This window comes from Rhinoderma darwinii, chromosome 4, assembly GCF_050947455.1.
Source record: "Rhinoderma darwinii isolate aRhiDar2 chromosome 4, aRhiDar2.hap1, whole genome shotgun sequence".
In the NCBI taxonomy this organism is placed as follows: Eukaryota; Metazoa; Chordata; class Amphibia; order Anura; family Rhinodermatidae; genus Rhinoderma; species Rhinoderma darwinii.
This window is the reverse complement of record NC_134690.1, coordinates 53,920,015-53,992,103: the sequence shown is the minus strand read 5'-3', so window position 1 is coordinate 53,992,103 and position 72,089 is coordinate 53,920,015.

The following is a 72,089-nucleotide window of genomic DNA, read 5'->3' as shown; positions in this document are numbered from 1 at the left end:
TTTTTGCATTATAACGATAATGCACAGGGCCTGCCCCAGCACAACCCCACATTTGGCTGTCTATTTAAAATCAGGCCAGTCATTGAACATTTCAGCAGAAAATTTTCACAAGTGTAGACCCCCGATAAATATATTTCCATAGATGAGTCCCTTGTTCATTTTAAAGGGAGGCTTAACTGGTTAACTCGTTGCCGACACAGGACGAGTATGCTCGTCCTGAGCGGCGAGCACTTCGCGCATTAGGACGAGCAAACTCGTCCTGTGTGACAGCCGTCTCTGCCGTCTCTGTGTGTGCGATCGAGAGCGGGGCAACGGCTGTAATACACAGCCACGGCCCCGCTCTGACAGCGGAGAGAAGAGAAACATCTTCTCTCCGCTGTTAACCCTTTGAACGCCGCGATGACAGCTGATCGCGGCGTTCAAAGAGAGGGGACTGCACATTGATCGCGTCACAGAAAATAACTGTGACGCGATCAAAGCCCACAACTCGTATGGCCAGACAGCCCAGGGTCCAGTGAAGGACCCCAGGGCTGTCTGAACATATTTCCTGTTGTTAGGGCATACTGAGGTATGCCCTAACCACTGCCTGTGTACAATCAGTACACAGGCTAATGTACTGCCATATAGATCTATGCCAGTACATTACAGTTACAAAATCAAAATCAAAATGATAAATCCCTTTATGGGATTAAAAAAAAAAGTTAAATGGTGTTGCTGAAACATGGCTGGACTCTTCACATGACTGGGCTGTAAATCTACAGGGTTTTACACTTTTTCGGAAAGACAGGACAAATAGGAAAGGTGGTGGTGTATGTCTGTATGTGAGAAATGATATGAAGGCGAGTGTGAAAGAGACAATAGTGGGTGAATACTGTGAGGAGGTTGAAACCTTGTGGGTGGAACTAGAAAGGGAGGTAAACACTGAAAAAATTACTTTTGGTGTAATCTATAGACCCCCCAATATAACTGAGGAGATGGAAGTTCAGCTATATAAACAGATGGAGCGGGCTGCACAGGCGGGTACTGTAGTGATAATGGGAGATTTTAATTTCCGGGATATTAATTGGTGTCATGGTTCAGCTTCAACTGCAAAGGGGAGACATTTCCTCAACCTGTTGCAGGAAAATTTTATGGGCCAGTTTGTGGAAAACCCTACTAGAGGTGAAGCTCTGTTGGATCTGGTCATTTCTAATAATGCAGATCTTGTTGGGAATGTCAATGTTTGTGAAAACCTCGGTAACAGTGATCACAATATAGTTACATTTTACCTATACTGTAAAAAACAAACGCAGGCTGGGAGGGCAAAAACATTTAATTTTAAGAAAGCCAATTTTCCCAGGATGAGGGCTGAAATTCAGGATATGGACTGGGAAGAACTAATGTCAAATAATGGTACAAATGATAAATGGGAGATTTTCAAATCTACTTTGAGTTATTATAGTGCAAAATTTATTCCTATAGGTAACAAGTATAAACGACTCAAATTAAACCCCACATGGCTTACACCTTCTGTGAAAGGGGCAATACATGACAAAAAAAAGGGCATTTAAAAAATACAAATCTGAGGGTACAGCTGTAGCCTTTGTAAAATATAAAGATCTTAATAAAATCTGTAAAAAGGTAATAAAATTAGCAAAAATACAAAATGAAAGGCAGGTGGCCAACGATAGTAAAACAAATCCCCAAAAATTCTTCAAGTATATAAATGCTAAAAAGCCAAGGTCTGAACATGTAGGACCCCTAGATAATGGTAATGGGGAGTTGATCACAGGGGATCAAGAGAAGGCCGAGTTAGTAAATGGGTTCTTTAGCTCTGTATATACAACAGAAGAAAGAGCAGCTGATGTAGCCGGTGCCAGTGCTGTTAATATCAGTTGATATACTGAATTGGATGAATGTAGATATGGTCCAAGCTAAATAAAATAAAATAAATGTGCACAAGGCCCCGGGACCAGATGGGTTACACCCTAGAATTCTTAAAGAGCTTAGTTCAGTTATTTCTGTCCCCCTTTTCATAATATTCAGAGAATCTCTAGTGACTGGTATAGTGCCAAGGGACTGGCGCAGTGCAAATGTGGTGCCGATTTTCAAAAAGGGCTCTAGGTCTTCCCCGGGTAATTATAGACCAGTGAGCTTAACATCCATCGTGGGGAAAATGTTTGAGGGCTATTGAGGGACTATATACAGGATTATGTGACAAAAAATAGTATTATAAGTGACAGCCAGCACGGTTTTACTAAGGACAGAAGCTGTCAAACTAACCTAATCTGTTTTTATGAAGAGGTAAGCAGAAGCCTAGACAGAGGGGCCGCTGTGGATTTAGTGTTTTTGGACTTTGCAAAGGCATTTGACACTGTCCCCCATAGACGCCTAATGGGTAAATTAAGGACTATAGGTTTAGAAAATATAGTTTGTAATTGGATTGAGAATTGGCTCAAGGACCGTATCCAGAGAGTTGTGGTCAATGATTCCTACTCTGAATGGTCACCGGTTATAAGTGGTGTACCCCAGGGTTCCGTGCTGGGACCACTATTATTCAACTTATTTATTAATGATATAGAGGATGGGATTAATAGCACTATTTCTATTTTTGCAGATGACACCAAGCTATGTAATATAGTTCAGTCTATGGAAGATGTTCATGAATTGCAGGCAGATTTAAACAAACTAAGTGTTTGGGCGTCCACTTGGCAGATGAAGTTTAATGTAGATAAATGTAAAGTTATGCATCTGGGTACCAACAACCTGCATGCATCATATGTCCTAGGGGGAGCTACACTGGCGGATTCACTTGTTGAGAAGGATCTGGGTGTACTTGTAAATCATAAACTCAATAACAGCATGCAGTGTCAATCAGCTGCATCAAAGGCCAGCAGGATATTGTCGTGTATTAAAAGAGGCATGGACTCACGGGACAGGGATGTAATATTGCCACTTTACAAAGCATTAGTGAGGCCTCATCTAGAATATGCAGTTCAGTTCTGGGCTCCAGTTCATAGAAAGGATGTCCTGGAGTTGTAAAAAATACAAAGAAGAGCAACGAAGCTAATAAGGGGCATGGAGAATCTAAGTTATGAGGAAAGATTAAAAGAATTAAACCTATTTAGCCTTGAAAAAAGACGACTAAGGGGGGACATGATTAACTTATATAAATATATTAATGGCACATACAAAAAATATGGTGAAATCCTGTTCCTTGTAAAACCCCCTCAAAAAACAAGGGGGCACTCCCTCCGTCTGGAGAAAAAAAGGTTCAACCTGCAGAGGCGACAAGGCTTCTTTACTGTGAGAACTGTGAATCTATGGAATAGCCTACCGCAGGAGCTGGTCACAGCAGGGACAGTAGATGGCTTTAAAAAAGGGTTAGATCATTTCCTAGAACAAAAAAATATTAGCTCCTATGTGTAGAAATTTTTCCTTCCCTTTTCCCGTCCCTTGGTTGAACTTGATGGACATGTGTCTTTTTTCAGCCGTACTAACTATGTAACTATGTAACTATGTAATGTAAAAAAAAAATAATGGTAAATAAATAAATAAAAAGTAAATAAAATACACAGAAACACACATTTTTTATAATAAATAAAGTTTTTAAAATATAAGTCCCAAAACATGAAATAATATAGACATATTTGGTATCGCCACGACCGTAACAACCTGTACAACAAATGTATAACATTATTTATGATGATCGGTGTATGGTGTAAAAGTCTCATACAACTACGTCGTACAAAAAATAAAAGAGTTATGAGCGTCGGGATGCAAAGAGGGAAATGTAAAAAAATTTGCTCTGTCCTCAAGGCCAAAATTGGCCGTGTCCTTAAGGGGTTAAGGACTAGGCTGTTTTACAGCTAAATGACCAGAGCAAATTTCACAATGTTGCTATGCGCTTCTTTAGATGACTATAACTCTGCAGGTCAATAAAGTTCATCTTTGAATTTTAGACTCTTTTTAAAGGACAGATAGGGCTTTGTTTTAGTGGTATTTGTCAGTATATATCATTTTTATTTTTTTCTCTAAAGTGGGCAAAATTGGAAAAAAATGCAAGAATTTAGCAATTGCGTCAGTTTATGCTAGCATTTTTCACACACAGTATGGACCACGGACAAAATTAATCTCCTTTCACATTCTTCCACTTCTCCCGTGCATGGGGATACCAAATATGTGTGCCTTATTCACTGTGCGGGCATGTGCCAGGGCTTGGCATAAAAGGAGGCTTTTTGGTCCAGGAATTCTGCATTTGACTTTATAGCAGCATACTGTTTTCTGGGGGGCGTAATGCTGCTGAAACATTAGAAACACCCCATAAATGACTTCATTCACACAAGTAGACCCCACAAGGTTTCCTTCAAGGGGTTTATCATATTTTTAGACAGTCCAGTTTTCTTCTGAAAGTTTCTTGAATAAGATGGAACAAAATAAAATCAGCGCTTTTTTAGTAAATGCGTCAGTTTATGATAGCATTTTTCACACACGGTATAGACCACGGACAAAATTCATCTCCTTTCACATTCTTCCACTTCTCCAGTGAATGGGGATACCAAATATGTGTGCCTTATTCACTGTGCGGGCATGTGCCAGGGCTTGGCATAAAAGGAGGCTTTTTGGCCTTTTCGGTCCAGGAATTTTGCATTTGATTTTATAGCCGCATACTGTTTTCTGGGGGGCCTAATGATGCTGAAACATTAGAATCACCCCATAAATGACTTCATTCACACAAGTAGACCCCACAAGGTTTCCTTCAAGGGGTTTATCATATTTTTAGACAGTCCAGTTTTCTTCTGAAAGTTTCTTGAATAAGATGGAACAAAATAAAATTAGCTTTTTTTTAGCAAATGCGTCAGTTTATGCTAGTATTTTTCACACACGGTATAGACCACAGACAAAATTCATCCCATTTTACATTCTTCCACTTCTCCCGTGCATGGGGATACCAAATATGTGTGCTTTATTCACGGGCATGTGCCAGGGCTTGGCATGAAAGGAGGCTTTTTGGCCTTTTTGGTTCAAGAATTCTGCACTTGATTTTATAGCAGCATACGGTTTTCTGGGGGGCCTAATGCTGCTGAAACATTAGAAACACCCCATAAATTACTTCATTCACGCAAGTATACCCCGCAAGGTTTTCTTCAAGGGGTTTATCATATTTTTAGACAGTCCAGTTTTCTTCTGAAAGTTTCTTGAATAAGATGGATCAAAATAAAATTAGCAATTTTTTAGCAAATGCGTCAGTTTATACCAGCATTTTTCACACACGGTATAGACCAGGGACAAAATGAATCTCCTTTCACATTCTTCCACTTCTCCTGTGCATGGGGATACCAAATATGTGTGCCTTATTCACTGTGCGGGCATGTGCCAGGGCTTGGCATAAAAGGAGGCTTTTCGGTCCAGGAATTCTGCATTTGATTTTATAGCAGCGTACTGTTTTCTGGGGGGTGTAATGCTGCTGAAACATTAGAAACACCCCATAAATGACTTAATTCACACAAGTAGACCCCACAAGGTTTTCTTCAAGGGGTTTATCATATTTTTAGACAGTCCAGTTTTCTTCTGAAAGTTTCTTGAATAAGATGGATCAAAATAAAATTAGCTATTTTTTAGCAAATGCGTCAGTTTATACCAGCATTTTTCACACACGGCAGAGACCACGGACAAAATGAATCTCCTTTCACATTCTGCCACTTCTCCTGTGCATGGGGATACCAAATATGTGGGCCTTATTATCACATAGAGATGTAGGAGGGCGGACGATAGAAGTAGCTTATTTCACAAATCGCTTTTTTTCAAAGCTGGTTTTACAAAACTCAACAGAGTTTCTATAACACTTCCAAAATATCTGCTCTTGAAGCAGAAATCCCAAAATATTCATCTAGGGGTATAATGGGAATTTATTTTTTGGGGTTTTCTAAAATAAGAAATTGCAGGTTTATGCAAATGGAGCTATCCAGCAGATGAACTTTAGCAAACATGCAAACATGACATCCACCCCCCCCCCACCCATTCCCTCCCTCACCCTTGGAGTAAAATCAGGGGAAAAATAAAAAAGTAATGTAGGGCAAATATATTTTCAACGAATTAACTAAAATCTAATAATTCAGAACTGTATGGTATTTTTTAAAACATGGCTCAATGCACAGGCCTGGTTGTGAGGGACATGAGGGACAGAAATATCGGGAATCTTTGCGGTGCCCGTCTTTTCTGCAGACGCGGCACTTTTTCTGCGGGTTGCTTCTGGTTGGTGTTGGGGGAATCCGACTGATGAAGTGTCTTTCAGTCAGTCGCGTGACATCCTCAGACTGGGGGCATTCTCTGGTGTCCTGAACGTCAAAAATGAGGCCTTCAATAATTTTCTCCTGGAAATCCAGGTATGTGTCTCTGCCTCTGTTTTTTTTTGTAGAGCACAAATGAGTTGTGGATTGCCACCTGTAACAAATAAATGGCCACTTTTTTGTACCAGGTTTTTGTTTTTCGCTTCACTAAATAGGGCTGTAAAACCTGGTCGCTTAAATCCACCCCCCCCATGTACTTGTTATATTCGGACACGCTCACTGGTTTGTGCTTGTCCGATGATGCCCCCCTTTCCCTCACTGCCACTGTTCCTGCGGTATGAATCGTGCTTAGCACATACACATCTTTGCGATCCCTGAACTTGACCGCCAGCAATTCCTCAGATGCATAAGCACAGGAGTCCCCCTTTACCATGCGCTTCCCCACTAATTGCTGTGGAAAACCAATTCGGTTTTTGCGCATGGTACCACATGCCCCAGTCCTTGCAGCATGCAAATGCCTAAACAGGGGCACACTCGAATAAAAATTGTCGCAGTACAGGTGGTACCCCTTGTGAAGCAGAGGCTGCATTATCTCCCACACGATCTTACTGCTGGTGGAAAGATCAGGGGGGCATCCAGGAACATTTATTGAGCGGTCCCGCCCTTCATAAATCCTGAGGGCGGTGGTATATCCTGACCCGCTTTCGCACAGTTTATAAAGCTTAACGCCATATCTTGCCCTTTTGGAAGGTAGATATTGGCGAAAGCGAAGTCTGCCATGAAAGTTGAGGAGGGATTCGTCCACACTTACATTCTGCTCAGGGGTGTAGAGTTGCAGAAATAAATTATTCAGGGAATTTATCAGTGGTCTAATTTTGAACAACCGATCCCGGTTTGCATCGGTACTTGGGGGGGCCTGTGCGTTGTAGTTGAAGTGGAGGAACCTCATTATTGTCTCATAACGAGACCTGGGCATTACCGCAGAATATACTGGGGTGGCTTGGGCGGGTCTTGTTGACCAGTAAGACCTAATGGAGGGCTTTTTGACAATACCCATATTTTAGGGTGAGCCCCAAATTTTTTTTTCATTCCTGCAAATTGGTGGGCGTCCAATCTCTGGCATGGGTGGATGAAGGTTTCTGCCTTATATATTGAGTGGCATATAAATTCGTTTAGTGGACAATCAGATTTAGGATGTCGTCCGTTATAAATAAATGGACGTAATCCATTTGGACAAAATTTGTATTGTCCACGGTTATGCCAGGAGTGGCAGTAAATCTGTGAATTCTAGGCGCAAAAGATGGGGCAGGTGCCCATACAAGAGCCTGGACTGAAGGGACCAGGCTGTCCCGTGCAACAGCGCTACTTGGCCCTGCGCTTTCATGTTCTGCAGTTTCAACTGCATCAGGGACAACGTCCCCTGAAGATGAACCTGAAGTGACGCTATCATCGTCACTGCCCAAAACAGGTTCCATCTCGGACGCCATCTCTGATGCGGTCTCCGACTCAGACAACAGCATGGCGTATGCCTCCTCGGCGCTAAACAACTTCCTCGCCATAACGTCACTAACACTAACACTAACTAAACAATTTTTATTTTTTTTAAACACACAAACTAACTGGTATATATATAGCTACACTACCGCTAACAAAAAAAGAAACCGCTATTGCTATATATATTATATATATGTGGATATATATATATATAATTATATACTCCCTACCTGTCTATTCTAATAGAATAAAAGAAAGAAAGGTAGATAGAAAAAAAGATAGATGGATAGATAGATTGTATAGATAGATAGAAATCTATCTATACAGAGAATGTTTTAGAGTGTAACTGTATTTTTTCACTATAATCTTCTGGCAGCAATTCTCTCGAGTCTCTTCTTCTCTCACACTGAAACAATGTTTGAGGAGAAGAAAAGAGGCAGGAGATTTGCTGCCAGAAAAGTACAGGCTGGACCCGGCAGAATGCCATAGGGGGAGGCCACCATGATCAGGGATGTTAGGAAGGGAAGGAGTTAAGGAGTTAGGGGTGTGGTTAGGAGGGGGCGTATGTGAGGGGGGCGAGGTCAGTTTACTTAAGGGTAGGAGAGAGGAAGGCGTCGCCATCTTTAGTAACAGCACAGGGAAGCTTGTAGCAGCACGGGAAGCTTGTCCAGGACTTTACAATGGATGCACTACTTACCCAGCTCCGGGCGGCAGTAGCAGAAAGAGGCATGGCCTGGCTAGCGGAGGGGCTGGGGCTTTCCGGCCCGCTGTCTGGGGTTCCGAGCTCGGCGGTGAGCGGACGAGGAGAGGAAGATGGGGAGCCCACTGGCTGTGTTTGGATCTGGGGCGCGGGCGGTGCCGTCCTCTCCTCCCCGGCGGCGGTCACGTCGCACGAGGCAGGAGATTTGCTGCCAGAAAAGTCAAAATAAAACAAATGTGGTCGCTGTGATAGGTTTTCACAGCGACCACATGTTCAGGGACCATCAGATTGGTCCCTGATACTCTGCCCAGTGCCCAGAGCTGTTGGTAACAGCGTGGGCACAGGGCTGTGTGCACGCGATCGCGTGCACACTGTTTTATACGTACAAATGCATGTGATCGCTGTGATTGGTTGTCACAGCGATCACATGTTCAGGGGCCAAAAGATTGGCCCCTGACATTCTGCCCAGTGCCCATGGCTGTTAGCAACAGCCAGGGCATAGAGCTGTGTGCATGCGATCGCGCATGCACAGTCTCTGAAGTGCCACCGTAATTAGTCTATACGGCGGACTTCAGAGACCCTGACCGCTGGCCGTATAAATACAGCCAGCGGTCGGGAACCTGTTAAATTCTGCCAATACCCGCCCAATAAGAGGGCAAGGTATGGAGTTAAATTGTTCAAATTGTGTGAGAGTACCTCCGGGTATACACACAGGTTTCGAGTTTACGAAGGGAAGGACTCTATTATTGAACCCCTAGAATTCCCCCCGTCCTGGGAAAATAGTGTGGGATTTAATACACCCATTGCTGGACAAGTGATAACACCTTTATGTGGATAACTTCTACACCAACATTCCACTTTTTAGGTGCCTCTCTGCCAGAATTACTGCAGCATGCAAGGCCTCCCTAAAACACTTCTTAGCCAAAAACATGTTGTTCGCCAAATATAAGGACAAGAGGGATGACCTTATACTGACCACAATTCACGGTAGCGGCAGGACCCCTGTCCCTGAAGTAGGTACCACCACAGTGACCCGCAAGCAAAATTGCATCCTGAGCTACAATATGTACATGGGAGAATCGTGGTACAAAAAGCTAGTCGTGCTCATTGTACAGATGGCAATGTATGGCGCTTACGTGCTATCCCAATGTGCAGGCTGCACAGGGACATGCCTTAATTTTCAAGAGGTGATTATTAAGGCACTTCTATTTGGGAACCAGGCAGGGGAGGGCCCAAGCACATCTGCTGGTAGCGGTTGTCCACGTATAGTATTAGGGAAACATTTCCTCAAAGAAGTACCCCAAACTGCAAATAAGGGAAGGACACAAAAAAACATGCAGAGTGTGTTCCAAAAAGGGAATTAGAAAGTACACTATTTACCACTATGAAACCTGTCACTGAAATAACAGGCCTGTGTATCACGGATTGCTTCAAAGCATACCATACATCCATAATTTAGTAATTTTACCCTTCATTTACCCCTTTATTATACGAAAAGCGACATTCCGTCCAGACACAAATCCAGCTACATCCTTGCTCCAAAAGCCTAATGGCGCTTCTGAGCCCTGCCATGTGTCCAAACAGTAGTTTATGACCACTTGTAGGGTATTCCTGTACTTTGGAGAAATTGCTTTAAATTATGTGGCTTTTTCTACTTTAGTCCTTGGGGTATTGCTTGTGGTAATGAAAAAATTTTAAGCGCAAACTACGTTTTATTAAAAAAAATATAGATTTTCATTTTTATGGCCCACTTCCAATTATTTCTGAAAAAAAACTGTGGTGTCAAAATGCTCACTATACCCTTAGATAATTTCCTTAAGGGGTATAGTTTCCCAAATGGGGTCACTTGTAGGGGGTTTCCACTATTTTGTCCCCATCAGGTGCTTTGCAAATGTGACATGGACTCCGCAAACCATTCCTGTTAAATTTGAGCTCCAAATGCCATGCCGTGTGTGCAAACAGCCGTTTATGACCACATGTGGGGTATTGTTGTACTCGGGAGAAATTGGTTTACAAATATTGGGGTGCTTTTTCTCCTTTAGTTCTTCTGCGTTTTATTGGGAAAAATTTAATTTTTAATTTTCACGGCCCAATTCTAATAAAATCTATCAAATACCTGTGGGGTCAAAACACTCATTTTAGCCCTAGATAAATTCCTTGAGTGGTGTCACTTCCCAAATGGGGTCACTTTTGGGGTGTTTCCACTGTTTTGGCCCGCAAGACCTCTTCAAACCTGACATGGTGCCTAAAATATAGTCTAATAAAAAGGAGGCCCCAAAATTCACTAGGAGCTCATTTGCTTCTGAGGCAATTCCAACATGATTACCATATAAAGGGACATGTCAGATTTTAAAAATGAGGCTCTGTCAGGAAGGTCAAAAGTGGCCACAGCGGGAAGGGGTTAAAATCTACAGATATGAACTTCATTTCAGGAGCTTCTGGACGACTTTTTAAATTGCCAAGAAAAGTTATCTGATTTTTCGTGTCCATAGCAAACAACAGAAATGAGCATTAACCCCTTCCCAACTTTTGACGTATCCATACGTCAAAGTCGGGTAGGGGAAGTATGGAACAGGCTCACGGAGTGAACTCGCTCCATACGACGCCGGTGTCGGCTGCATGTCACAGCCAACACTTCAGAGTAACGAGCGGGATCGCGCTCGAGCGCGATCCCACTCATTTAACTCGTTAAATACCGCGGTCAAGAGAGACCGCAGCATTTAAATCGTTAGAAGGAGGAGGGTAACCTCCTCTAAATGCTCATCGTGCCCCCCGCAACGCAATCGCGCGGGGGGGGGGGGGGGAGATGGTTGCTATGGCTGCCTGGGTGCCTAATGAAGGCCCCCAATTCCGCCATCTTTGTGCTCCTATTAGCCCTGCATCAGAATCACGATATACTGCAATACATTAGTATTGCAGTATATCGTGCAAGCGATCTAACGATCGCTGGTTGAAGTCCCCTAGGGGGACTAATACAAAAAAGTAAAAATTAGTAAAATAAAGTTGTTTTTTTATGTAAAAACAAAATTTTAATTAAAAGTTAAAAAAAAAACCTTTTCCCATTTTCCCCCTAGAGCATAGTAAAAAAATAAATAAATAAACATAACTGGGATCGCCACGTCCGTAAAAGTCTGAACTATTACAATATATCATTATTTAACCCGCACGGTGAACGCTGTAAAAAAAATTAATAAATTGTAAGAGCCAGAATCTCTATTTTTTGGTAGCCTAATCTCCCACAAAAAATAAAATAAAAAGTAATCAAAACATCACATGGTATCATTAAAACTTACAGCTTATCCCACAAAAAATAAGCCCCCATACCACTTAATCGTCGGAAAAATAAAAAAGTTACGTCTCTCAGAATTTGGCGACACAAAATAAATTTTCTTTTTTACACTTAGGTTTTTACTTGTAAAAGTAGTAAAATATAGAAAAAAATATATATATTTGGTATCGCCGTAATCGTATTGACCCAGAGAATAAAGTTAACATGTTGTTTTAATTTCACAGTGAATTCCGTAAAAACGACGTGCAAAAAACAATGGAGGAGTCGCTGTTTTTTTCCATTTTCTACCCCACAAATATTTTTTTTACCGTTTCATAGTATATTATATGGCACAATAAATGGTGCTACGAAAAACTACAACTCGTCCCGCAAAAATTAAGCCCTCATAGGACTATAGTGACGGAAAAATAAAAAAGTTATGGCTTTTGGAATGTGGGGAGGAAAAAACGAAAATGAAAATCTGAAAAAGGACTGAGGCGGGAAGGGGTTAAAGAAAAGCAATCAAAAACTCTAGCCCTGATCTGCCCAGGAAAACGGACCAAGAAAAAAAACCAATTTAGATCCAAATCTTCCTTGAGTATATACTGATATTATAAACTATGTTAGTCGCTTCACAAGATTTATGTTAACAGCTTTGGTCAGAATGAGCAATAACCTCAGAGATGTGTTGAAGATTTGTCACTGTCACCATGAGCATGTGCGGTCAGCATAGTTCTCACAATTTCACTGTAGACTTTTGCTTGGTAGTCAAAGGGTATGTTCACACAACCTATTTTCAGCCGTTTTTTGGGACGTAAACCCCCGAAAAAAACGGCTAAAAATGCGAGGGCTTAATACCTCCAAACATCTACCCATTGATTTCAATGGAAAAAACGGCGTTCCGTTCCCACGGGGTGTTTTTTTACGCAGTCGCTTCTTGAGCCCTTTTTGGAGCCGTTTTTCATTGACGCAATAGAAAAACCAGCTCCAAAAACGCTGCAAAAAAACGCAAATTGCTTAAGAAACGGCTGAAAATCAGGGTCTGTTTTCACTTGAAAACAGCTCCGTATTTTACGGACGTTTTTGGTTTGCCGTGTGAACATACCCTAAGGGAATGTCCTGCTCGGACAATTCCATCTTAAATTTCTGGTACCACCCAAGAAATAGTGGTTGCTGAAACAGATCAACCCCGTTGTCTGTTTTCAGGCAATAAATATTATTTTTTGAATAGTGAAAAGTTATAAAAAAAAGTTTTATATACTTTCTGTAATAATTCTTCACGGTTTCAAAATCCCTACTTGTTGTTATTCAGTAGGAACATTCATTGTTTACTTCCAGCGGATACAAATTTGTCCATGGTCATGTGATGGACAAACAGGTGCTGGGATCGTTACAAGACACAACTCTGATACACATACTGTAACTGTAACGAGCCCAGCAGCTGTGTGTCCATCACATGACCATGGACAGATTTTTATCCCCTGGAAGTAAGCAACCAAGGTTATTAAATCACAGCAAGCAGAGATTTTGAAGAAATTGATACCATTTTTTTTAACATTTCAAAAACTTATCGTTATAAAGAAATGACAATTAATTGCTGAAACTAAAAAAAAAAACTTCAATAACCTGTATAATAAACATATTAAATGTATTCTGTCATTATAAATACGCCATATAAATAAAATGCTAACTTTTAAGTAATCCAAAATAATACTTTAACCCGTCCCACAAAAGAAAAGAAGCTATAAGGCCCCATGCACACGAACGTGTTTTTGCGGCCGCAATTCCCCCGAAAATCCACGGGAGAATTGCGGCCCCATTCTTTTCTATGGGGCCATGCACACGACCGTAGTTTTTACGGTCCGTGCATGGCCCGGGAACCAGGACCGCAGAAAGAACGGGCATGTCCTATTACGGACATCTTCTGCGGTCCGGGCTCATTGAAAACAATGACGGCGGCCATGTGCATGTCCTACGATTTGCGGGCGGCCCGTGGCTGACAGTCCGCAGCCGGCCGACCCGAAAATCATGGCCGTGCACACGGCTACGGTCGTGTGCATGAGGCCTAAGAGCAAGTTATAGTTGATGAAATGTGAATTGGTAAAATGCCTCCAGTTCTTAAGGCAAAAATTGGCTTAATCTTTACCTTTTATGATGATGTCGTTTCTAGGTCCAACCGTCTGTGCGGATTCATTTCTTAATACATTTTTTATAACAGTCGATGTTTTCTTTTTCTGATACAAAGCTTCAAATCCGCAACATAGATATGGATTAAAATGATTAAATTCTGTCTGTATGTAGTCACCAATAGGGGGAGTTTAGGAGGCCAGCGCATACTACTTATACATATCATATAAGTATGCACTAAGCTACAGATGTAGCCAAATTTATCTTGACTCTGATAACTTGCTGCAGCGTGATATCACACAACAAAAGCTATTGAAAAGTGTAATGACTCTGGGGTTATGTGGACCCTCTAGGCCGCTCTGCCGTAGTAGCAGCTGGCCAAATCACAGTCAATGTAAGTCTTTAGAACTAGAGTACCTGTATAGAAGTTCTCCTCGGCACAGATGACACTTGTCGTGGCAGATTGGCACAGGGGGCAAACTCGACTTGAATACTAGACATCGCTCAGGAACATACCACAATTACTGGATACGAGATACAGGAAACAGGATACGGGAACACTGGGAACAGGATACAACTAATGGACCATTTGCTAACGAACATGGGTAGACACAACAATGCTCAGGCAAGGAGAGAAAGGGAAGACCACTTTTTAGAGTCCAAGGTGTAAAGGGACTGGCTGGGAAACTAAACATAGGCGCGCATATCCTACAGGACACCGAGAAGTATTGCAGCCACGTGTTCTGGCATCTCTGGGGAGGGAGACACCGGCATGAAGAAAGTGTCCTGCGGTTGCGGCTGCCAGTAAGTAGGACGTGTCGGCGGTCAGCGACCGCGGGCACAACAAAAACTCATTGAAAAAGTCAAATTGAAGTTTCTTGACACTGTCTATTTAATTTAATTTAAAAGTCAAGATAAAGATGGCAACATCTGTACTTAGCTCCCTCTAGTGGTGGCTTTAACTCTAAAACTTTGCAGGGAAATTTGAGACTTGTATCGGAAAAACAAGAAAAAGTTTAGACTTGTAACTAAGGAATTAATTAGCACATAATTGTTAACCTATTTAGACAATTCTTACTGCATTTTTGGAATACGTTATGTAATACCCATATGTCCGATATTGGGAAATACTAATTCCAGGTATTGACAAAAAGGGTAGTTCAAACCTTTCGGGGGAAGGATTGGTTTAGGCAGTACTTATAGCCAAGGAAGCATTAATAAAAACTCTAATTGAAGTCTGCCATTCATTGGAAAGCATTGTAGACTTTGTGCCAAGTTTAGTTCCCCTGCTGAGTTGGCGTTCGGGCACTGTTTCCCGCGAGACCACTATTCAAGCAGACCACAACTGTTCTGGCTCTGGTTTCTTCTAATCTGATCTTAAAGTTGACAAATGCCGTGTGTTTCCGTCTAATCTCATCTGCCACATATATGCAAACATTCCTGTTTACACCACAAATAATATGAGGGGAGATGCATAATGAATTCATGTATGTATCAGTCAGTGCTGCCGGTATTATGAATGCTGATCTGAAGCCTCTTTGATGTTTCAGCTAATATGAATTTGCATTTTATGGACGGATATCCTGAGCCAAATCTTAGGTATTTCTGATAAAATAAACACGAGCAGCTTGAAGAGTGCAGGATTCTGGCTTTTGCCTGTGACCAGGGGAAATGCATTTGTTTGCGGAGTCTGGAGAATAACAATGAGCAGTTATTTCCGTTTACATTGGCAGAAGACAAAGTCATTTTTTCGTGTACTCCTGGGCAAGAGGCGCACTTTTACTGATCGATGTGATATGAAGACTGCTTTAGAGGTGTTACTCATATTAATCTCTCATATTTCTAAGCTCGTGCCAGCAAATCATGATGAAAAGTTTAATATGAACTTAAAAGATGCCAACCTAATATTATTCTTCGGAGCATACTACTATTTCAAATTGCCAGGTGGCTCATGCCAGTGCTGCTAGGTGGAGATGAGCGAAACACAAATGCGTGATTTTCGCGCAGCCGCCATCATTATGACACTGTGTTTGTATGTTTGTAGCACGTGGTGCTTTTCTGTTTTCATTCATAGTTTATACGGCTGCGGAAGTGCTGGGCGTGATTTTCACGCACCCATTGACTTCAATGGGTGCGTGATGCGCGAACAATGCACAAATATCAGACATGTCGTGAGTTTTACGCAGCGGACACGCGCTGCGTGAAAATCACTGACAGTCCGCACGGCCCCATAGAGTAATATAGGTCCGTGCGAGGCGCGTGAAAATCACGCGCGTTGCACGGATGTATTACACGTTCGTCTGAATAAGCCCTAACAATAAGGCCCAGTTCACAGAGTTTTTGGGCCTTGATATTGACTCGGACACTGCGTCAGAATCAGCACCAAACAACTTCCAAAACCGCCTCCCATTGATTTAATCTGAAATCAATGGGAGCCAGTCGCGGAAAAAAGAAAAAGCAGCACGTCCTTTCTTGCCGCTGTTCCGCCTCTGACCTCCCATCGAAATCAATGGGAGGCAGAAAATGCATTTTTTGCTGCCTTTTTTGTCTGCTGTCCTCAATCGCCGCGGGCAAAAAACGCGGCAAGATAGTGTGGGCAGGTCAAAATCTGCCTCAAAATTCGGTGCGCAGTTCCAGGCGGTCGCCGGTGCGCATGCGCGGGAGTTTTCGGTCGCACGGGCGGCGGTGTTTGACGGCCCCCATGACGACCCCCATGCTACCCAGGGCCGCCATCAGGGGGGTATTAGGGGTACTGATGTGAGAGGCCCGGCCAAACCTAATTGAAAGGGGGGCCCGCAGCTCATGACATTCTTTTGGTGAAAAAAACAGGCCCCATTGCAGGGGCCTGTTTTTTTTCTACCAAAGGCAAGTCGCGGCAGTTTGCCGGGCCCCCCTTTCAATTAGCTTTGGCCGGGCCTCTCACATCAGTACCCCTAATACCCCCCCTGATGGCGGCCCTGGGTACCATGATATAGTGCTGGACGGAGTACCATTAACAGGCGGTGCCATGGTAGGGGGGCCCAGAAAATTTAGCTGTAGGGGGCCCTGAAATTCCTGATGGCGGCCCTGCCTTCACTCCTAGAGAGAATAAGATAAAATCGAGTTTACCAATCCACATTTGTTCTGAGGCTGGGGTCTGCCGACGAAGCTGAAGTATATGGTCAGCTTGAGGAGCCGCAGGGCTATGTTCCTTCTTCATGCTAAGTAAAAGGTAACTATTTCTCCACTCTCCCCTCAGTATAATAAAATGATCTTCTCCTGCAATATATACTTTCAACACGATTTACTAAGCTCCGGAATTAATAGAGCTGGAATATTTGCTTTCCTCTAGGCACAGCACATTTCATTGGAGGCAGTGTCATATTTTTTTAGGAGGATCTCACTGCTATTTAAACCCACTGCCTTTGGCGCTACATTAATATATTCTGTGGTAAAGTCTACATGTCGCATCCATATTGTGTATGCAATGTTATACAATGAATAAAATAAATGAGAAGACAATGACTTTGTAGCAAATAAATTCTTGATGACTGTTTCAAAGCAGATTTCGATGTAACGTTTACAAGGTATTCAAAGAGAATTACAGCTCTTGAGACCAGCATTATGGGAGGATACAGTATATATTAAGTATATATTGATAGCAGCTCAGGTTTCTTAAAGCATACGGCAAGGACTTCACAGAGAAATATGCCTACATTTTGCTACTCATCCACGTGTATATATAATAGACCTCACATTATACATGTATGAAAGCCTGTAAATCACAGATGTATAGAACTAGAGTCAAGGGTTAGTCCATGTGTAAGAAGGTTTCAGAAAAGGTGCAAGGTGATCACACTCATTGTTAACAAGGCAGGCAATAAACAGTATACAATCTATTGTGCGTACTGTCTACATTATAGATATTTCTGTTTATATTTAAGCATTTAGGACAGTGGTTCCCAACTTTTTTACCACATGGTAACAAATAAAAAAAAATTCACAAATGACACCAGGGTTGGACTGCTCCAGTGGTCCGAGGCTCTGATACAATGATGGGCCCCAAATGTCCAGCAGAAGACTTTGAAGAAAATTACTTTCCACTAATGTCTATTTCTTATCGGTGGATTCACAATGAACCTGTTTTACCTTATTAATTTTTATTTTTTTTTCAAAAATATTTTAAAGTACGTTTGCATTGGGGCCCAGCTTAACATGCCCCTGCTTAAAACATCAAATACGTCACCTATCTGCGTTACATGTGTATTGTATGGAATAGCTTTGATAGTGGCTGATAAAACGTAATGTTAAAAAGATCTGGTCATGGGGCCCACACAGGGCCCGCGTTAGGCAGGGGGCAAACTGGGCAATTTGGCCTGATGAAGACGCCTGTCCGGCGTTGAAACGCGTAGCTTGTCGACTTATATATTATTTTTTTTATTAAAATTATGAACACTGTTCATTTTAAATTTCTCTCTTATTAGCAGCACCGTTTGTGGTCCTTGTTTTTTCTCTTTTCCAACTTGTGTATTGGCAAAAACTTTTTGTTGTTGCATTTTATGGACCAGGCAGCAGCTTTATCCCTGTGTTTTATCTGCATCTCCCAGTGTTGTACCTGCCAGTACGAATGTACAAACAGTATGGGGGTATTATTCAGTAACAGTATGGGGGTATTATTCAGTCACTATGTGGCTATGGTGTGGAGGGATTATTCAGTAACAGTATAGGGGTATTATTCAGTCACTATGTGGTTATGATGTGGAAGTATTATTCAGTAACAGTATGGGGGTATTATTCAATCACTATGTGGTTATGATGTGGGGGTATTATTCAGTAACAGTACGGTGGTATTATTCAGTCACTATGTGGTTATGATGTGGAAGTATTAATCAGTAACAGTATGGGGGTATTATTCAGTCACTATGTGGTTATGGAGTTGCGGTATTATTCAGTAACAGTATGGTGGTATTATTCAGTAACAGCATGGTGGTATTATTCAGTAACAGTATGGTGGTATTATTCAGTCACTATGTGGTTATGATGTGGAAGTATTATTCAGTAACAGTATGGGGGTATTATTCAGTCACTATGTGGTTATGATGTGGAAGTATTATTCAGTAACAGTATGGTGGTATTATTCAGTCACTATGTGGTTATGATGTGGAAGTATTAATCAGTAACAGTATGGTGGTATTATTCAGTCACTATGTGGTTATGATGTGGAAGTATTATTCAGTAACAGTATGGTGGTATTATTCAGTCACTATGTGGTTATGATGTGGAAGTATTAATCAGTAACAGTATGGTGGTATTATTCAGTCACTATGTGGTTATGGTGTGGCAGTATTATTCAGAACAGTATGGTGGTATTATTCAGTCACTATGTGGTTATGATGTGGAAGTATTAATCAGTAACTGTATGGGGGTATTATTCAGTCACTATGTGGTTATGGAGTTGCGGTATTATTCAGTAACAGTATGGTGGTATTATTCAGTAATAGTATGGTGGTATTATTCAGTAACAGTATGGTGGTATTATTCAGTAACAGTATGGTTGTATTATTCAGTAACTGTATGGGGCTATTATTCAGTCACTATGTGGTTATGGTGTGGAGGTATTATTCAGTAACAGTATAGGGGTACTATTCAGTCACTATGTGGTTATGGTGTGGTGGTATTATTCAGTAACATTATGGGGATATTATACAGTCACTATGTGGTTATGGTGTGGCAGTATTATTCAGTAACAGTATGGTGGTATTATTCAGTCACTATGTGGTTATGATGTGGAAGTATTATTCAGTAACAGCATGGGGGTATTATTCAATCACTATGTGGTTATGATGTGGGGGTATTATTCAGTAACAGTATGGTGGTATTATTCAGTCACTATGTGGTTATGATGTGGAAGTATTAATCAGTAACAGTATGGTGGTATTATTCAGTCACTATGTAGTTATGGTGTGGCAGTATTATTCAGTAACAGTATGGTGGTATAATTCAGTCACTATGTGGTTATGATGTGGAAGTATTAATCAGTAACAGTGTGGGGGTATTATTCAGTCACTATGTGGTTATGGAGTTGCGGTATTATTCAGTAACAGTATGGTGGTATTATTCAGTAACAGTATGGTGGTATTATTCAGTAACAGTATGGTGGTATTATTCAGTAACAGTATGGTGGTATTATTCAGTAACTGTATGGGGGTATTATTCAGTCACTATGTGGTTATGTTGTGGAGGTATTATTCAGTAACAGTATAGGGGTACTATTTAGTTACTATGTGGTTATGGTGTGGTGGTATTATTCAGTAACATTATGGGGGTATTATACAGTCACTATGTGGTTATGGTGTGGCAGTATTATTCAGTAACAGTATGGTGGTATTATTCAGTCACTATGTGGTTATGATGTGGAAATATTATTCAGTAACAGTATGGTGGTATTATTCAGTCACTATGTGGTTATGATGTGGAAGTATTAATCAGTAACAGTATAGTGGTATTATTCAGTCACTATGTGGTTATGGTGTGGCAGCATTATTAGTAACAGTATGGTGGTATTATTCAGTCACTATGTGGTTATAGTGTGGAGGTATTATTCAGTAACAGTATGGGGGTATTATTCAGTCACTATGTGGTTATGGTGTGGCAGTATTATTCAGTAACAGTATGGTGGTATTATTCAGTCACTATGTGGTTATGATGTGGAAGTATTATTCAGTAACAGTATGGGGGTATTATTCAATCACTATGTGGTTATGATGTGGGGGTATTATTCAGTAACAGTATGGTGGTATTATTCAGTCACTATGTGGTTATGATGTGGAAGTATTAATCAGTAACAGTATGGTGGTATTATTCAGTCACTATGTAGTTATGGTGTGGCAGTATTATTCAGTAACAGTATGGTGGTATAATTCAGTCACTATGTGGTTATGATGTGGAAGTATTAATCAGAAACAGTATGGTGGTATTATTCAGTCACTATGTGGTTATGGAGTTGCGGTATTATTCAGTAACAGTATGGTGGTATTATTCAGTAACAGTATGGTGGTATTATTCAGTAACAGTATGGTGGTATTATTCAGTAACAGTATGGTGGTATTATTCAGTAACTGTATGGGGGTATTATTCAGTCACTATGTGGTTATGTTGTGGAGGTATTATTCAGTAACAGTATAGGGGTACTATTCAGTCACTATGTGGTTATGGTGTGGTGGTATTATTCAGTAACATTATGGGGGTATTATACAGTCACTCTGTGGTTATGGTGTGGCAGTATTATTCAGTAACAGTATGGTGGTATTATTCAGTCACTATGTGGTTATGGTGTGGCAGTATTATTAGTAACAGTATGGTGGTATTATTCAGTCACTATGTGGTTATGGTGTGGCAGTATTATTCAGTAACAGTATGGTGGTATTATTCAGTCACTATGTGGTTATGATGTGGAAGTATTAATCAGTAACAGTATGGGGGTATTATTCAGTCACTATGTGGTTATGGAGTTGCGGTATTATTCAGTAACAGTATGGTGGTATTATTCAGTAACAGTATGGTGGTATTATTCAGTAACAGTATGGTGGTATTATTCAGTAACTGTATGGGGCTATTATTCAGTCACTATCTGGTTATGGTGTGGAGGTATTATTCAGTAACAGTATAGGGGTACTATTCAGTCACTATGTGGTTATGGTGTGGTGGTATTATTCAGTAACATTATGGGGGTATTATACAGTCACTATGTGGTTATGGTGTGGTAGTATTATTCAGTAACAGTATGGTGGTATTATTCAGTCACTATGTGGTTATGATGTGGAAATATTATTCAGTAACAGTATGGTGGTATTATTCAGTCACTATGTGGTTATGATGTGGAAGTATTAATCAGTAACAGTATAGTGGTATTATTCAGTCACTATGTGGTTATGGTGTGGCAGCATTATTAGTAACAGTATGGTGGTATTATTCAGTCACTATGTGGTTATAGTGTGGAGGTATTATTCAGTAACAGTATGGGGGTATTATTCAGTCACTATGTGGTTATGGTGTGGCAGTATTATTCAGTAACAGTATGGTGGTATTATTCAGTCACTATGTGGTTATGATGTGGAAGTATTAATCAGTAACAGTATGGGGGTATTATTCAGTCACTATGTGGTTATGGAGTTGCGGTATTATTCAGTAACAGTATGGTGGTATTATTCAGTAACAGTATGGTGGTATTATTCAGTAACAGTATGGTGGTATTATTCAGTAACAGTATGGTGGTATTATTCAGTAACTGTATGGGGCTATTATTCAGTCACTATGTGGTTATGGTGTGGAGGTATTATTCAGTAACAGTATAGGGGTACTATTCAGTCACTATGTGGTTATGGTGTGGTGGTATTATTCAGTAACATTATGGGGGTATTATACAGTCACTATGTGGTTATGGTGTGGCAGTATTATTCAGTAACAGTATGGTGGTAATATTCAGTCACTATGTGGTTATGATGTGGAAGTATTATTCAGTAACAGTATGGGGGTATTATTCAATCACTATGTGGTTATGATGTGGGGGTATTATTCAGTAATAGTATGGTGGTATTATTCAGTCACTATGTGGTTATGATGTGGAAGTATTAATCAGTAACAGTATGGTGGTATTATTCAGTCACTATGTAGTTATGGTGTGGCAGTATTATTCAGTAACAGTATGGTGGTATAATTCAGTCACTATGTGGTTATGATGTGGAAGTATTAATCAGTAACAGTATGGTGGTATTATTCAGTCACTATGTGGTTATGGAGTTGCTGTATTATTCAGTAACAGTATGGTGGTATTATTCAGTAACAGTATGGTGGTATTATTCAGTAACAGTATGGTGGTATTATTCAGTAACAGTATGGTGGTATTATTCAGTAACTATATGGGGGTATTATTCAGTCACTATGTGGTTATGTTGTGGAGGTATTATTCAGTAACAGTATAGGGGTACTATTCAGTCACTATGTGGTTATGGTGTGGTGGTATTATTCAGTAACATTATGGGGGTATTATACAGTCACTCTGTGGTTATGGTGTGGCAGTATTATTCAGTAACAGTATGGTGGTATTATTCAGTCACTATGTGGTTATGATGTGGAAGTATTAATCAGTAACAGTATGGTGGTATTATTCAGTCACTATGTGGTTATGGTGTGGCAGTATTATTAGTAACAGTATGGTGGTATTATTCAGTCACTATGTGGTTATAGTGTGGAGGTATTATTCAGTAACAGTATGGGGGTATTATTCAGTCACTATGTGGTTATGGTGTGGCAGTATTATTCAATAACAGTATGGTGGTATTATTCAGTCACTATGTGGTTATGATGTGGAAGTATTAATCAGTAACAGTATGGGGGTTTTATTCAGTCACTATGTGGTTATGGAGTTGCGGTATTATTCAGTAACGGTATGGTGGTATTATTCAGTAACAGTATGGTGGTATTATTCAGTAACAGTATGGTGGTATTATTCAGTAACAGTATGGTGGTATTATTCAGTAACTGTATGGGGCTATTATTCAGTCACTATGTGGTTATGGTGTGGAGGTATTATTCAGTAACAGTATAGGGGTACTATTCAGTCACTATGTGGTTATGGTGTGGTGGTATTATTCAGTAACATTATGGGGGTATTATACAGTCACTATGTGGTTATGGTGTGGCAGTATTATTCAGTAACAGTATGGTGGTATTATTCAGTCACTATGTGGTTATGATGTGGAAGTATTATTCAGTAACAGTATGGGGGTATTATTCAATCACTATGTGGTTATGATGTGGAAGTATTAATCAGTAACAGTATGGTGGTATTATTCAGTCACTATGTAGTTATGGTGTGGCAGTATTATTCAGTAACAGTATGGTGGTATAATTCAGTCACTATGTGGTTATGATGTGGAAGTATTAATCAGTAACAGTATGGGGGTATTATTTAGTCACTATGTGGTTATGGAGTTGCGGTATTATTCAGTAACAGTATGGTGGTATTATTCAGTAACAGTATGGTGGTATTATTCAGTAACAGTATGGTGGTATTATTCAGTAACAGTATGGTGGTATTATTCAGTAACTGTATGGGGGTATTATTCAGTCACTATGTGGTTATGGTGTGGAGGTATTATTCAGTAACATTATGGGGGTATTATTCAGTCATTATGTGGTTATGATGTGGAAGTATTATTCAGTAACAGTATGGGGGTATTATTCAATCACTATGTGGTTATGATGTGGGGGTATTATTCAGTAACAGTATGGTGGTATTATTCAGTCACTATGTGGTTATGATGTGGAAGTATTATTAAGTAACAGTATGGGGGTATTATTCAGCCACTATGTGGCTATGATGTGGAAGTATTATTCAGTAACAGTATGGGGGTATTATTCAACCACTATGTGGTTATGATGTGGGGGTATTAATAAGTAACAGTATGGGGGTATTATTCAATCACTATGTAGTTATGGTGTGGCAGTATTATTCAGTAACAGTATGGGGGTATTATTCAGCCACTATGTGGCTATGATGTGGAAGTATTAATCAGTAACAGTATGGGGGTATTATTCAGCCACTATGTGGCTATGATGTGGAAGTATTATTCAGTAACAGTATGGGGGTATTATTCAATCACTATGTGGTTATGATGTGGAAGTATTAATCAGTAACAGTATGGTGGTATTATTCAGTCACTATGTGGTTATGGTGTGGCAGTATTATTAGTAACAGTATGGTGGTATTATTCAGTCACTATGTGGTTATAGTGTGGAGGTATTATTCAGTAACAGTATGGGGGTATTATTCAATCACTATGTAGTTATGGTGTGGCAGTATTATTCAGTAACAGTATGGGGGTATTATTCAGCCACTATGTGGCTATGATGTGGAAGTATTAATCAGTAACAGTATGGTGGTATTATTCAGTCACTATGTGGTTACGATGTGGAAGTATTATTCAGTAACAGTATGGGGGTATTATTCAGCCACTATGTGGCTATGATGTGGAAGTATTATTCAGTAACAGTATGGGGGTATTATTCAATCACTATGTGGTTATGATGTGGTGGTATTATTCAGTAACAGTATGGGGGTATTATTCAGCCACTATGTGTTTATGATGTGGGGGTATTAATCAGTAACAGTATGGGGGTATTATTCAGTCACTATGTAGTTATGGTGTGGCAGTATTATTCAGTAACAGTATGGGGGTATTATTCAGCCACTGTGTGGTTATGATGTGGAAGTATTATTCAGTAACAGTATGGGGGTATTATTCAGCCACTATGTAGTTATGGTGTGGCAGTATTATTCAGTAACAGTATGGGGGTATTATTCGGTCACTGTGGTTATGGTGTGGTGGTATTATGTGAACCTTATATTTGGTTATTATTGGTAATATTGGTCTTATAATAGTGAGTTGGGTTCAGTAACAGTATGTAGGTAATATTTCATATAGTATAGTTGTATGATTCAATAACTGTACATATATATATATATATGTATATATATATATATATATATATATATACACAAAGAGAAAGCAGCAGCACTCACATGGAAATCAATGAACGGGTGCCCAGCAAAAACGTCCCGGTCCTCGGACGAAATGTCAGATATAGCAAAAGAAGTTATGCGGCACTCCAATGAAGAAAATGGTGGTTTATTCAATTCCAATACAAAAGCAACGTTTCAATCCTACAATAGGATCTTAATCAAGCATGCTTGAGAAAGGTCCTATTGTAGGATTGAAACGTTGCTGTGTGTTTGACTGAATAAACCACCATTTTTTCATACTGGAGTGCTGCAAGTTTTCTCTTTCTATATTTGATACTTCGTCCGAGGATCAGGACGTCTTGCTGGGCACCCGTACAATAATTTTAGTGAGTGCTGCTGCTTCCTACCTCTCTCTCTCTCTCGCTCTCTCTATATATATATATATATATATATATATATATATAATTTTTTTGTGCGAGAGGGGGCACATATGCTTTGAGGCTTGCAACACGCCTAGAAATCAGCGATGCAGTTCTCTGCACTCTGCCTTCTGAATTGACTGCATTATTGATACAGTAAGGGTGTGTTCACATCAGCGTTTGGTTTGCGTTGATGGGTTCCGTCAGACCTTTCCGCCGGAGGAAGCCATCGATGTAAAGGCAAACGGAAACCATAGCTTCCGTTTGCATTACCATTGTTTTCAATAGTAATGCTTCCGTTGCAAATGGTTTCCATTTGTCTTCGTTCCGTAAGGTTTCCATTTTTTTTGCGGAATCAATAGCACAATTGACTGCGCTATAGTTTCCGCCAAAAACGGAGACAAACTGAAACCATTTGCAATGGAAACATTACCATTGAAATCAATGGTAATGTGAACAGAAAGCTGTTCTCCGTTTGGTTTCCATTCATGAGTTCCCCTGACGGAAAGGTCAACGGAACCCCTATGTGAACAGGCCCTAATTCAGCATTTGGGGCCCCACTTTCAACTTTGCCCAGGGCCACACTTTGTTTAAAACCGGCCCTGGGTCCACAGATGAAGGGGGAACAGTGTTTATTTATTTGCTTTCTTGATGCCTATGCAGGGGTGTAGCTAGATGTAGCAGTCTCCCAAAGGACCTTCTGCCCCATAGGTAGACACCAATGTGATAAAGGGCACATGGTAGGTGAGGGTCCCTGTTGCAGATTTTGCATTGGGGACCAGGAGCTTCAAGTTACACCTCTGTGCCTATGAATAGATTGAATTTATATAAGAACCTATGTGGACATGCATATATACAGTACTGTAGTAAACACTACTTCCCATGCAGCGGAGGTCAATATCAACCCGCTGGGACAGGACTGTAACATAAAGTTTTTAAAGCCGCATCAGCTGAGTTTTATTTATTGTTTACGATATGTACAACACTTTAAGAATATGGTCCAGGTTCTAATGTTATTATTAAAGTAATGTAATGTAAGTAGATTGTGTGCACTTCAGATGATATAGTAGCATAATGCTAGACGACTACACAGAGAATTGATCTTCATCTTATTACTTATTTATAGGACACACACTGGTAACACATTAGTGCAAGATTTCATGAGTGTGCCCCCCCCCCCTCTCCTTCTGGATAACTTTTATACCCGCCAACATTCTAAAATGAGAATGGCTCAAACCACCCCCCCCCCCCCCCCGCCTTGCTTCTTATACTACAGTATATTGTATTTAGAACTAGTGCAGCAGTGTACACAATGTTCAGCCATAACACAAAGGTTCACACGTTGCAGTAGCGCGCCGCGTAGCTGAAATTCATACGGCAAAACATCACCTTTTTTAGCTCAAATAACTGCGGTACGGTATTGGCTGTGTGTTTTTTTTTACAGATAATACACATCTTTTTAACATGTTTTACCTGTAAAAACTGTGCAGCCAATAACCGCATTGCAAAACTGCAGCAAATAGCTGTAAAACACATAAGACATGAGTGTGCACCCAGGCGAAAACAGACAGGTGAAATGACAGGTGATGTAAATAACATGGATTATCTGGTTACAATGGCGCCTGTCAAGACGTGGGATATATTAGGCAGCAGGTGAACAGCCAGTTCTTGAATTGGATGTGTTGGAAGAGGGAAAAATGGGCAAATGAAAGGATCTAAGCGACTTTGACAAGGACCAAATTGCAATTGCTAGACTAATGGGTTAGAGCATATCCAATACATCACCCCACAAAGTCTTGTAGGGATTCCTGGTATGCAGTGGTTAGTACCTACCAATAGTTGTCAAAGGAAGGACAACCGGTGAACTAGAAACCGGGTCATGGACACCCAAGGCTCATTGATGCGCGTGGGGTACGTAGCCAATCCCACCTGGTCTGATCCCACAGGAGAACTACTGTAGCACAAAAAGGCATCAAAGCACACAGTGCATTGCAGTTGGCTTTGTATGTATGTGGCTGTGTACACGCAGACTGGTCAGAGTGCCCATGCTAACCCATGTCCTCCACCAAAAGCTCCTACAGTAGACAACGTGAGCATCAGAACTGGTCCACGGTGGTCTGGTCTGATAAATTATGTTTTCCTATGGACAGCCGGGAACGTGTGCGACCTTTACCTGGGAAACAGATGGCATCAGGAGCTGTTTTGGTGGCACGAGAGGGACTTCAACAATTTTAGGCAGGTGGTCTAATGTTATTGTTGATCGGTGTATATACACACACAATATATACACACATCACATTTATACATACGCACACACTGTGCATATTTACACCATAATATTCACAGTATACAGTATATGTTCCTACCTGCATGGGGCCTGGGCTGCCCTGTAGTGTAGAGTGAAGCCCTGAAATTTGCACACTGACTGTGCAACCCTGAGAGTCAAGAGTGGAGGCCAGAGGAGGATACTGACAAGATTTCGGGGAAGAATTTTTTCGTTACAGCCTCTTCTCCCAAGAAATTATAGGATACTAAAGATTAGTAGTATGATAGCAATATCAGTGTAGTATTAGTACCATACTATGATACTAGTGGCTCACACACACACTGCTCTGCCCTAACAAGAGTTTAACATTAACCAGCTTTTAATTCTCTATTATATGGAGATTTTTATACCAGCCATGGCAATAGGCCATTATTTTACTGCGTTATTCTAATGATTAGAGCATTAATAGTTGTTTGTTTGGGGTTGTTTTTTTTTTAACCCCAATATATGTGGCCATGTGACGCCATGTCCCCTGAAACCACACACCTTTTTTAAACCTAGACATTAGTTTTTGGTGGAAAAGGTGGCAAGAAAGCAGCTTTATTCTCTTCGCCTTGGCCCGAGTTTAATTCCTGGTCAGGGTAAAAAGCAACTTTTGAAACTCCCCTACTGCAGCAGTTTGATACCCGGTCAGGGAAAAGGGCAGCTTTTTATCACCGCCAAGGCCCCAGTTTGGTTCCTGCTCTGAGTAAAAAGCAAGTCTTAGGCTGGGTTCACACGTGGCGGAATTTCACTTAAATTCCGCTGCGGACACTCCGCAGCGTTAATCCGCAGCGGAGCCGTTTGTCCATTGACTTACACTTTAATTTTGCAGTGTTCGTTTAGACGAGGCGTAAAATTCCGCTGCGGAGCATAGGCTGCGGAGCGGAATTTGGTGTCCGCAGCATGCTCTGTCTGTTGCGGAGCAGTGGCGGACTCATGGCGGAATTTCTCCATTGACTTCAATGGAGATTCTAAATTCCGCAATGAAGTCCGCAGCTGTCATGCACATGTTATGTGTGCTGCGGATGCGTCTTGTTTTTTTGCCATGACATTTCTTCATTCTGGCTGGACCTATGTATTTCTAGGTCTACAGCCAGACTGAGGAAGTCAATGGGGCTCCCGTAATGACGGGAGCGTTGCTAGGAGACGTCTGTAAATAGTCACTGTCCAGGGTGCTGAAAGAGTTAAGCGATCGGCAGTAACTGTTTCTGCACCCTGGACAGTGACTACCGATCACAATATACAGCAACCTGTAAAAAAATATAAGTTCAAACTTACCGAGAACTCCCTGCTTCTGTCTCCAGTCCGGCCTCCCAGGATGACGTTTCAGTCTAAGTGACGGCTGCAGCCAATCACAGGCCAAGCACAGGCTGCAGCGGTCACATGGACTGGCGCGTCATCCAGGGAGGTCGGGCTGGATGCCGAAAGAGGGACGCGTCACCAAGACAACGGGCGGTAAGTATGAACTTCGTTTACTTTCACTAGGGAAAGTGCTGTCCCTTCTCTCTATCCTGCACTGATAGGGAGAAGGGAAGCACTTTTCCCGCAGTCCGCAGCAGCTAGTCCGCATCAATTTACTGCACATTTTGTGCAGATCCGCAGCAGAATCTGCAACGCAGATTCTGTGCGGCATTGATGCGGACAGTTGCGGAGGAAATCCGCCACGTGTGGTCATGCCCTTAGGCCTAGTTCACACGGCGGAATTTGCAGGCAGAAAAAATCTGTCTCAAAAGTCCTTCAGGAATTTTGAGGCAGATCTTGACCTGCATGCACTTTCTTGCTGCCATTGAGAACTGCGGGCCAAAAACGAAGCGAAACACGCTTTTTCTGCCTTCCATTGTTTTCAATGGGAGGTCAGAGGCGGAACTGTGACAGGAAAGGACATGCCACCTTTTTTTTTACCGCGAGTGGCTAAAGGTCGCCGTGGAAAACAAACGCCTCCACCGCCCATTAAAATCAATGGGAGACGGCATCGGCTGTTTTTTGGCGTTGATTCCGAAGCGAATTCCGCATCAAAATCAGCGCCAAAAAACTGTGTGTGCACTGGGCCTTAAAACTCCCTACTGCAGCTCCATTTCGATTCCTGGTCAGTGCTGAAGTGCCTCTTCTATAACATAGGAGATTTTGCACATAAGCCAACACTTCCTAGATCCAGTATGTGCTCTGCTAGAACTGCTCCGCTGCCCCCTCACAAGCCACATGATAAGTAAAGAGTACATAAGCAGCATCAAAATGAGGTGTATATCAGAGTTGAACACTGTTCTGTTCCCTCTGGGGCAAATATGTATTAAAGTGTAGGATCCCTTTTAATTGAGTAAGCCAAAATATATTGGTCCTGGCCATATTAAATATATGAAGCTGCACGTGGTCGTATATTTCAGGACCATGGACAGTTACCTCCATTTAATAATAAAAAGTTATCCTGTACAGTAACGTATTACTTTTATATGTTGATATTTTGAACCTGAGTTTCCAGAAAGCTTAATTCACATGGATGGAGCTAAACTGCAATACCAGACTCAACCCACACCCAAGAGTGGCGCGGTTTTTGGAAAAGAGGAGACCGTTCTTTTCAAGACTCAAACCTTTTTTAAAAGAGTGCTGCTTGTCATTTATCATTCAGTTTGTAAAAACTTCCTGCTCCAGGCAAATTTATAGCAGTGTCATATTCTCTATATTCTTAGACCTTACTTTATTTCAAGGGACATTCAGTGTATCTTGTATCCATACACAAACTGGTCATTTTGCAATAACCTTATCACAAAATTATTTGTAGTGCCCTTCTGTCTTTGCTGTGAGACTCATCAGTTATTGGACCTTCTAGGTAAGTGCAAACAATATATACAGCTGGGCCGCACCATGGCAACGCTGAATGTAAATACATGTCTTTTTTTTTTTTTTTGCTTACATTTTACAGTAAGAGTAAGTTCACACGTAGCGTAAATACTGCAGATTTTCCACAACAGATTTAATTGCAGAAAATCCGCAGCATAATACAGTAGCTGCAAAGTGAATGAGATTTGAACAAATCTCATCCACATTCTGCGTAAATGATGAGCGGAAAAAATGCTCTGAAATTGACCTGCGCTGCATTTCTTTTAATCCGCGGCATGTCAAACGTATTTGCATAATCGCTGCTTTTGTGTTGTGGATTTTCCCCATTGGATTTAATGGGGAAGTAAAACCCGCAACAAATAGCAGATGTTATGTTTTTTGCAGCGGAAAAGCTACGATTCTGCCACAAAAAAAAGCAACTCAGAAAAAAGATTATACTTACCCAGATCTCTATGTTTCTGCATCCAGCCCCGCCTCAATCACAGGCTGCAGCGGTCACATGGGATAAAACGTCATCCCAGGAGGCCGGGCTGCAGGACATCAGGGGGTAAGTATGTGTTTTGCTTTTTTTAACGTGCAGTTTTTCGCAGCGGACATTCCGAACAAAACACTGCACCGAAATTTGGTGCGGTGTGTACTTTTCCGCAGCATATCTGCCCTGTGTGAACATATCTTTAATAATCCGCTGCAAAACTGCATTTACATAATTCACAAGTTTTGCCGTGGTTCAGTAATCGTGCAGCTCTATGTCGCGCCATTACTGCCTTATGTTTATTTTGCCTAATGTCTTGTGAACACATACGTATTATGGTTCCGTAAACCTCCGAGTTGTACTGAGCCATAATACAGCACCCATAGTCTTCTATGGGGTCGTGCTGTACCTCTGTAAGTCTCTGATATCATACAGAGGCATAGAAAATATATTTTTGTTGAATTTCATATGAATCTGTTTTCTGTCTCAGAAGGGGGATTCACGGCCCCTCAATCTTGGCTACAGTGGAGGTCACAGAGGTCGGACCCCCACTTAGCTTACTCGGACCTATCTTATTGATGGGTTATAAAAGTAATAATGAGTTGTCGTGGGACAATCCCTTTAAGGAACCATTTCTGCAGATCAGTCCAGTCTCACTTTTTACCAATCTATCTGCAAGTCTAATATAGAAGACCTACCATTTATATTCCCACAAATGAGTTCCAGCAAACTAACCTAATACACTCGTAATTAGTATACATGCTGACCAAGTATCTGTTATACCCATTGCTTATGAATAAATTGATAAAATCTTCCAGAATCTATGAATTTTAAAGCCTGAAATTTGTTGCATATGATACAGCTGTATTTTGGCTCAGAAACCACCATCTTAGACCTTCATTAGCAATGCAATAGGCCCAACGGGATGTATGATCTGACCTAGTGGAATCTGTATATACAATACTCACTGTATAATCACAGGCAAAGACAGCTATACAGGGTGATCTGAACGTCAATTAGTCTAATGTACACCTTCAAAAGTGATTTTTTTATTTTAAATAAAAATGTGTTTATGTGTTATGTGCAACTTTATAATTAGTTTTGAAAAAAATATATTTTGCTTTTTGAGATACAGCTGCTTTGCATTTTGTATACAGATCAACTGTATCATGCGCTGAGACCTGAATCCGTCAGGTAAGCGGGACTGACGGGTTCAGTGACAGCGGGTCCTACGTGTCTCAGACACGCAGGATCCACCGGTTATCGATCACATCTAAGTTATGAACTTAGATCTGATCGGTAACAGCTCAATAATAATAAAAAAAATGAAATAACATAAAATCCTCTATTAATCCTTTATCACTTCCTTCTCCGCCCCTATTTCTCCCCCGGATATTACAATTGAGACACGGTGAAACTTAGGCCTTATTCACACGAGCGTATTTCACGTCCGTGTTACGCGCGTTAAAACAACGGACGTCACTTGGACCTATGCATATCAATGGGACCATTCAGACATTCAGTGTTTTTCACGCAGCGTGTGTCCGCTGCGTGAAAAACACTGCATGTCCTATTCTTGTGCATTTTTTGCGCATGCCGCACCCATTCACGTCAATGGGTGCGTGAAAATCACGGACAGCACACAGACGTCATCCGTGTGCTGTGGGTGATTCACACAACAGTTGCTAAAGAAATGGTGAGAAAAAGGAAAACACCTCCTTCAGTAGACGCGTACCGTACACGAATGTCACACGGAACTGCAATGCAGGAAAAATGCTGCGTTTTTTATGCACGCTTAACGGACACGTTCGTGTGAATAAGGCCTTAATTGAAGGATTCAAAGTAACATGAATAAAACATGGGCATACCATCATCAGCACTGCTACATCTGTGGCTGCCATCCACGTGGGTTTGTGATTTTATTTTTGAGCACCAGTGCCAGACTTCTCTATCGATTTGTCTCTTGATATTTCAATATTTCCTGTCTTTTAGGTTAAAATCTTACATTACATATGTCAGGTATAAAAAGGCAGGAAAATGCAATTATATTTATTGATATATTTATTTCATCTGCATTTAGACATGTTCCACTGAATGCGTTCTCCCACTCTCGGACGTTCTCACATACTTGCTGCTTGTGCTGTTACGTTCTGATTTATTGCATTTGTTAAATATAAATATAACATTATTTCCAGCTCATCCAAAATGACAAATTATGTAACCTGTTTGGAGATTGGTCTAGACAGGTAATACAGTTAAGCTGCCAAATCAGTATTGATAGAAATGGAAATCAGGCAATGAAAAACATATCTCTAACCTTTCCATCAAATCTTTTCATCTCAAATCAAAATCTATCTATCTATCTATCTATCTATCTATCTATCTATCTATCTATCTATCTATCTATCTATCTATCTATCTATCTACAGAGGGGGCTGTATGGCGTTATCTACAGGGGGGGATGTATGGCGCTATCTACAGGGGGGACTGTATGGCGCTATCTACAGGGGGGCTGTATGGCGTTATCTACAGGGGGCCTGTATGGCGTTATCTACAGGGGGGCTGTATGGCGTTATCCACAGGGGGGCTGTATGGCGCTATCCACAGGGGGGCTGTATGGCGCTATCCACAGGGGGCTGTATGGCGTTATCCACAGGGGGGACTGTATGGCGCTATCCACAGGGGGCTGTATAGAGTTATCTACAGGGGGGTCTGTATGGCGTTATCTACAGGGGGGGTCTGTAGGGAACGCCATACAGCCCCCTGTAGGGAACGCCATACAGCCCCCCCTGTAGGGAACGCCATACAGCCCCCCCTGTAGGGAACGCCATACAGCCCCCCCTGTAGGGAACGCCATACAGCCCCCCCTGTAGGGAACGCCAAAAATGCGACCTACAGTGTGAAAAGACAAAAGACATGTATCCCCCAAGTTCTTCATGACTAACCTCGGACTTCCGGCGTCTGCGCAGCTCAATAAAAATGAATGGAGCGCTGGTCACGCATGCGCACAAGCGTGACCGGCGCTCCATTAATTTCTACGGAGCTGCCGACACAGACCCCGGAAGTCCGAGGTTTGTGATGGAGAACTTCAGGGGACTGTGGATAGGGGATACATGTCTTTTGTTTAATGGCAGAGCGGGGAGATACCTCCCTGCTCTGCCGTAGTGTTCAGTGGCGTCCCGCTGTAGCAGCCGTAGCGGCTGCTAGCGGAGCCTCCGGTCATGGTGGGGGCCCGTGCCAGCGGGCGACACGGGCCCCCTCATGCCGCTGGCCCCGTAGCAGCCGCTACGGCTGCTTTAGTGGTAGTTACGCCACTGTATCTATCTATCTATCTATTTATCAAATTCAAAGAATCTTTATTGGCAGGACCAAATACATATTAGCATTGCCAAAGCAAGTAAGAAGTAAGGGAATGAGGGATAGGGACTGAGGGATTGGGGGATAAGGACACATCTAGGGTCGGGGTTATACAAGTCCATGGCATATCATGTCTCTCTCAGTCTATGGCATGCAGTGACATATTGTGCCGCTGTGCCCACTGTGTTTTCCTGTTCACCCAGCAGGATGTATAGTTTCTCTTCCTCTTCCATGGAGCTGAAGTCCGGTAAGAGATCAGAGATTCTCCTGAAGTGAGTGTCCCTCACTGCTGAGTATTTGGAGCAGTGTAGCAGGAAGTGGGCCTCATCCTCCACGGCCTCCTGGTCGCACTGTTGGCACAGTCGGCTCTCCCTGGGCTTGTAGTTTTGTCTGTGGCGCCCGGATTCGATGAGCAGGTTGTGGGCGCTCAGTCTGTAGCGGCTCAGGATCTGTCTGTCTCTGGGGTTTAGCAGTTTCTCCAGATATGGCGCCAGTTTATATTCCCGCTGTAGACTCCGGTATATTGTCAGTTTCTGGGATGTCTTTATGTCGTTCCTCCAGTCACTGATATACTCCTCTTGGCCCTCGTTTATTGTCTTCTTTATTTCGGCTTTTGTGAGGTCGCGCTGAGTGACATTTTCTTCAGGCCGGGTCAGGGTGAGATGTTCTGGTGGGCCTGGTTTACCTGGGTCCCCTTGGTGTAGCAAGGCTTTATGGCGATAGGAACTTTGCCTGCTGCTATGTAGATGGGCCCAGAATGATAGCGCCCTCTTCTGGATTGTGAGGTGTAGTGGGAATCTGCCCAGTTTGGCTCGACATGCACTATTTGTGGTACTCCGATAGACTTGGAGAAGGTGTTTGCAGAATTCTAGGTGGAAAATTTCTGTTGGGCTGGAATCCCACCTTGACCAGTCTGGGTATGTGTCCGGACCCCAGACTTCACTGGCATACAGGAGGATTGGGGAGATGATGGAGTCAAAGATTTTAAGCCAGACCGTCATTGGTGGTTTGAGATGATAGAGTTTTCTTCTGATGGCATAGAAGGTTTTGCACGCCTTGTCTTTCAGCATCTCAATGGCTTGCTTAAAGCTTCCTGATTGGTTGATTTCTAGGCCCAGGTAGGTGTACCTGTCGGTCGCTGTAAGTGTGGCGTTATTTAGGGTGAGGGTCGGGTTCCTGGGGGATTTTGAGTTTCTCCTCTGGAACACCATGATGTTGGTTTTCTTTGCATTGATGTGTAGTGCCCACGTGGAGATTAATTTTTCTAGGATTTGCAGGTTGTCTTGTATCTATCTCATATCTATCAATCTCAATCTCATATCTATCTATCAATCTCATATCTATCTATCTATCTCTCATATCTATCAATAACACCGAAAAAGGCCATACTTACAAATGGACACAGCCAGGTCAGAAACGCTGATGAAGGAGAGTGAGCAGGTGCTTTAAATAATAATAGCCACTCCCACTAGTCTTGAGGGGAGTGGTGTGTGGTGCATGGGATGTGTAGTAAGAAATAATAAATGAATAGTGTATGTGCAAGTGTAATAATGTAAGTGAAATATAGGGGGCAGTAATAAGTAAAGTGCCTCAAAAATAAATGAATAATGGGGTGCAAGTGTGTGAAACATGGAGGGATAGTGTGTAAGTCATGAGGCGCAACGTGTATAGCCAGGTAGAAGCCTATTTGTGACGCCTTGATAATTCATAGAGCGGGCTACCCTGCTTGCTAAGCCAAACAACAACACACCATGCTCTCCCAGCATCAAAGACCCGGCTGTGTCCAAAAGAAGCGAATATAAGTAATAATGAAAAATACCTGGGGTATTAGTGATCATTTTGGCCAAAAGGACGCAAGCTCGCAATCCACGACAAGGATCCCCAGACTTGCGAGTCCCTAACTCCCTAACTGGAACGAAAAGCTCCTGATACACAGACAAAACAGATAAAAACAAGGGGACATATATACAAAAACACCGAAAAAGGTCATACTTACAAATGGACACAGCCAGGTCAGAAACGCTGATGAAGGAGAGTGAGCAGGTGCTTTAAATAATAATAGCCACTCCCACTAGTCTTGAGGGGAGTGGTGTGTGGTGCATGGGATGTGCAGTAAGAAATAATAAATGAATAGTGTATGTGCAAGTGTAATAATGTAAGTGAAATATAGGGGGCAGTAATAAGTAAAGTGCCTCAAAAATAAATTAATAATGGGGTGCAAGTGTGTGAAACATGGAGGGATAGTGTGTAAGTCATGAGGCGCAACGTGTATAGCCAGGTAGAAGCCTATTTGTGACACCTTGATAATTCATAGAGCGGGCTACCCTGCTTGCTAAGCCAAACAAACACACACCATGCTCTCCCAGCATCAAAGACCTGGCTGTGTCCAAAAGAAGCGAATATAAGTAATAATGAAAAATACCTGGGGTATTAGTGATCATTTTGGCCAAAAGGACGCAAGCTCGCAATCCACGACAAGGATCCCCAGACTTGCGAGTCCCTAACTCCCTAACTGGAACGAAAAGCTCCTGATACCCTGCTTGGCTTAGCAAGCAGGGTAGCCCGCTCTATGAATCATCAAGGCGTCACAAATAGGCTTCTACCTGGCTATACACGTTGCGCCTCATGACTTACACACTATCCCTCTATGTTTCACACACTTGCACCCCATTATTCATTTATTTTTGAGGCACTTTACTTATTACTGCCCCCTATATTTCACTTACATTATTACACTTGCACATACACTATTCATTTATTATTTCTTACTACACATCCCATGCACCACACACCACTCCCCTCAAGACTAGTGGGAGTGGCTATTATTATTTAAAGCACCTGCTCACTCTCCTTCATCAGCGTTTCTGACCTGGCTGTGTCCATTTGTAAGTATGACCTTTTTCGGTGTTTTTGTATATATGTCCCCTTGTTTTTATCTGTTTTGTCTGTGTATCAGGAGCTTTTCGTTCCAGTTAGGGAGTTAGGGACTCGCAAGTCTGGGGATCCTTGTCGTGGATTGCGAGCTTGCGTCCTTTTGGCCAAAATGATCACTAATACCCCAGGTATTTTTCATTATTATTTATATTCGCTTCTTTTGGACACAGCCGGGTCTTTGATGCTGGGAGAGCATGGTGTGTTGTTGTTTTTCTTAGCAAGCAGGGTAGCCCGCTCTATGAATTATCAAGGCGTCACAAATAGGCTTCTACCTGGCTATACACGTTGCGCCTCATGACTTACACACTATCCTTCCATGTTTCACACACTTGCACCCCATTATTCATTTATTTTTGAGGCACTTTACTTATTACTGCCCCCTATATTTCACTTACATTATTACACTTGCACATACACTATTCATTTATTATTTCTTACTACACATCCCATGCACCACACACCACTCCCCTCAAGACTAGTGGGAGTGGCTATTATTATTTAAAGCACCTGCTCACTCTCCTTCATCAGCGTTTCTGACCTGGCTGTGTCCATTTGTAAGTATGGCTTTTTTCGGTGTTTTTGTATATATGTCCCCTTGTTTTTATCTGTTTTGTCTGTGTATCAGGAGCTTTTCGTTCCAGTTAGGGAGTTAGGGACTCGCAAGTCTGGGGATCTTTGTCGTGGATTGCGAGCTTGCGTCCTTTTGGGCAAAATGATCACTAATACCCCAGGTATTTTTCATTATTACTTATATTCGCTTCTTTTGGACACAGCCGGGTCTTTGATGCTGGGAGAGCATGGTGTGTTGTTGTTTGGCTTAGCAAGCAGGGTAGCCCGCTCTATGAATTATCAAGGCGTCACAAATAGGCTTCTACCTGGCTATACACGTTGCGCCTCATGACTTACACACTATCCCTCCATGTTTCACACACTTGCACCCCATTATTCATTTATTTTTGAGGCACTTTACTTATTACTGCCCCCTATATTTCACTTACATTATTACACTTGCACATACACTATTCATTTATTATTTCTTACTACACATCCCATGCACCACACACCACTCCCCTCAAGACTAGTGGGAGTGGCTATTATTATTTAAAGCACCTGCTCACTCTCCTTCATCAGCGTTTCTGACCTGGCTGTGTCCATTTGTAAGTATGGCCTTTTTCGGTGTTTTTGTATATATGTCCCCTTGTTTTTATCTGTTTTGTCCTCATATCTATCAATCCCATATCTATCAATCAATCAATCAATCAATCAATCAATCAATCTCATATCTATCAATCTCATATCAATCTATCTATCTATCTATCTATCTATCTATCTATCTATCTAATAGCTATCTATCTAATAGCTATCTATCAATCTCATATCTATCAATCTCATATTTATCAATCTCATATCTATCAATCTCATATTTATCAATCTCATATCTATCAATCTATCTATCAATCTATCTATCAATCTCATGTCTATCTAGCTATTTATCTATCGATCTATCTATCAATCTCATATCCAGTGGCGTAACTACCGCTATAGCATCCGTAGCGGCTGCTACGGGGCCCGCAGCATGAGGGGGCCCGTGCCACCCGCCGGCACGGGCCCCCCCCCCATGGCCGGAGGCTCCGCTAGCAGCTGCTAATAATAATAATAATAATATTTGTTTATATAGCGCCAACATATTACGCAGCACTTTACAATTTAAAGGGGACATGAAACAAACAATATCAGACATTACATAGTGACAAAGTTAGTTTACAATTGAAACCTGAGTTGTGAGGACCTTGCTCGCAGGAGCTTACAATCTATGAGGAAATAAGGGAGACACAAAGTGTAACAGTGTTTGTTCTGTGCAATAGTCCGGCCATTTTTATACACATGGGGTGGTACACATAAAGATGCATGAGCCGGTCACCAGCCAGTATCCGTGTATGACGGACATGAAGAGAAGGAGTGGGAGGGAATCTTATTCTGATGACTAATCTAACTGGAGGGCCATGGAAAGGAGTCAGATTAGGGAATGTTATAGGCCTTTCTAAATAGATGTGTTTTCAGGGCACGTTTAAAACTGTGGATATTGGGAATTAATCTTATTGTCTGTGGTAGCGCATTCCAGAGGACGGGTGCAGCACGAGAAAAATCTTGGAGATGGGAGTGGGAGGTTCGGATTATGGAGGATTTTAATCTAAGGTCATTGGCAGAACGTAGAGCCTGAGTAGGGTGGTAGACAGAGATGAGGGAGGAGATGTAAGGAGGTGCAGCGCTGTGGAGAGCTTTGTGGGTGAGAGTAATAAGTTTGAATTTTATTCTGAAGGGGATGGGCAACCAGTGCAGTGACTGGCACAGGGTAGAGGCGTTGGTGTAGCGGTTGGTCATAAATATGAGCCTGGCTGCTGCATTGAGGATAGATTGGAGAGGGGAGAGCTTGGTGAGGGGAAGACCGACTAGTAATGAGTTACAGTAGTCAAGACGAGAGTGAATCAGAGCAACAATGAACGTTTTGGCCGTTTCCTCCATAAGAAAAGGGCGGATTCTGGAGATGTTTTTGAGGTGAAAATGACAGGAGAGTGAAAGTGATTGTATGTGAGGAGTAAAGGAAAGATCTGAGTCAAAAATAACCCAGAGACAGCGGGCGTGCTGCTTAGGAGTTATGGTAGTGCCACACACAGAGTTGGAGACATCAGGTTTAGGGAGGTTAGTAGATGGTGGGAACACAAGGAGCTCAGTTTTAGAAAGATTCCGTTTCAGATAGAGAGAGGACATGATGTTAGAGACAGTGGACAGACAATCACTGGTGTTTTGTATTAGAGCAGGGGTGATGTCACGGGAAGAGGCATATAATTGGGTGTCATCAGCGTAGAGATGGTACCGGAAGCCAGATATGCTGATGGTTTGTCCAATAGGAGCTCTGTAGAGAGAAAAGAGAAGCGGACCTAGCACTGATCCCTGAGGAACCCCGATAGCAAGGGGAAGAGGAGAAGAAGTAGAACCTGCGAATGACACACTGAACGAGCGGTCAGAGAGATAGGAGAAAAACCAAGAGAGCCGCGTCCTGGAGGCCAATAGAGTGGAGCATGTTAAGTAGGAGTTTGTGGTCTACAGTGTCCAAGGCTGCAGAGAGATCCAGAAGAATCAGTAGAGAGTATTTGCCATTAGATTTAGCCGCCAAGAGATCATTTGAGACTTTAGTAAGGGCAGTTTCTGTGGAGTGTAGAGTGCGGAAACCAGATTGCAAGGGGTCTAGAATGGAGTTAACAGAGAGATAGCGGCTAAGGCGAGAGTAGTCCAAGCGATCCAGGTGTTTGGAGATGAAGGGCAGATTAGAGACTGGTCGGTAGTTAGCAGCGCTGGATGGGTCAAGAGTTGTTTTTTTCAGTAATGGGATTATAATGGCATGTTTAAAAGAGGAGGGAAAGATACCAGAGTAAAGAGAGAGGTTAAATATTTTAGTCAGGTGACTAGTGACAGCTGGGGAGAGGGACTGGAGGAAGAGTGAGAGGACAGGATCACTAGGGCAGGTAGTAGGACGAGAAGAAAAGAGGAACCTGGAGACTTCTTCTTCTGTTATTGGGTCAAATGCTGAAAGTGAAGAAGAGGGAGTGCGGGAGGGAAGGGGATCAATGTTACTATGGGACTGGGAGATAATATCATGGCGGATGTTGTCAATTTTAACTTTAAAATAAGTGGCCAGGTCTTCAGCACTGAGATCTGTGATTGGCTTCTGCACTTTGATACTTTTCACTCCCTCCTTAGTCCTAAAGAGGCGTTTTGGTTTATTAGATAGTGTGGAGATGAAAGAAGTGAAATAGACTTGTTTGGCTCGATGAAGGGAAGAGTTGTAAGTTCTCAGCATAAATTTGTAATGGAGGAAATCTGCATCCAAATGCGATTTTCTCTACAGTCGTTCGGCACATCTCAAGCACCGCTGAAGAAAGCGGGATTGAGGCGTGTGCCAGGGCTGTCAGCGTATTTGTCGAGTGGTTCGGAGTGTAGGGGGGGCTGCTTCATCCAATGCATTCTTAAGAGTGTTATTATAAAGTTTGGCAGCCAGATTGGGACAGGAGAGGGAAGAGATAGGGGACAATGAGGACTGTAGACTGTCTATGAGTTTCTGAGTGTTAATGGAATGTAGATTTCTTTATGTCTGATACGTAGGCATGGCCTGAGAAGGCAGAGAATATTTGAAAGTAAAGGAGAGAAGGTTGTGGTTAGAGAGCGGGAGAGGAGAGTTAATAAAGTCTATGGCTGCTGCAGCGCGACGCCACTGAAGGGGTTGTTCCTAAAAAAGACATGCATCCCCTATCCACAGGATAGGGGATACATGTGGGATCGCTGGGACGCCCAGTGATAAGGAGAACGGGGGACCGAAAGTCCCCCAAGTTCTCCATGACAAACCTCGGACTTCCGGGGTCTGTCTGCAGCTCCATAGTAATTACTTACGCATCGGTCGCGCTGTGCGCATGCGTGACCAGCGCTCCTATCATTTTTATTTACTGCGCAGACGCCGGACTTTCGGTCCTCCGTTCTCCTTATCGCTGCCAGCGATCACACATGTATCCCCTATCCTGTGGATAGGGGATACATGTCTTTTGCAGGACAAACTGTAGGCCGTTCTTTTTTTTTGGAGGGGCTACATGGCGTTATCTACAGGCGGGGGCTATATGGCGTTATCTACAGCGGGGGGGCTATATGACGTTATCTACAGTGGGGGGGGTCTGTATGGCGTTATCTACAGCGGGGGGTTCTGTATGGTGTTATCTACAGGGGGGTCTGTATGGCGTCATCTACAGAGGGGGGGTCTGTATGGCGTAATCTACAGGGGGTCTGTATGGCATTATCTACAGGGGGGCTGTATGGCGTTATCTACAGGGGGGCTGTATGGCGTTATCTACAGGGGGGCTGTATGGCGTTATCTACAGGTGGGCTGTATGGCGTTATCTACGGGGGGGCTGTATGGCGTTATCTACGGGGGGGGCTGTATGGCGTTATCTACAGGGGGTGTATGGCGTTATCTACAGGGGGTTTATGCCGTTATCTACAGGGGGTTTTGGGGCTGTAAGACATTATCTACAGGGGGCTGTGTATGGCGCTATCTACAGGGGGGCACTGTGTGGTGGAATTTATAGGGAGATACTATCTACAAGGGAGGGGTTGTGTGATACCCAGCGGAGGGGGGGGGCCCCAGTCAAAAGTTTGCTATGGGGCCGTCTTTCCTAGTTACGCCCCTGCTCATCTATCTATCTATCTATCTATCTATCTATCTATCTATCTATCTATCTATCTATCTATCTATCTATCTATCTATCTATCTAGTTTATATCTATCTATCTCATATCTATCTGTCTATCTGTCTATCTGTCTATCTGTCTGTCTATCAATCTCATATCCATCTATATATCAATCTATCTATCTAATCTATCTAAACGCCTCCAAATATCTGCCCATTGATTTCAATGGGAAAAGCAGCGTTTCGTTCCGACGGGGCAATTTTTCAAGCGACCGTTTGAAAAAATGCAGCGTAAAAAAAAGCCCTGTAAAAAGAAGTGCATTTCACTTCTTGAGCCGTTTTTGGAACCGTTTTTTATTGGGTCAATAGCAAAACATCTCCAAAAACGGCAGCAATAAACGCATCAAAAAACACTTAATACTTAAAAAATGTCTGGTCACTGGAGTAAGGATAGAGTTTATAAAATATAACTTTTACTTATTATTTGTTAAAAGTGTGCAAATACATACACAAAGGCCAAATTTATAGAATAAAACTGTACTCCCTTTTGTGAGAGAAAAATGGCATTCTGTTCGGTCACGGATTACCCATTTGTGCAGGTTGTGACCACTTTTTTACAGAATAAATACAAAGCTCCAAATATTACTGCATAAGGAAGAGGTTTTTCAAGAGGTACATTTGTGGTAATCCACCCCCCTACCCATTCTATAATGTATCCAAGTCCATCTCGATCCTGTAGCTGGGGACTGGGAATCCTCCTTTTTTCCTTTTTGTAAATCCAGGCAACTAGTATTATGCCTTCTCCCGACGCGTTTCCTTGTGGCCAAAATTCTTCAGGGGAGATAAGGCCAATTAGCCTCTACAATCGGAGGCTTTGGAGCAAGAAAGAAATCAATCTTATGCAGTGGCAAGGATAGTTAAATGCATTTGTTCCCAGGATGCTGGAATAAACGCCTGTCACGGCAAATATACCTCTCGAAAAACCTCTTCCTTATGCAGTAATATTTGGAGCTTTGTATTTATTCTGCACAAATGGGTAATCCGTGACCGAACAAAATGTCATTTTTCTCTCACAAAAGAGAGTACAGTTTTATTCTATAAATTTGTCCTTTGTGTATGTATTTGCACACTTTTAACAAATAATAAGTAAAACTTATATTTTATAAACTCTATCCTTACTCCAGTGATCTGTTCATAAATTCCAAATAGAGTATTAATATTTCAAACAACCTTTGGTGGAAGGCATTAAAACACCATTTGACATCTATTAAAAAAACGTCTGAAAATCAAAGGCTTTTCCCTTGAAAACAGCTCCGTATTTTACAGCCGTTTTTTGTTTAGTGTGTGAACATACCCTAACGGTTAAAAACACATGGAATTGGCATAATACCTTGAGGATCCAGATAGCAGTGTATACTAGCGCCATTATCGGCGTCCTATGTAAGCGCGCTATTGCGCATGCTCAAAGTGTTAGTGCATTCGGAAGTTCAGAGAATGATAGGGTTTCTAACTGCACATGTACACACAAGCGCAATGCCCAGTGGAAGTCGCAATGCAGCCATTTTAGGCAGCGTTCGTGGCTGAAATCAGCTAGTTAGGATGCCTAGCAGTACCCTTGGCAGCCTAACTCAACAGGAGAAACCCCCCAATGTGGCTTCTTCAACATAAACATTGATATTAATTAGTGTGGCTGAGTTTGAATCTTCACGCACTACATGTAATATATCAATGTATACCCCATATCGGAATGAGGCATGAATGTGATAGAACATAGCTACTCACATCTATATATGAAACCCAGAAAAACACGGCAAAACCGGATGTGTGTACACTGGGTCCAACAATCAATATACAAAAAACGGACAATCGGTTTGCGGAATATACCAGAATTGAAGGCTCCTCCTCTGTTTTCATATCACCGGTCTTATAACCTTAGAGATAAACTTGTTAGATTGGACCTGGGCTGGGGTAGGAGAGGATCTCAAACATATCTCGCTCCTGTTAAGAAAGGATGCTACCCATGTCTAAACTGCGTTAACTGTTCACTTATGATTAAAGGAAATTATTTGATACATCCAAGAACGAACGATGCCCATTGGATTAATCATTATTTGACTTGTAATACTGATTTTGTTATATATTTGCTGCAATGTTCTTGTAAAATGATGTATGTGGGTGAAGCTACATTGGATTTAAGAACAAGAATTAATCAACATCGTTACACTATTCATTGCAAGCTATTAGGTTTACCGGTCTCTATACATTTCTCAGAGACCAAGCATACAGAAAAAGAGCTGTGATTCCGTGTTATTGACACGGTCCCCCCTCTAAAACGGGGAGGGGACAGAATATGTCTACTTAAAAAGAAAGAGTTGGAGTGGATCCATCGATTAAAAACACTTCAGCCTAATAGTCTAAATATCGATTATAAATTTGGTGGTGTAGATTGAGTTTAGTGGTTTGCCCTCTCGTTTTGGGTGGGTGTTCGGTTCAGGTTTGATCCATGTAGGATTAAGTAAACAATGCTGCTATAATTAAAAGTCAATTAAAATTGATATATATGTAATTTACTGTTATTTATTGACACAGTTCTTTCTCTTTTTGTAGCCATGAAGCCAAAAGAAGTATACACTAAAATAGTGATGCGACTTCGATGGAAAACTTGCTGTACAAAGCCCCGGACAACCGCCGTTGCCTTGATATAACTCTTATGGGAATTTGAAGTTTAGCCGATTGTCAGCATTTTTATATGCACCCAGCAATTATATGTATGGCCTATTCTCTTATTTTTCTTAATAAAAAATTTAAATATTGTAAAGATGATGATCGTGATGCTTGTCTTTGTGGTCTGTTTAGATATGAAAAGCTCTGAGTGCGTCATTGAAGCCAAGACCCTGCGAATCTGTTTCCTGATAATCGTTGCACGGGAAAACTTGGTGTGCCATTTGCACATCAAGTTTAGCGATGTGTCTCGTTGGCAGGGTGACTGGGTTCTCTTGTGAAAGGGATTAGTCGAACGTGCACAGGATGAAATGCGGATGAAAAATTATATATATACATTAAATGTGGAGATACAGTGCTATATGCGCATATTACTATATAGATATTATGTGCGAAACTAAGGAGCCATTCACATATGTCCGTTGTCCATTTCAGTTTCCCTACGGTGTGTTGCAGAACAACCAGAGAGAAACTTATGCTAGAACGAATCCCATAGCTTTCTATTGGATCTGTTCTGGCACAGGGGACATCAGTTATGGCACCATACGGCACTGGACCTGTGCAGGAGCCGGATCCAAAAACTTTACCTGCAGCACCCGGCTGGAAGGTGGATTCGAGCAGGAGCGGAATTTAGTGACACCCCCATGTAGATAGTGCTACACCCCCAGTAGATAGTGCCACTGTAGCCAAGAATTCCCTCCATATATGGACAGTGCCGTTAGGGGTTACAGCTAGGAGCAGAATCCCCAGTCTTAGCATTGCCGGGGATTCCGCTCCAGGCGGAGCCCATGACGGCATTGTCCATATATGGAGGGGAACCCCAGCCACAGCTAAAGTGGCACTATCTACAGGGGGTGTGTCACTAAATTCCGCTCCTGCTTGCATCCATATATGGACAGAGACATCAGGGGTCACCGCTATGACCGGAATCCCCGTTCATAGCATTGCCGGGGATTCCTCTCCAGGCGGAGCCCCTGACGATACTGTCCATATATATGCAGTGACGTTAGGGCTTACTCTCTGAACGGAATTCCCTGCAACAGCGTCGGCAACACTGTGGCCGGAGATTCCACTCCTAGCGGTAAACCCTGACATCACTGTCCATATATGGACAGTGGCGTCAGGGGCTCCTCCTGGAGGGAATCCCCGGCCACAGCGTTAGACCGGGAATTCCGCTCAGGGAGTAACCCCTGACCTCACTGTCCATATATGGACATTGGCGTCCGGGGCTCCTCCTTGAGGGAATTCCCGGCCACAGTGTCAGCAATGCTGTGGCCGGGGATTTTGCTTCAGGGGTTGCCCTGATGTCACTGTCCATATATAGATAGTAACATCAGGGGCTTCTCCAGGAGCGGACTCCACAGCCAGCAGAGCGTCAGCAACACTCTGGCCGCAGATTCCACTTCTAGAAGTAACCGCTGACGTCGCTGTCCTTATATGGACTGTTGCATTAGGGGCTCCTCCTGGAGGGAATCACAGCATCGGCAATTCTCTTGCCAGGGATTCTACTGCTAGAGGGAGCTTCAGTGGCGCTATCTACAGGGAAAGCTGTGTGGTGCTATCTGCAGAGGGCGCTGTGTGGCGCTATCTACAGGGGGTGCTGGGTGGCGCTATCTACAAGGGGCTGTGTGACATTATCTACAGGGGGTACTGTGGCACGATCTACAGGGGGGTGTGTGGCACTCTACAGAAAGCACTGTGGCATTATCTACAGGGGGTGTGTGTAGGACTACATACAGAGGGCACTGTGGCATTATTTACAGGGGCTGTGTGGCACTATATACAAGGGGGTGTGTGGCATTGCCGGGGATTCTACTGCTAGAGGGAGCTTCAGTGGCGCTATCTACAGTGGAAGCTGTGTGGTGCTATCTGCAGAGGGCGCTGTGTGGCATTATCTAAAGAGGGCACTGCGACATTATCTAATGGGGGGGATGTAGCACTATATACAGAGGACATTGCAGCATTATCTAAAGAGGGCACTATGGCATTATCTACAGAGGACAGTAATGTTTAATTATATACACAAATACATGTGTTTTTAAAAATTAGTCTAAAATGGAAACATGGACATGGAGTGGATACAAAACAGATGCAAAACGGCCATGAAGAACAGCCCGAGATGACCGTTTTTAACGGCCGACACCCGAAGCCTGTTGTGTGAATAGATACAGCAGCAATCCCAGCATGGTGTGGGGTGGGGTTGGGTAGCTGTAAAGGCACCAAAAATAGCTGCTCCCTGAAGTTAGGGCTAGTGTTTGGAGTCTTTGCGGGCTCCCATGGCTGCTTCGAAGATCTGATCTGAGCTGAGCTCAGTGGACAGCAGCTGCCTTTTGGGCTCTCTCTCGGCGCCGACCTTGGCACTGCACTTAATATGACACACATGCCATTACAATGTGTGTGTCAGACTTCACCGGAGCAGAGAAGGAGAGCCATGACATGGTACACAAGTATTTAAGTTATCATGTATCCAATCGATCACAAATTATGCACCACTCACACATTATGCATGTAAATTTATTTTGATAACTCTCTTTGTATTAAATTAATGTAATTACTGTAACGCCCATGGCCTCGGACCATCGGGATTACTCACCCCCCAACGGCCGCAGCCATGGATCTGTGAGCGCTGGCCCGCATCTCCTCTTCAGGAGACGCTCACTTCTGCTTCGTTCTGCTGTGTCAGTAATTAGCCAATACTCACCCTGGACTATAAGAAGGGCCCTGCCCCTTCCTTCATTGCCTGAGTATTGTTGTGTTTACCCGTGTCAGTCCTCGCAAATGGTTCCTTAGTGTTTTTCAGTTCCCAATGTTCCCGTTCCTGCTACCTGTATCCCGTGCTACCTTGTTCCTGTGCCTTAGAGAGTTGGAGTCGTGTTGTGCCCCCAATCACGTTGGCTGTGCTGCACCATGCCTGGTGTCTGCTGCCAAGGTCCCATCCGAGCCTAACCCTCGCTACTGTCTGAACTACCACAAGTACCCTTACTCGGACTATAGACATTGACTTGGTATTCTGTTTGGCCAGCAGCTATCCCGCTACGGCGGTACGCCCCAGTGGGTCCACATACCCACAGAACGTGACAATTACTGTATATACTGATATTGTATTTAAACCTTGTGGTGCTCATTGTTGAAATTGCTTAAAGAGGCTCTGTCACCAGATTTTGCAACCCCTATCTGCTATTGCAGCAGATAGGCGCTGCAATGTAGATTACAGTAACGTTTTTATTTTTAAAAAACGAGCATTTTTGGCCAAGTTATGACCATTTTCGTATTTATGCAAATGAGGCTTGCAAAAGTACAACTGGGCGTGTTGAAAAGTAAAAGTACAACTGGGCGTGTATTATGTGCGTACATCGGGGCGTGTTTACTACTTTTACTAGCTGGGCGTTGTGTATAGAAGTGTCATCCACTTCTCTTCACAACGCCCAGCTTCTGGCTGTGCAGACACAGCCGTGTTCTCCAGAGATCACACTGTGACGTCACTCACAGGTCCTGCATCGTGTCAGCACCAGAGGCTACAGATGATTCTGCAGCAGCATCGGCGTTTGCAGGTAAGTCGATGTAGCTACTTACCTGCAAATGCTGATGCTGCTGCAGAATCAACTGTAGCCTCTGGTGCCGACACGATGCAGGACCTGTGAGTGACGTCACAGATCTGCACTGCCAGAAGCTGGGCGTTCTGAAGAGAAGTGGATGATACTTCTCATCAGAAAGCCCAGCTAGTAAAAGTAGTAAACACGCCCCGATGTACGCACATAATACACGCCCAGTTGTACTTTTACTTTTCAACACGCCCAGTTGTACTTTTGCAAGCCTCATTTGCATAAATACGAAAATGGTCATAACTTGGCCAAAAATGCTCGTTTTTTAAAAATAAAAACGTTACTGTTATCTACATTGCAGCGCCTATCTGCTGCAATAGCAGATAGGGGCTGCAAAATCTGGTGACAGAGCCTCTTTAAGATAGGCCCATGATGGGGGCTGAAATGTCGCATTTATATATGGGCGAATAAAATCCCTTTTTTTCACTTGATAAACCATGTGGAGTGCTGCCTATCTTTCATCATTTTCTTCCGTGGTACAGGTGGTAATGGATCATAGATAGGTAAGTATTGGGACATTATCTATCTATCTATCTATTTATCATCTCTCTCTCTTTCTCACTCTCATATCTATCCATCCATCCCTCCATTTACCCATATATACATCTCTTTTTAGATTTATCAGTGTGTCTCAGCTATAAAATTGCAGTAAGAGAGTCCTAAAATCTCTCTCACACTGATGTAGCTAGCACTTTCCCTGGGAAAAGAATACAATAGATAATGGCTGTTATGCTTAGGGTATGTGCACACGATAACTGCATTTATGTCTGAAATTACAGAGCTGTTTTCAGGAGAAAACAGCTCCGTAATTTCAGACGTAATTGCATGTACTCGCGTTTTGCGAGGCGTCAATTACGGCCGTAATTTGGAGTTGTTCTTCATTGGAATCAATGAAAAACAGCTCAAATTACGTCTCAAGAAGTGTCCTGCACTTATTTTGATGAGCCGTCTTTTTTACGCGTCGTCGTTTGACAGCGACGCGTAAATGACAGGTCGTCAGCACAGTACGTCGGCAAACCCATTCAAATGAATGGGCAGATGTTTGCCGACGTATTGGAGCCGTACTTTCCGACATAAATCGAGGCGTAAAACGCCTCGTTTACGTCTGAAAATAGGTCGTGTGAACCCAGCCTTACCCTCTTCGGTCCTGGCTTTTCTACAGCTCTGGGTGCTGCTGCACTAAGCCCTGGCACAGTCCAGCAGTGCATGCAATGTCCTGAAGCTGAACGGCATCAGAATATATTGCTGTGGCACCCAAAAGTGAGTATACGGTCTGGTCTGGGGTCTGATTTAAATTTTGTTTGCCTGATCTGGAATATGAATTCAGGGGTTTGGTCTAACTTAATTTTGGGGTCTGTTCTGAGGTCTGGATTTATTTTGGAATCTGAATTAACAATGGGTTCTGGTGTAGGTGAAGTAATTTTGGGTTCTGGTGTAGGTTCTGAATTAATTTTAGGGTCTGAATTGGGGTCTCAATTTATTGCAGAGTCTAGTATAGCATTTTTTTGTACAGTATAGTGCACTATTTATGTGTGTGATATACAGTAGCACCACTACTTATGTTTTACTGTGAATCCAAATTGTAGCTGTAGTTCTGCCTCTGTAAATAGAAACCCATTTTAACACTTTATTTCAGTGTAACTTTGCATTACCACTTCAACATTGTACATAGATATAAAGTTACTTACCATTATATGGAAAGGTTGGACAAATTCAGTTAAGTTTTAGGTGTGCGTGTACGTAGGGTGGGTGTTGACTCCATGCTGAATCTTTGCCTTGTTGCAGGAATCCCTAGCTACAACTCTCATACTGTATTTATCAAACATTTAGGCACTTTTTGAAACTTTTGGTTTATAGGGGTTCTGTGCCAATCTGCACAATGAAGGGGCTGTGTTCGCATTTAATGTTTACCTTCGACACATACAATACACAGATTGGGGGAAAGCAAATGTAAGGTTTCAACATATGCAACTGTATGTCATACTGTTGCATATATTGCCCATAGGCCACCATTGTACTACGTGTGGTATACTTTTTTGCATTGTATAGGAAAGTTCAACAGGCGGTGCTTTCGTATACAGCAAAAATAAAAGGTACACGAAAGGGATGTATCTCCCGGTGCATATGCCAAGGGTACACTGCACTGTGAGCCGCATTTATCTAATTTGCACAGCACCGGATCTTGTCCTGCTGCAGTATTGATAAACCTGCCACAATGTGCAATGGACTATTAGGAGAATTTAAAGGGACACAACCTAGATTTTTTTTTTTTTAATTAACAGGAGATAAATTTGCATACATTGTTTGTTAATCTGCGGGATTTTCTGCATGTTCCTAAAACAAGCATGTAGAAATTTATAAATGATAAATGAGGGGGTGAGGCTTAGCCAAGGGGCATGGCTTAACATTCTTTGTTTCCTTGAGGAGGAAAAGGGAGAAATAAATGATCTCCTGGGACTTGCAATATGAGACAGAATAGGATCACGGGATAGAAGGATATTAAGTGAAGAATTGCTGTTATTTTTGTTATTATTTCTGTGTTTAGTGTTCCTTTAATGACTGCCCAATTATTACATTGTTTCTATGCAAATTGAGTGTCATATGGAAATGTACAATACATTAATTAAAGGAATTGTCTGCTTTGGACAATTTCTGCTTGTTAGAAGGGTAATTTGACAAGAAGTTGACTACAAAGTGTCTTCCTGCTAGAACACCTATCAATTATATGAATCTGTAAGGAAACCTGGGAGTAAGTGTTCAGTTTCCCTTTAGCGCCACCAAAGGGGAAATTAAGCATTACACAGTGCCCATATAAATCAATGGGTTGTCTATGTAATGCAAAACAGGACAGGTCCTCCAGAGTTAGAGATGCTCTTTGGAACCGCTTTCCACTCTGGCCTGGAGATGATGCTCCTGAACCGAGGACTCCCCTCTATTAATTTTGAATTCCCTAATCGGGTACAGTATATGAAAATAGGTTTTCTAAAGTAGACAATCCCTTTAACATTTAAAATGTATCTCCCTAGAATTATTTACTCCCTCTGTGTTTAAGGCCTCATTTGCACGAGCGTGTGCGTTTTGCGCGCGCAAAAAATGCAGCGTTTTGCGTGCGCAAAAGGCACTTGACAGCTCCGTGTGTCATCCGTGTATGATGCGCGGCTGCGTGATTTCCGCGCAGCCGCCATCATAGAGATGAGGCTAGTCGACGTCAGTCACTGTCCATGGTGCTGAAAGAGTTAACTGATCGGCAGTAACTCTTTCAGCACCCTCGACAGTGCATTCCGATCAGCATATCGAGTAACCTGTTTAAAAAAAAAGAGGTTCGTACTTACCGAGAACTTCCCGGCCGTTGCCGTGGTGACGCGTCCTTGGTGACGCGCCTCTCTTGACATCTGGCCCCACCTCCCTGGATGACGCGGCAGTCCATGTGACCGCTGCAGCCTGTGCTTGGCTTGTGATTGGCTGCAGCTGTCACTTGGACTGAATTGTCATCCCGGGAGGTCAGACTGGAGGAAGAAGCCGGGAGTTATCGGTAAGTCAGAACTATTTTTTTTTTTACACGTTCACGTATATTGGAATTGGAGGTCACTGTCCAGGGTGCTGAACCAGTTTAACTCTTTCAGCACCCTGCACAGTGACTGTCTCCTGCCGGGTTCGGTCAAAACGAGTTCGGCCGAACCCGGTAAAGTTCGGTTCGCTCATGTCTAAGACACTCCGTTCGGATGTTTGTAAACAGAAAAGCACGTGGTGCTTTTCTGTTTACATTCAGTTTGACAGCTCTTGCGCGAATCACGCAGTTCGCACGGAAGTGCTTCCGTGCGACCTTCGTGGTTTTCACGCACCCATTGACTTCAATGGGTGCATGATGCGCAAAAAATGCACGATTATAGAACATGTCGTGAGTTTTACGCAACGCACTCGCGCTGCGCAAAATTCACGCATCGTCTGCACTGCCCCATAGAGTAATATAGGTGCGTACGACACGCGTGAAAAGCACGCGCGTCGCACGCGCGTATATTACGCTCGTGTAAATGAGGCCTAAAACTCCATGTCTTTTAAAGCTTTTCAAATGCCATTACACACGCTGTGATAATCTTCAGAAATGTACGAGTCCTAATTCCCGATTCCAGCCGCTGTGCTTATGTGTGCATATGTGGTTGTTTTGTGACTATATGTAGGAAGGTTGAGGTGTCAGATATTATGCAGGGATATAACACACCTTCTTCCATGATGGATTTTCATCTTGAAACAATTGAAATGAAAATAAAAGAGTTTGTCTTATATATGTTGCAGTGCAAATTGATAAAAATAAATACCGTATTTTTCGGACTATAAGACGCAGTTTTCAGCAAGAATAAATCTTGCTAAAAAGTCCCTGCATCTTATAGTCAGCAGTCAAGGGACCCGGCAACACCGGGCTCCCTGACCGCTAATTACTTAACCCCTTCCCGACCCATGATGTGTCTGCACATTATGGAGCAGGGAGGGGATGATGTTTGGAGCGGGCTCAAGTTAAGCCCGCTCCATACACTGCAGGTGTCAGCTGTGTTTTACAGCTGACACGCTGCATTTATAGGGTTTTCCCATGATGAAAATTTATGACATATCCACAGGATGTGTCATAAATGTCAGATAGATGCGGGTTCAAGATAAATGTCAGATAGGGAAGAGCCTATGTTAACCTCTTAATAGGCGTCTAAGGATATATCTCCCTTGGCAGACTAACCCACTCAATGATCTAATGACAGGATATGTCATAAACATCAGATAGATGCGGATTCAAGATAAATGAGCTAATGATCGCTGGTTGAAGTACCCTAGGGGAACTAATAAAATGTGGCTCTCAGAATGTGGTGAAAGAGAACAAATAATTATTTTTAACAAATAGTTTTTGCTTTGTAAAAGTAGTAAAAACGATATATTTTTTAAAATTTTTTGTTGTTTAAAGGGAAGGTGTCGCGGATTTTTTTTTTTTATATGTTATTGCTTTTATTATGTCATTAAAGTAAATTTTATTTATTTGTGTTTTTGTGTTTTACTTTTTTCTTTCTTTTACTTCACTATGGGGGCTGCCATTTTGTTTTTCATCTCTGTATGTGTCGATTAACGACACATACAGAGATGGAATACGGCACATACATCCCCATAGAGAATGCGAACGGGAGCCGTCCCACTCACTATAGTGTACGCCGTCTGTGTGGGAACGATGCATGCGCCGCTCCCACACAGTCCAAATGGAAGGTCTTCGGCAGAGCGACATCCGGCGCCATTTTCATGTGGACCTGAAGCCGCGGCCGGACAGTAAGATGATTACTTATGGTCGCGGCTTCCGTCCATATGTTCAGAAGCAAGGACTAGGAGCGGAGGGAGCGGCAACATCGGCCGCGGCAGGAGCAGGTAAGTTATGTTTGTGTATGTGATGTGTGTGTATGTTCGTGTTATACTATGTGATTACCACTGTATCTAATCCTCCTACACTGTGCATTCGCTCAAAAAAATGGCGGCACACAGTGTAGGAGGTTTGAACATTCAACCCCCTCCTTTCTCCTGCCACTAGCCAGGATAAAGGAGGGGAGATTGTTTGAGTACACTAGAGCGAGTGTGTCTTCTCCAATTTTGCAGCATAAAGCAATGAGGTTGCTTTACCACATGCCAATGCTGCAATTTTGGGAATTGCTCCCTCTAGTGACCAGCACATGGAATTGTTATATATTAGAATCTAATTTATAATATTTCCTGACTTGTCAAAAAATTTAAAAATTAGAACAATGTGTAATCATTTATATACTAACAGTTTAACTAAAAAAATAATAATTATATTTTTCTAGCGACACATTCCCTTTAAAACCTGGGTGCGTCTTATAGTCCGAAAAATATGGTAGATTTTTCTTTCCAGCTTTCTTCTGCTAGAATTAAAGGGTCACAGCAGGTTTATATGAATAAAAGCTCTTTAATAATTTACAGTCTCGTTTTGCAGAAACCACCCAAACACCAAGGTGTTGAAGACAATGAATGTTTAGTTTATGTTATGTCTTATAGTTTGCTGTCTTTTTATCTCCCTATCCCTGGCAGCTGAGACCAGGAGGTCATTGTACCACATCTTTAATGCAAGTGATAATGCAGGGTCATTTTTACTTATTATCACCCATTGACACCTACAGGATGCGTCCTTTATTTTTAAGCAAAAAGGTATGACTTCCTAATACCATTATTTCCAACCTTATCACTATGGAGAACCTCTTAAAATTGTTGCCACTGCCAGGGAACCCCTATTAATATTCCTATCTGAAAGAAGCTTAGTGTAAGGAAGAGTGTGGGGGAAGTGAGTATTCTATAATTGTTGCCCAGTGCTATAGTCTGGCCCTGAGTTCTTGACTGCTTTCCCAGGGATCTTTGAGAAGAATGAAATTAGTAGTTCCGTATTGCACTGACCATGTGTCAAGGAGACCCCAGGAACCATGGTTAGGTAAAACGGCCCAAAAAAATAATTACCATAGAAAACACAGAAAAAAAGGAGAATTGGGCAAGCCATGCATGTTTAGGGTATGTTCACACGGCAGCCTCCGTTACAGCTGAAATTACGGAGCTGTTTTCAGGAGAAAACAGCTCCGGCATTTCAGACGTAATGGCAAGTGCAGGCGCTTTTCGCTGCGTCCATTACGGACGTAATTGGAGCTGTTTTTCCATGGTGTCAATGGAAAACGGCTCCAATTACGTCCCAAGAAGTGACAGGCACTTCTTTGACGCGGGCGTCTTTTTTACGCGCCGTCTTTTGACAGCGGCGCGTAAAAAAAATGACCGTCGGCACAGAACATCATAAAGCCCATTCAAATGAATGGGCAGATGTTTGCCGACGCTTTGGAGCCGTATTTTTGGACGTAATTCGAGGCTAAAACGCCCGAATTACGTCCGTATATAGGTCGTGTAAACCCAGCCATAGTGAGGTCAATACCATATATATATTGTAGCAGTTTAGGGAAAGAGACACTCTCAGCGCAGTATTCTTGTTTAAACAGGACTTTAGAAGCTTTATTTCTCCTTCAATCAGGGAAATCCAATAAACACAACAGTTGCTTGTCTCATCAGCATGCACAAAGGTTAGAATAGCAAGAAACGTTTCACGTAACAAAAGTCCAAGTATAACTCACACAGTCCAGCCCTTTGCAGGGGTTAGCTCTCACCCCTTTGTAAATATCAGGTCTGTTTAGTAGCAAACCAGTCTTTACCTTCTCTGCTTCCTCTCTCTCTCTGACACATTCTCCCAGCAGTGTTTTTCCTCTTAGTTAATTACCCGCCACCTGTGTGGGGGGAAGAGCCTATGTTAACCTCTTAATAGGCGTTTAGGGATATATCTCCCTTGGCAGACTAACCCCCTCAACCTGTTACAATATATATATATATCCAGCAAAATGGTCAGGTCAATATTCTCCTCCACCTACAAGGGATGTGAAGGGATTTGTCAAACAAGGTCGGCTTTCATGTTCGAGAATGGCTAGTGCTGGCATGTACCATTTATGGGGAAGGTTCTTGTTCTTCTTTGGATTTCAACCCTGTGTGTGCTGTGATCCCGCAGTTATGTGTTACTTCACTCCCTCTGCTCCCCTTTCTTCATACCCTACAGTCAGTAGAAGTGGGTCATGCATAAGAGTTGTGTACACAAAATGATAGAATATTTTTCATCAAGACTAATTGTAAAGTTTTACGTTTTTTTTTATTTTAGATATATTGGAGCAATAAAAAAAAAGTATTTAGCTTTAAATTTCTAGGATATGTCATCAACATTCAATCAATGGGGCTCCGCCAACTGCGAATAACTAGAACTAAGTAGTAGGAAAGCACCATGTCCTTCAGCTATTTTTGGACCACACATGGTTATCCATTGACTATACTGAGTTGTCCATGTAGCTCCAAAAAAAGCCAGACGGAGCTGACAGACATCGCTTTGCTAACACCGCTGTCACTTCATTCTAGTGATCAACAGGGTCACAGTAGTCGAAGCCTCACCTAGTGATTTGCCATCAATGTCTTAAGTAAGAAATCTCTTGTATGGACGTGATATAGTCTACATATAAATAGTAACTTTGAAAATAATTAGCTCTACTTATTTTATACTGATCTTGAGATATATCCATCATCTAGTGATACATTCAAATTATGATGGCTTCTAATTTGACAGATTTAATTGGCCTCTGCTGTTTTAGTGCCTGTAAGCAGGTCCTGCTGTATCACATTGCAGGAGATGTAGCAAATACCTCCCAGATTGCAATGCAGCAGAGGAGTTTACGTTGTATGTCTGTCTTCACAGCATTGATGGATTACAAGCAGTAACTAGCGGAATACTGAATACATCATTTCATGTGAATGGTGTTTAACCCCTTAAGGACGCAGCCTAGTTTGGGCCTTAAGGCTCAGAGCCCATTTTTCAAATCTGACATATTTCACTTTATGTGGTAATAACGTCGGAATGCTTAAACCTATCCAAGCGATTCTGAGATTGTTTTCTCGTGACACTTTGGGCTTCATGTTCGTGGTAAAATTTGGTCGATATATTCAGTGTTTATTGGTGAAAAATTGCAAAATTTAGAGAAAATTTTGAAAAAATTGCATTTTTCAGAATTTAAATGCATCTGCTTGTAAAACAGACGGTTATACCACCCAAAATAGTTACTAGTTCACATTTCCCATATGTCTACTTTAGATTGGCATCGTTTTTTTAACATTCTTTTATTTTTCTTGGACGTTACAAGGCTTAGAACATAAACAGCAATTTCTCATATTTTTAAGAAAATTTCAAAAGCCTTTTTTTTAAGGTACCTCTTGAGTTCTGAAGTGGCTTTGAGGGGCCTATGTATTAGAAACCCCCATAAAACACCCCATTTTAAAAACTAGACCCCTCAAAGTATTCAAAACAGCATTTAGAAAGTTTTTTAACCCTTCAGGCATTTCACAGGAATTAAAGCAATGTGGAGGTGAAATTTGCAAATTTCATTTTTCTTGCTGAATTTCAATATTATTCCATTTTTTTCTGTAACACAGAAGATTTTACCAGAGAAATACTACTAAATATGTATTGTCCAGATTCTGCAGTTTTTAGAAATGTCCCACATGTGGCTCTAGTGCGCTCGTGGAATAAAACACAAGCCTCAGAAACAAAGGAGCACCTAGTGCATTTTGAGGCCTCTTTTTTATTAGAATATATTTTAGGCAGCATGCCAGGTTTGAAGAGGTGTTGAGGTATGAAAGCAATGGAAACCCACCAGAAGTGACCCCATTTTGGAAACTAGACCCCTCAAGGAATTCATTTATGGTTGTTGTTATCATTTTGACCACACCGTTTTTTCACAGCACCTATTTGAATTGGGCTGTGAATTAAAAAAATGATATTTTTTTCCATTAAGATGTAATTTTTGTTCAAAATTTCTTATTTTCACAAGGAATAAAACACCCCATTTTGTTGCCCAATTTGTCCTGAGTGCGGCAATACCCCATTTGTGGTGATAAACTGATGTTTGGGCCAATGGCAGGACTCAGAAGGAAAGGACCACCATTTGGCCTACTGGAGCTTTTCTTGTGCTAAGTCATGTATGCAGAAGCCCCTGAGGTACCAGTACAGTTAAAACCCCCGAGAAGTGACCCCATTTTAAAAACTACACCCCTTAAGACATTCATCTAGTGGTGTAGTGAGCATTTTGACCCCACAGTTATTGTGTAAAAGGTAATGCGCAGCAGATGGTGCAAAGTGAGATTTGCAATTTCCTATGCATATATGCCATTTCAGTGTCTGATATATTGTGCCCAGCATGTGCCACTGGAGACATACACCCCATAAATTGTAATGTGGGTTCTCCCGGGTACGGCAATACCCTACATGTGGCTGTTATTAGCTGCCTGGGCACACGACAGGGCTCAGAAGGGAAGGACCACCATTTAGCCTACTGGAGCTTTTCTGGTGCTAAGTCATGTAGGCAGAACCCCTGAGGTACCAGTACAGTTGAAACCCCCGAGAAGTGACCCCATTTTAAAAACTACACCCCTTAAGACATTCATCTAGTGGTGTAGTGAGCATTTTGACCCCACAGTTATTGTGTAAAAGGTAATGCGCAGCAGATGGTGCAAAGTGAGATTTGCAATTTCCTATGCATATATGCCATTTCAGTGTCTGATATATTGTGCCCAGCATGTGCCACTGGAGACATACACCCCATAAATTGTAATGTGGGTTCTCCCGGGTACGGCAATACCCTACATGTGGCTGTTATTAGCTGCCTGGGCACACGACAGGGCTCAGAAGGGAAGGACCACCATTTGGCCTACTGGAGCTTTTCTGGTGCTAAGTCATGTAGGCAGAACCCCTGAGGTACCAGTACAGTTGAAACCCCCGAGAAGTGACCCCATTTTAAAAACTACACCCCTTAAGACATTCATCTAGTGGTGTAGTGAGCATTTTGACCCCACAGTTATTGTGTAAAAGGTAATGCGCAGCAGATGGTGCAAAGTGAGATTTGCAATTTCCTATGCATATATGCCATTTCAGTGTCTGATATATTGTGCCCAGCATGTGCCACTGGAGACATACACCCCATAAATTGTAATGTGGGTTCTCCCGGGTACGGCAATACCCTACATGTGGCTGTTATTAGCTGCCTGGGCACACGACAGGGCTCAGAAGGGAAGGACCACCATTTGGCCTACTGGAGCTTTTCTGGTGCTAAGTCATGTAGGCAGAACCCCTGAGGTACCAGTACAGTTGAAACCCCCGAGAAGTGACCCCATTTTAAAAACTACACCCCTTAAGACATTCATCTAGTGGTGTAGTGAGCATTTTGACCCCACAGTTATTGTGTAAAAGGTAATGCGCAGCAGATGGTGCAAAGTGAGATTTGCAATTTCCTATGCATATATGCCATTTCAGTGTCTGATATATTGTGCCCAGCATGTGCCACTGGAGACATACACCCCATAAATTGTAATGTGGGTTCTCCCGGGTACGGCAATACCCTACATGTGGCTGTTATTAGCTGCCTGGGCACACGACAGGGCTCAGAAGGGAAGGACCACCATTTGGCCTACTGGAGCTTTTCTGGTGCTAAGTCATGTAGGCAGAACCCCTGAGGTACCAGTACAGTTGAAACCCCCGAGAAGTGACCCCATTTTAAAAACTACACCCCTTAAGACATTCATCTAGTGGTGTAGTGAGCATTTTGACCCCACAGTTATTGTGTAAAAGGTAATGCGCAGCAGATGGTGCAAAGTGAGATTTGCAATTTCCTATGCATATATGCCATTTCAGTGTCTGATATATTGTGCCCAGCATGTGCCACTGGAGACATACACCCCATAAATTGTAATGTGGGTTCTCCCGGGTACGGCAATACCCTACATGTGGCTGTTATTAGCTGCCTGGGCACACGACAGGGCTCAGAAGGGAAGGACCACCATTTGGCCTACTGGAGCTTTTCTTGTGCTAAGTCATGTATGCAGAAGCCCCTGAGGTACCAGTACAGTTAAAACCCCCGAGAAGTGACCCCATTTTAAAAACTACACCCCTTAAGACATTCATCTAGTGGTGTAGTGAGCATTTTGACCCCACAGTTATTGTGTAAAAGGTAATGCGCAGCAGATGGTGCAAAGTGAGATTTGCAATTTCCTATGCATATATGCCATTTCAGTGTCTGATATATTGTGCCCAGCATGTGCCACTGGAGACATACACCCCATAAATTGTAATGTGGGTTCTCCCGGGTACGGCAATACCCTACATGTGGCTGTTATTAGCTGCCTGGGCACACGACAGGGCTCAGAAGGGAAGGACCACCATTTGGCCTACTGGAGCTTTTCTGGTGCTAAGTCATGTAGGCAGAACCCCTGAGGTACCAGTACAGTTGAAACCCCCGAGAAGTGACCCCATTTTAAAAACTACACCCCTTAAGACATTCATCTAGTGGTGTAGTGAGCATTTTGACCCCACAGTTATTGTGTAAAAGGTAATGCGCAGCAGATGGTGCAAAGTGAGATTTGCAATTTCCTATGCATATATGCCATTTCAGTGTCTGATATATTGTGCCCAGCATGTGCCACTGGAGACATACACCCCATAAATTGTAATGTGGGTTCTCCCGGGTACGGCAATACCCTACATGTGGCTGTTATTAGCTGCCTGGGCACACGACAGGGCTCAGAAGGGAAGGACCACCATTTGGCCTACTGGAGCTTTTCTGGTGCTAAGTCATGTAGGCAGAACCCCTGAGGTACCAGTACAGTTGAAACCCCCGAGAAGTGACCCCATTTTAAAAACTACACCCCTTAAGACATTCATCTAGTGGTGTAGTGAGCATTTTGACCCCACAGTTATTGTGTAAAAGGTAATGCGCAGCAGATGGTGCAAAGTGAGATTTGCAATTTCCTATGCATATATGCCATTTCAGTGTCTGATATATTGTGCCCAGCATGTGCCACTGGAGACATACACCCCATAAATTGTAATGTGGGTTCTCCCGGGTACGGCAATACCCTACATGTGGCTGTTATTAGCTGCCTGGGCACACGACAGGGCTCAGAAGGGAAGGACCACCATTTAGCCTACTGGAGCTTTTCTGGTGCTAAGTCATGTAGGCAGAACCCCTGAGGTACCAGTACAGTTGAAACCCCCGAGAAGTGACCCCATTTTAAAAACTACACCCCTTAAGACATTCATCTAGTGGTGTAGTGAGCATTTTGACCCCACAGTTATTGTGTAAAAGGTAATGCGCAGCAGATGGTGCAAAGTGAGATTTGCAATTTCCTATGCATATATGCCATTTCAGTGTCTGATATATTGTGCCCAGCATGTGCCACTGGAGACATACACCCCATAAATTGTAATGTGGGTTCTCCCGGGTACGGCAATACCCTACATGTGGCTGTTATTAGCTGCCTGGGCACACGACAGGGCTCAGAAGGGAAGGACCACCATTTGGCCTACTGGAGCTTTTCTGGTGCTAAGTCATGTAGGCAGAACCCCTGAGGTACCAGTACAGTTGAAACCCCCGAGAAGTGACCCCATTTTAAAAACTACACCCCTTAAGACATTCATCTAGTGGTGTAGTGAGCATTTTGACCCCACAGTTATTGTGTAAAAGGTAATGCGCAGCAGATGGTGCAAAGTGAGATTTGCAATTTCCTATGCATATATGCCATTTCAGTGTCTGATATATTGTGCCCAGCATGTGCCACTGGAGACATACACCCCATAAATTGTAATGTGGGTTCTCCCGGGTACGGCAATACCCTACATGTGGCTGTTATTAGCTGCCTGGGCACACGACAGGGCTCAGAAGGGAAGGACCACCATTTGGCCTACTGGAGCTTTTCTGGTGCTAAGTCATGTAGGCAGAACCCCTGAGGTACCAGTACAGTTGAAACCCCCGAGAAGTGACCCCATTTTAAAAACTACACCCCTTAAGACATTCATCTAGTGGTGTAGTGAGCATTTTGACCCCACAGTTATTGTGTAAAAGGTAATGCGCAGCAGATGGTGCAAAGTGAGATTTGCAATTTCCTATGCATATATGCCATTTCAGTGTCTGATATATTGTGCCCAGCATGTGCCACTGGAGACATACACCCCATAAATTGTAATGTGGGTTCTCCCGGGTACGGCAATACCCTACATGTGGCTGTTATTAGCTGCCTGGGCACACGACAGGGCTCAGAAGGGAAGGACCACCATTTGGCCTACTGGAGCTTTTCTTGTGCTAAGTCATGTATGCAGAAGCCCCTGAGGTACCAGTACAGTTAAAACCCCCGAGAAGTGACCCCATTTTAAAAACTACACCCCTTAAGACATTCATCTAGTGGTGTAGTGAGCATTTTGACCCCACAGTTATTGTGTAAAAGGTAATGCGCAGCAGATGGTGCAAAGTGAGATTTGCAATTTCCTATGCATATATGCCATTTCAGTGTCTGATATATTGTGCCCAGCATGTGCCACTGGAGACATACACCCCATAAATTGTAATGTGGGTTCTCCCGGGTACGGCAATACCCTACATGTGGCTGTTATTAGCTGCCTGGGCACACGACAGGGCTCAGAAGGGAAGGACCACCATTTGGCCTACTGGAGCTTTTCTGGTGCTAAGTCATGTAGGCAGAACCCCTGAGGTACCAGTACAGTTGAAACCCCCGAGAAGTGACCCCATTTTAAAAACTACACCCCTTAAGACATTCATCTAGTGGTGTAGTGAGCATTTTGACCCCACAGTTATTGTGTAAAAGGTAATGCGCAGCAGATGGTGCAAAGTGAGATTTGCAATTTCCTATGCATATATGCCATTTCAGTGTCTGATATATTGTGCCCAGCATGTGCCACTGGAGACATACACCCCATAAATTGTAATGTGGGTTCTCCCGGGTACGGCAATACCCTACATGTGGCTGTTATTAGCTGCCTGGGCACACGACAGGGCTCAGAAGGGAAGGACCACCATTTAGCCTACTGGAGCTTTTCTGGTGCTAAGTCATGTAGGCAGAACCCCTGAGGTACCAGTACAGTTGAAACCCCCGAGAAGTGACCCCATTTTAAAAACTACACCCCTTAAGACATTCATCTAGTGGTGTAGTGAGCATTTTGACCCCACAGTTATTGTGTAAAAGGTAATGCGCAGCAGATGGTGCAAAGTGAGATTTGCAATTTCCTATGCATATATGCCATTTCAGTGTCTGATATATTGTGCCCAGCATGTGCCACTGGAGACATACACCCCATAAATTGTAATGTGGGTTCTCCCGGGTACGGCAATACCCTACATGTGGCTGTTATTAGCTGCCTGGGCACACGACAGGGCTCAGAAGGGAAGGACCACCATTTAGCCTACTGGAGCTTTTCTGGTGCTAAGTCATGTAGGCAGAACCCCTGAGGTACCAGTACAGTTGAAACCCCCGAGAAGTGACCCCATTTTAAAAACTACACCCCTTAAGACATTCATCTAGAGTGTAGTGAGCATTTTGACCCAACAGTTATTGTGTAAAAGGTAATGCGCAGTAGATGGTGCAAAGTGAGATTTGCAATTTCCTATACATATATGCCATTTCAGTGTCCGATATATTGTGCCCAGCATGTGCCACCGGAGACATACACCCCATAAATTGTAATGTGGGTTCTCCCGGGTACGGCAATACCCTACATGTGGCTGTTATTTGCTGCTTGGGCACATGGCAGGGCTCAAAAGGGAAAGATGAGGGGGATAAGCTGTGCGGAGTGCATCAGGGTAAATTAAAAATCAATGGATGTATGGTAAATTTTAAAACAATCTTTCATACAGAGCCCTGGTTTTTCGGGACACGTGTCGCATTGGTATGTTGTGTCCTTCCTTATCCCCCTCTTATAGCACACTTTGCACCTCTTTTGACTTTTTCCCTTCTTGCCAGTTTGGGGAACTTCTCCTGGAAAGTGTTGCCCTGGTACGATGCGTGTGGCCTCGCTTCCAGAAGTACTGGGTGCCCCTCCTTCCTGGTCGCCAAAAATTAGGTTCTTTATAACCACCTCTTGAAATTCCAGGAAAGTTCCCCTCTGGCCTGCACATCGACGTAGCACGTACGCATTGTACAATGCCATCTGTATGATGTGCACGGCCAGCTTCTTATACCACACCCTCGATTTCCGCGTAGCGCTGTAGGGCTTCAGGACTTGATCTGACAAGTCCACCCCTCCCATGTACCTATTGTAGTCCAGGATGCAATCTGGTTTGGGGGTCTCTGTACTGGTACCTCGTACAGGTACATGGGTACTGGTGTGGCCATGTATTGTTGTCAATACAAGGACATCTCTCTTGTCCTTGTACTTGACACACAATATGTTGCTACTAGAATGTGCCCTGCTCTCACCCCTTCTGAGTGTTTGCCCAAGCAGTGTTTTAGGGAGGCCTCTAAGATTTTTTCTAGCAGTGCCGCATGCCGCAGTCCTTCTGGAAGCGAGGCACTTGAAGAGCGGGACGCTGGTATAAAAATTATCCAGGTAGAGGTGGTAACCCTGGTCCAGCAGTGGGTGCACCAAATCCCACACAATTTTTGCGTTAATTCCCAGTAAGGGGGGGCATTCTGGGGGCTGAATACTGCTGTCCTTCCCTTCATATATCCTGAATTTATATGTATACCCTGATGCACTCTCGCACAGCTTATACAACTTCACGCCATACCTTGCCCTCTTACTTGGCAGGTATTGGCGGAATTGAAGCCTCCCTTTAAAATGTACCAGGGACTCATCAATGGAAATACACTTCTCGGGGGTGTATGCTTGGGCAAACCGGGCACTGAAATGGTCTAATAGGGGTCTCAGTTTATATAAACGGTCAAAACTGGGGTCATCTCGGGGTGGGCACTGCTCATTATCGGCATAATGTAGGAAGCGAAGTATTGCCTCATAACGCATCCTGGACATGGCCATACGGTACATCGGGGTGTGGTATAGGATGTCCGTGCTCCAGTAGGTCCTAATGGATGGCTTTTTTAGAAGCCCCATGTTCAAGAGCAGTCCCCAGAACTTGCCCAACTCTGCTGCGTTTACAGGAGTCCACCTCTGGGATTGGGCATAAAATGAGTTGGGGTTCTTGGTGATATACTGTTGGGCATATAAATTAGTCTGGGTGACCATTAGCTCTATAAAGTTATCAGTGAAGAAGAACTTGAAAAAGTCCATCTCACTGAACCCTGCCGTGTTAAATTTGATGCCTGGGCTGCCCGTGTACTCAGGGATTTGGGGTTCATAATGGTCTGGTGTGGGTGTCCAAATGGGGTCACTTCGCTCAGGGGTATCACTTGTTGTGGGGTCACTTCTCTCAGGGATTTCTACTATGGTGGTGGTCCTGGGGCGTCTCCTAGGGGGTCCCTCCTCTTCATCGCTGGATGAGGAGGTAGACAAATAAAATACTGTATCGCCATCCGACGAGTCTGTGTCGGAGGCCAGAAATGCATACGCCTCTTCAGCAGTAAATGTCCGTTGGGACATGCTTGTTGTGCGAAGACAAAATTTATATACTGCAAAAAAATAAATCCCTAACTGGGAGCAATAGGATAGCACAACTAGCACAAATGTGTGTTTTGTTTTTAGAGAGCAAGTGGACTTCCCTGACACTAAAGCTAACTAGGGCGAGGGTTCCTAACACTAAACCTAACTAAATTTTATGTGGACTTCCCTAACGCTAAACCTAACTACGGCGACGATTCCCTGACACTAAACCTATCTAGATTATTTCAAGCTTCCCTGACACTAAACCTAACTACGGTGACGGGTGCCTGACACTAAACCTATCTAATTATTCCGAGCTTCCCTGACGCTAAACCTAACTACGGTGATGGATCCCTAACGCTAAGCCTATCTACGGTGACCGATTCCTGACGCTAAATTCCCTGACACTATACCTAACTACGCTTTTTGACGGTTCCCTGACACTAACTAACCCTAATACTAAACTAACCAGTTAAATTTTCAAAATTGGCTAAACTAACTATTTTTTTTTGTTTCTTTTTTTTCTTTTTATATTTTTTTTTTTGTTTTATGTTTTATATAGAAAAAAATGAAAAAAAAATCCCCAGGGACCAAGAAATGTGGTCCTGAAGACTGAAAAGTGGTCAGTGATAGGAGATCACTGACCCAAAAACGTGGGTAGAACTCAAAGAGGAAGGGAACAGGAGTGGGTAGTGGATGGGGTGGTGGGAAGCAAAAAAAACGTTGTTTTAGAAACTTTTTTTCACTTTTTTTCACTTCTTTTCTCTCTGACTCTCTGCTCACAACCGATCTCAACGCCTCGCTAACTCCAACAGGGCGTTCAGGGCGGTTGCAGCAGGATGTGAGGTCAGAGAGAGGAAGTGACGAGAATGATCGCTGCTATTGGCTAGTTACTCACTGACTAGCCAATAGCGGCGATCGGCGAGGCGGGACCATAGTAAATGGTCCCGGCCCATTATGCTGTGATAGCATGCTGTCAGAAACAGCAGCTATCACAGCTCAGGAACGCCGGGCTCGAGCACTGCTGTGCTGAATGAGACCGATCGCTGCTATTGGCTAGTTACTCACTGACTAGCCAATAGCGGCGATCGGCGAGGCGGGACCATAGTAAATGGTCCCGGCCCATTATGCTGTGATAGCATGCTGTCAGAAACAGCAGCTATCACAGCTCAGGAACGCCGGGCTCGAGCACTGCTGTGCTGAATGAGACCGATCGCTGCTATTGGCTAGTTACTCACTGACTAGCCAATAGCGGCGATCGGCGAGGCGGGACCATAGTAAATGGTCCCGTCCCATTATGCCGTGATAGCCTGCTGTCAGAAACAGCAGCTATCACAGCGCATGAACGCGCCGGGCGCGCGCACCGCTGTTCTAACTGCAAGACGTACTATTACGGCATGGAGCGCGAACGATAGAGCTGCCATGACGTAATAGTACGTCAAGGAGCGGGAAGGGGCTAATACTAAACTAACCAGTTAAATTTTCAAAATTGGCTAAACTAACTATTTTTTTTTGTTTCTTTTTTTTCTTTTTATATTTTTTTTTTTGTTTTATGTTTTATATAGAAAAAAATGAAAAAAAAATCCCCAGGGACCAAGAAATGTGGTCCTGAAGACTGAAAAGTGGTCAGTGATAGGAGATCACTGACCAAAAAACGTGGGTAGAACTCAAAGAGGAAGGGAACAGGAGTGGGTAGTGGATGGGGTGGTGGGAAGCAAAAAAAACGTTGTTTTAGAAACTTTTTTTCACTTTTTTTCACTTCTTTTCTCTCTGACTCTCTGCTCACAACCGATCTCAACGCCTCGCTAACTCCAACAGGGCGTTCAGGGCGGTTGCAGCAGGATGTGAGGTCAGAGAGAGGAAGTGACGAGAATGATCGCTGCTATTGGCTAGTTACTCACTGACTAGCCAATAGCGGCGATCGGCGAGGCGGGACCATAGTAAATGGTCCCGGCCCATTATGCTGTGATAGCATGCTGTCAGAAACAGCAGCTATCACAGCTCAGGAACGCCGGGCTCGAGCACTGCTGTGCTGAATGAGACCGATCGCTGCTATTGGCTAGTTACTCACTGACTAGCCAATAGCGGCGATCGGCGAGGCGGGACCATAGTAAATGGTCCCGTCCCATTATGCCGTGATAGCCTGCTGTCAGAAACAGCAGCTATCACAGCGCATGAACGCGCCGGGCGCGCGCACCGCTGTTCTAACTGCAAGACGTACTATTACGGCATGGAGCGCGAACGATAGAGCTGCCATGACGTAATAGTACGTCAAGGAGCGGGAAGGGGTTAATACGTAATTTAATGTTATATAAATTCAATAGAAATTAAGCCCAGTTTCCAGTGTATAGACTAAATTAATTATCCTCCACCCCATAGTAGTGATTAGGGCATGAATTGTACCCATCCACCATGGGGCAGTGTGGTTAACCCTGTTGCCTTGCAGCACTGTGGTCCTGATTTAAAATCCAACCAAGGGTCACATTTTCATGGATTTAGTATGTTTGCGTGGTTTTCCTCTGTGTATTCTGATTTCATTCTAAAAACATGCAGATGGGGAATTTAATTTGGATTGTGAGCCCTAATGGGGACAGCATGTAATTATCACAACTTCTGTACGACCCTGCAAAAGATAATAAGAAAAAGTACGACTAGAGAAGAGTAAATCAAATTTTGAATTTAGCAAATTATAAAACTGTTGGGTATAGTAGCACACAAATCACCGCAAAATGTCTATTCCACAAATTAGAAAAAAGATCACAGGACTTCCCCCTAATGCACTGCAGACAGTCTTCTCAAAATTTACTCTGTGTATCCCTCCCTCTACCCATATATGTTGCTGTCTCTTTGACATTACATGCTGGTTTGGCATTAAAGAGCTTGAAAGGGGTTGCATTTAACTTGGATACTGTCCTAGAAGACATCAGACATGTGTTTTTTGGGTAATTGGGGCACTTTCGATTTGCAACAGCAAATTTATTCAGATCAAAACTAATCAGATGGCAGATACTACCAAATAAGACCCTAAACAAAGATTAGAAAGTTTGCTCATCTCTACCACGACCACTAGATGTGATACCTAAATACACTATTAAAAAAAATGTAATCATTTTATACACTAACTCAACCGCATTTCCCACCAAATTTGCAATCGGTGGCAGAAGATGCAGTGTAAGATAGAGTGGTCCGGACGACTTTACGACATCTGAAGCCACTTCTGCAGAGCTTTGAAGGAGCAGCTTTGGTCTTCACAACGGAACCGCTCTGTTTGGTGCTGAATCATCACCATTGATTGCAAATTTAGTCGGAAGATATCGCTAAAGGTGGTTTTATGTTTGCCCGGCACCATTTTGCTCCATGTACTTGATCGTGATTATGTGGGGACAAGTGATCTCTAATACAGTTGTTCCTATACAGTTTTATATATTGTCGGAAGCACATTCCCCATGTGGAGAAGTGCAGCTGACAAACGACTATTTTAATAGCAGCATTGAAGATCAGATCAGCTGACGAATGAGCGCTTGCTCCTTCATTGGCTAATCGCTGCCATGTTTACATGGGCCAGACATCGTAAATAAGCGTTTGTACGAGTGCTCGTTCACATGATGATCAGCACTTACAAAAACACTTAAGGAGTTAGACAGTGTCACTTAACAATATGTTACAAAAATAATTTCAAAGTGTTTAGTTCTACATGATAAATCTGATGCAGTTTACGTTTTTGTTATCTATTCCAGATATTAATTTTCTTCCAATCATTAAATACCTCAGTTATTCTCTACAACCTGCACAGTGTAACAAATTTCAGCAGCTAACTCGTTTGAACTGTACTGTTGTCCATAGACACCATGGCTGTAGACTTAAAGAGGCTCTGTCACCAGATTTTGCAACCCCTATCTGCTATTGCAGCAGATCGGCGCTGCAATGTAGATTACAGTAACGTTTTTATTTTTAAAAAACGAGCATTTTTGGCCAAGTTATGACCATTTTTGTATTTATGCAAATGAGGCTTGCAAAAGTACAACTGGGCGTGTTTAAAGTAAAAGTCCAACTGGGCGTGTATTATGTGCGTACATCGGGGCGTTTTTACTACTTTTACTAGCTGGGCGTTCTGACGAGAAGTATCATCCACTTCTCTTCAGAACGCCCAGCTTCTGGCAGTGCAGACACAGTGTGTTCTCGAGAGATCACGCTGTGTCGTCACTCACTTCCTGCCCCAGGTCCTGCATCGTGTCGGACGAGCAAGGACACATCGGCACCAGAGGCTACAGTTGATTCTGCAGCAGCCGATGTAGCTACTTACCTGCAAACGCTGATGCTGCTGCAGAATCAACTGTAGCCTCTGGTGCCGATGTGGCCGACACGATGCAGGACCTGGGGCAGGAAGTGAGTGACGTCACAGCGTGATCTCTCGAGAACACGCTGTGTGTCTGCACTGCCAGAAGCTGGGTGTTAACGAACAGAAGTGGATGATGCTGATTCGTCAGCATCATACACTCCCATTCCTAACGCCCAGCTAGTAAAAGAAGTAAAAACGCCCCGATGTACGCACATAATACACGCCCAGTTGTACTTTTACTGTAAACACGCCCAGTTGTACTTTTGCAAGCCTCATTTGCATAAATACAAAAATGGTCATAACTTGGCCAAAAATGCTCGTTTTTTTAAAAATAAAAACGTTACTGTAATCTACATTGCAGCGCCTATCTGCTGCAATATCAGATAGGGGTTGCAAAATCTGGTGACAGAGCCTCTTTAATACAGGGTCCACCAACCAATAGACTATCACATGTTAATCCATTACTAAACCCTATTAAAACCCTATTGTGCACTGTAGTTTAGTTCAGTATCTATGACGTCCAGTCTTATTCTATTACCAGTGCAGACTTTTTATTTTGCAATAATATAGTTACATGGTCATATATTAAAACTAAAACCAAGACCTTCCTGTCCCTAAATAATTTGGTGCTTGTAATTATGTTCTTGGAGATTTAAGCATGAAGCAAATGTTGTTTCATTGAACCCGGCCATCGGAAATGATTCATATACTATAATTATGCAGAACATGAAACCGCAAAAACTGCACGACAAATCCAAATGTAAAGACTTGTTATGAATTAAATCAAATGTATAAATCTCTGTTGTTAAAGATTTATGAGCTCTGCTACCCAGGGGTATATAATATTCCTCCTATAGTTCAATTACCCTCTCAATTAGGTTATCACAGATGCAACTTATCATAAATTAACCCCTATTATACTTCCTTTGCATGCTCTAATGTGCCTAGTATTTCATTACTCTAAATGATTAGACCCAACGGGAAGTCACAAAATTATGACTCCAAATGACTGGAAAGAAATCTATAAAATGGCCTTCTTAACTTCTAGAATATGCTGCCACTGCTGTGTCTTCTCTGGGTAGATAATTTGAAAATAACTTAAATTCTTCTATTTATTTATTTGACCAAATTCAATCCAATTCAATCAATTCAGAAAAAATGCTAAATTTTTGGAGATGCAAAGCGTAATCTTCTGGACATGAATTACTCAGGGGCACAAAATTTACCCATTAGGCGTCTATGAGGGACAGTGTCAAATGCCTTTGCAAAGTCCAAAAACACTATATCCACAGCGGCCCCTCTGTCTAGGCTTCTGCTCACCTCTTTATAAAAACATATCAGGTTGGTTTGACAACTTCTGTCCTTCGTAAAACCGTGCTGGCTGTCACTTATAATACTATTTTTTGTATCAAGCAGCATTCAAAGTGAAGTAGGTTTATTCACCAGACATCGTCTGCACAGTTTCACCTTCCTAATGAAGGCATTATTAAGACTGTCCCCTACCCTTTTGAGTCATATTCCTACTAT